The 67,177-nt window shown below is 61.7% G+C and overlaps 3 protein-coding genes across 5 annotated transcripts in view; 2 read left to right on the top strand and 1 right to left on the bottom strand.

Moving 5' to 3' along the window:
- LOC123355233 (trophoblast glycoprotein-like) overlaps positions 1-10,792 on the top strand; it is a 14,546-nt gene extending 3,754 nt beyond the window's left edge. The window contains exon 3 of the mRNA XM_044997471.1: positions 9,222-10,792. Within this exon, the coding sequence (XP_044853406.1) occupies positions 9,222-10,059 (838 nt within the window). The 3' untranslated portion in view covers positions 10,060-10,792. The remainder of the gene's footprint in view (positions 1-9,221) is intronic.
- Positions 10,793-13,623: 2,831 nt separating this feature from the next.
- SYTL1 (synaptotagmin like 1) lies at positions 13,624-36,518 on the top strand. Of its 2 annotated transcripts, none has more exons than XM_044997692.1 (15): positions 13,624-13,684; positions 22,990-23,432; positions 25,329-25,477; positions 26,136-26,241; positions 26,892-26,940; positions 28,396-28,441; positions 29,084-29,169; positions 30,905-31,024; positions 31,508-31,674; positions 32,854-32,956; positions 33,411-33,572; positions 33,888-33,966; positions 34,522-34,621; positions 35,031-35,236; positions 36,181-36,518. In XM_044997692.1, exons 2-15 carry the CDS (start codon positions 23,305-23,307, stop codon positions 36,318-36,320), a joined length of 1,641 nt encoding a protein of 546 aa, XP_044853627.1. In that variant the 5' UTR covers positions 13,624-13,684; positions 22,990-23,304; the 3' UTR covers positions 36,321-36,518. The 2 variants fall into 2 exon arrangements, with proteins under 2 accessions (XP_044853627.1, XP_044853626.1); XM_044997691.1 differs by lacking the exon at positions 13,624-13,684 and adding an exon at positions 16,646-16,788.
- Positions 36,519-36,864: 346 nt separating this feature from the next.
- On the bottom strand, positions 36,865-63,270 carry MAP3K6 (mitogen-activated protein kinase kinase kinase 6). 2 transcript variants are annotated; one of them, XM_044997690.1, is made up of 29 exons: positions 62,852-63,267; positions 59,346-59,485; positions 56,902-56,925; positions 55,465-55,652; positions 51,242-51,410; positions 50,554-50,660; positions 49,962-50,132; positions 49,343-49,455; positions 48,670-48,829; positions 48,168-48,318; positions 47,420-47,527; positions 47,252-47,301; positions 46,434-46,529; positions 45,839-45,923; positions 45,540-45,673; positions 44,497-44,624; positions 43,946-44,082; positions 43,388-43,493; positions 42,966-43,123; positions 42,398-42,602; positions 42,072-42,219; positions 40,731-40,899; positions 40,184-40,369; positions 39,783-39,888; positions 38,985-39,228; positions 38,549-38,658; positions 38,154-38,254; positions 37,776-37,852; positions 36,865-37,384 (listed from the first exon to the last, which is right to left on the bottom strand). In XM_044997690.1, exons 1-29 carry the CDS (start codon positions 63,153-63,155, stop codon positions 37,300-37,302), a joined length of 3,960 nt encoding a protein of 1,319 aa, XP_044853625.1. In that variant the 5' UTR covers positions 63,156-63,267; the 3' UTR covers positions 36,865-37,299. The 2 variants fall into 2 exon arrangements, 1 of the variants encoding a protein (XP_044853625.1); XR_006575070.1 differs by lacking the exon at positions 38,549-38,658 and having other exon boundaries at positions 37,320-37,384; positions 62,852-63,270.
- Between the last annotated feature and the right edge of the window lie 3,907 nt (positions 63,271-67,177).

The following is a 67,177-nucleotide window of genomic DNA, read 5'->3' as shown; positions in this document are numbered from 1 at the left end:
CTCACATCCCCCAGTCTCCTTCCCTGACCCCTGCACCCCCCCCACGATCCCAGCCCTGATTCCAGCACTCCCACACCCCATGCCCTGACTCCTGTACCCTTCTCACACACACACCCAGCCCCCTGCCCTGACTCCTGCACCCCCACACATACCCAGCTCCCACATACCCCATGCCCTGACTCTTGCACCCTCCATATCCCCACCCCCACCCCTCACACCAAATGGGAGCTGCCCAGGTAAGCACTCCACACCCAAACCTTCTGCCCCAACCCTGAGCCCCCTCCTTCATTCTAGCTCCTGGCCAGACCCTACACCCCAACCTGCTCCTTCACCCCCAGCCCTGTGCTCAGTGCACTCCCACCCTCAGCTCAGTGCAGAGAGACAGGCAGAGAATGGGCTCGAACCAGGGAGAAGGTAGGTACCCACTGTATGTGGGCAGGGCCAGGACCCCAGACTGGCAGTGGGCTGAGCGGCAGCGGGCTGAGCCGCTCAGCCCACCACCAGTCTGGGGTCCCGACCGCCGGCCCCGCTCAGCCCACTGCCGCCTCGGTGAACGGAAACCCCAGGCCGGCAGTGGACTGAGCGGGCCAGAGGCGTAAGATCAGCATTTTAATTTAATGTTAAATGAAGCTTCTTAAACATTTTGTAAAAGCGGCAAAGAGTTCTGTGGCACCTTATAGACTAACAGTCTGTAAGGTGCCACAGGACTCTTTGCGGCTTTTACAGATCCAGACTAACACGGCTACCCCCTCTGATACTTAAACATTTTGAAAACCTTGTTTACTTTACATACGACAATAGTTTAGTTATATAATTAGTTATTTGGGCGGGAGGGATAGCTCAGTGGTTTGAGCATTGGCCTGCTAAACCCAGGGTTGTGAGCTCAATCCTTGAGGAGGCCACTTAGGGATCTGGGGCAAAAATTGGTCCTGCTAGTGAAGGCAGGGGGCTGGACTCAATGACCTTTCAAGGTCCCTTCCAGTTCTAGGAGATTGGTATATCTCCAATTATTACTATAATATAGACAGAGAGAGACCTTCTAAAAAACATTACAATGTATGACTGGCATGTGAAACCTTACATGAGAGTGACTGAATGGAGACTCAGCACAGCACTTCTGAAAGGTTGCCGACCCCTGGTCTAATCTAAGGAGTTAGGAAGAAATTTCCTCTGTGAGCAGGTTAGTCTAGAACGGCCCACTGCAGAGTTTCTTGCACCGTTGTCGAAGGTAGCTGGTGCTGGCTGCTGTCAGAGGCAGGATACTGGGCTGGCTGGAACGTGGGTCTGATCCGGTCTGTCCTTTCCAATGCTCTGTACCAGGAGAGACACTGCAAGTACTTTGCGGGGTCACTTGAGACTCGGGTTGGCTGGTCGGGTCTGGTCCTGTGCCGGTTTCACTGCGGGTTGTGAATATTTGTGCCTGGTATTTCTGAAGAGGCTGATTGAGGGGCCTTGGCAGTGCTGCCAGGGGGTCTCTCGGGCGGACGTCGAATAGGGATGCCTTGTACGGCTGTGCTCTGAGCAGCAGCGTCTGCGCGTGCTGGGACTTGGCCGTCTGCGCCGGAGAGAGTGCGAGGACCAGAGGCGGGTGGTGTCTGTAGCCGATGGACAAAAAGGAGTGAAAATCAGGTGCATTCACTTCCTAGAGGGTTACCTACAGGGACAGGCCTGCGCAGTGCGAGAGACGTGAATTTAGTGCGGCATTGACAGCCCTGGAGACTGGAGCACTCGCTTTAGCCCCCGAGCAGGCAGCAGCAGGAAGCCAGCTACCGTGCCAGTCTCAGGCATGGTAAAGGGTGTGCAGATTGTCCCTGCTCCTTGATCTGTTTGTCACGACAGCCAGCAAGGCGCCGTTTGTACCAGTGGTTTTGTGAAGGAATTGGGCTGAGATCCACCGACTCGTGTCATGCCAGCAGCTGAACGCTGTCAGATGTCACTACCATGCTCGGCTGGATGCAAACCTGCGTCCTAGGAGAGGAAGGCTCCTTACTGGGTCCCTGAGTCTCGGTATGGAAGGGTGAAAACAGGTGGGAAACCAGGAGCTGTTCTGGCGAGGCACTGCCAGACTGGAGCAGACTGTGGTCCACCTAAGTCAGTCTCGTCTGCCAGTGCTTCAGGGGAAGGTGCTAGTAACGCTGCAGTAGGCACAGGCACTCAGGTAAGCTTCCCCTCCATCAGACGTCACTTGGGGCGGTATAAACCCTTCCACATGCAGACCTCCTCTGCCATCCGCATTCCAACTCCCCTTCCATACGGGGTCCCAGCAAGGCACAGAGCTAGCCTTGATGATGCAGGGGGCAGGTGGGAAGGGGAGGCTTGTCTGGGTGCTTCACCTCTAATGGCACCCGCCAGATGCTGCCTGGGTGGACCAGCGTCTGGCCAGTGCAGTGATCCCTACTGGGCTGTCAGGTCTGGTGAACAGAGCCATGGCCTGCGTTTGAACGCCCACCAGGCACTGGCACCCTGCGGCACAGCTGTGGCCTGCCAGGCCTTTCCAGAACCGGCGGGTTTCTGAAGAGCCTGGGGCTGTTTGGTTTGGTTCAGTAAATTGGGGTCAGGGTCTCCCCCAGCATGGAGGCGAAGGGACCGCAGGAGAGAGCGTGGCACCAGCTCCACTTCCGAGCTCTGGCGTGGAGCTCTCCAGTGCCCCAGGCTTTTGGGCTGATACGTCCTGCCTGTCCCTGACCTAGTGCTTAGAACAGTGTCGGGCAAGGCTGGCAGAGTTTAGAGGAGCCCATGGCTGCAGCTTTCCCTGCTTATCATCATCCTGTGTAGGATGCGCCTGTCCCTGGGTTTGAGGGTGAGGGGCTCACGTCCTCAGGCCAGGCCTAGCTGTGGAGTTACAGGACCACGGTCACGAGCTGCCAGAGGATGGTGGTTGGGGACCAGTATATGGGGAGGAGAGGGGCCAAAGGGCACGGGGGAGGTGCCGTGGGGAGGAAATATTTTGTGCCAACGGCAGTAGCTGGTGTAGGAGAGCGGAAGGGAAAATCCACCATTGTGCTCCTGATCTAAAGAACGTCTTGGGCTCTACCTAGCAGGGATGGCTGCAGATGTTCCCTGGGAATGGTGGCCACCTCCTCTCTGCTCCTTTCCTCTGCCTTCCCCTGTTGTTCACCCAGCCCCTCAGCTGAGTTTCCATGTTCTCACCGGCTAGGACAAAGGCAGGAGCAGCTGGGAAAGCCATCTGCAGGGAACGGAGCTGGGAGGCAAGCGGGGAATATCTGCCGTCTCTTACCAACGCTTCACCCCAGCTGTACCGTTGGTTCAGCTGAACCTGGGAGGAGGTCTGGGAAGTGGCTTTGTTCTCATGGCATTCCTTGTTACCCAGGATGCCTCTGGGGCAGACATCCTGCTTGGCCTGGCGTAGCTGTTCTGCACTGAGCACGTATCCGGGCCCCACTGATCGGTGACGTGTTCTGGCACCGGCAGTCGTGCTGGAGCTGGCGTCACGTGGCCCTTATTCCTGGCCTTTCTCCCCTCGGTCTTGGGCCTGGGCTCCCCACATCCAGCTCTGCTGGTGCACTTCAGTCCTGACCCATTTCCGCCTGGGCTGGTGATTTTTGTGATCGGAACAAAATACACTGGGAACTGAGCTGAGTCCATCCGACTCATGTCACTTGTGTCCTCAGTAACTTTTCAAAGCCGCCCCTCGGAGGAGAAGAGCCCATGGGTTAGATCATTGAACCAGTCAGCCCCTTTTGCATGGGCCTCTTTAAAAGATCCCCTTGGTATCCGCTGCCAGATCAGGTGTGTTCAGCAGGGAGCGGAAGGTTTCAGCATGACTTGGGGACCTGTCTCTGCTAGGTCAGTGCAGGCCAGGCTCCGGTCGGCCGCGTGTGACGGGTGCCTGGTCCCCATGTTCTTTGTCTCTCCCACCTGGCCGGTTCCACGGGATCGGCGCTTCTCACCCCACCGCCAGGGAAAGAGAAGTGCTGACATTGCCATGGCAACAAGCTTACAGGCGATGCAGCTTGGAAACAGACCCTGGCGGGGCTGATGCTGTGGGAACCTCTCTCTTTCTCGGCTGAGACCTGCCAGTGCTCTGCGACCGGCTGGGGAGGAGGTCGGTACCACTGCCTGGGAATCGGCGCCCGGGTTTTGATTGGGACTGACTGGCTTGCGGACGAGGCAATGGGCGAGCGAGCCTGGATCTCTAACCCCCAGCCCGCCGGCATTGGTGAGCGCAGGCTGGACTGTCAGGCGGCCGGTCAGTGGCTGATGCAGATGGAGTCGGAGTGATTCCTGTCCTGAGTGGGCAAGTATCCACATCACTAAAACCACCTGCCCATTGGCACTAACAGGCCCCATCAACCCAGGGGCCCAAGGCTGGCTGGACCATGGGCTCTGCTCTCCTCTCACTAGCGCCCCCTCTGGCTCAGAGCCCAGGCAGGCTGGCCAGGCTGTGGGGAGCAGGGGGGCTGGACCATGGGCTCTGCTCTCCTCTCACTAGCGCCCCCTCTGGCTCAGAGCCCAGGCAGGCTGGCCGGGCTGTGGGGAGCAGGGGGGCTGGACCATGGGCTCTGCTCTCCTCTCACTAGCGCCCCCTCTGGCTCAGAGCCCAGGCAGGCTGGCAGGGCTGTGGGGAGCAGGGGGGCTGGACCGTGGGCTCTGCTCTCCTCTCACTAGCGCCCCCTCTGGCTCAGAGCCTAGGCACGCTGGCAGGGCTGTGGGGAGCAGGGGGGCTGGACCGTGGGCTCTGCTCTCCTCCCACTAGTGCCCCCTCTGGCTCAGAGCCAAGGCACGCTGGCCGGGATGTGGGGAGCAGGGGGGCTGGACCGTGGGCTCTGTTCTCTTCTCCCACTAGCGCCCCCTCTGGCTCAGAGCCTAGGCAGGCTGGCCGGGCTGTGGGGAGCAGGGGGGCCGGCACTGCTGTCCATGCTGTCGCTGTTCCCCTGGATAGAAGACTTCAGCCTCCAGCACCTTTCACCAGCACATGATCCTGAGGAGCTTCGGGATCCGGCGCTGGCCTGAGAAGGAAAGGAGCAGGTGCCTGATGTGGTGCAATGACCCTACCATGCCTCTGCAGCAGATGGCCAGCTGCAGCTCAGCCCTGGAGCAACTCGCAGCGCCCACTGGCCTGTTTGGGGGGCAGAACTGCAGTGCATTTGCTTACACAGAGGCAGTTGGGGGGTGGGCTTCCACCAGTCATGAGTGACCCTGCTCCACCCCGCCAATGTGATCTTTGGAGAAGGCCAGGTCTGCTGCTGCCCAGCCAGCCCCGTGCCCGGCAGGGGGACGATACAAAGGCCTTGGAATTTATTACTTTCTTTTGCGTCTCTGTTCACTCTCCGTGTGGTGTGCGGGCGTTTGGGGCACGCTGGCAAACCAGAGCTAGCTAGTCCGCTTGGGGCAAGGAACTCTGAGCCCAGCTCCTGGGTCTGTCGCTGGAATCATAGAGCCACAGGGTTAGAAGGGACCGCCAGGGTCATCTAGTCTAACCTCCTGCCGAGATGCAGGATTCGCTGTGTCTAAACCACCCAAGCCAGGTGGCTACCCTGGGTAAGCCACTGTCCAATCAAGTCACCTACCTTTTTTCAGAAGTAGCCTCTCATTTTGGCTTTACTCTCTGGGTCTCAGCTTCCTTCTCGCAGGACGGTGGTGAGGGGCCGATGGTACTTCCTGCTGAAGGAGGATTGTGAGGGGTAATGCATCGGCATTTGCAGAACTCCTTGAAAGGTGCTAGAAGCCTCTTTAATAGTATCCTCTTGTGATGCAAGCCCTGTGGCAGAGATGGGACTGGTGGCAGAGATGGGACTCTCAGCCGGAGAACCAGGCTGGGCTGGAGACGGTGCGGGTGAGGGAGTGTGTTCCCGTGATCATGCTGACGGGTGTGTGCCATGTTTAACACTGTCAAATGGCTCTTGCGTCACACGCAACCTTGCAAAAAGATGACTGGGAAGCAGCATCTGTGTCCTGCTCCTGGAATGTGATCTGCAGCCCATGAGGTCAGTAAAAAGACTTCTGTGGATTCAGTGGGGTTTGGATCAGGCCCTTAGTTGTGAGCCCTTCATGGCACGTACTGCATCTTCCTATGTGTCTGTACAGCACCTAGCACCATGGGCATCTGATTCTGATTTAGAGCCTTTGGGCACCACTGCAGTATAAATAAAGCAAGTTCCATGATCTCCAAATACCCAGCGGAGTAAGGAAGCGGAACCTGCTTCCCAGTTCCCGGTGTCCCATTTATCTACCAAAGAAATTAACACCAACTGCCAGCCCTGCTTAGAGTCCTTGCTTCTCTGCTGTGTGCAGGCAGGGTGCTGGATCTGCTTGCAAAAGGAATGGAGACTTGGGCAGAGGACAGCCCCAGTGATTGTCTCGGTGGGTGTTGGGAGGCTGCAGTTGTCTCCTGGAGTATTTCTTTAGCAACTGGACTAGGCAGCTGGGTGGCTTAATGTCTAGGCAGAAATCTTGCTGTAGCTTCTCCTTCCTGGGTGGGCCTGCATATGCCCCCACAGTGGCTACAAAACCCTGCAAAGGGGCTAAAGCTGGGTTTAGCCACAGGGGCAGTGAGCCTGGGCACAGAATGGGGAGACGTGGCTGCCATCTTAACACAGTTTAGTATTCAAAGGGTGGCCAAATCCTGGCCTGGATGAAGTCAATGGGGGTATGTCTACATGGCGATTAGACACCCGCGCCTGGCCCGTGCCAGCTGCCTCAGGCTAAGGGCTGTTTAATTGCAGTGTAAACGTTCACACTGGGCTGCAGCCCAAGCTCTGGGACCCTCTACTTTGCAGGGTCCTAGAACCCAGCTCCAGCCTGAGGCCGAAGGTCTACACCGCATTTAAACAGCCCCTTAGCCCGAGTCAGCTGGCACGGGCCAGCCACGGGGGTCTAACTGCAGTGGAGACGTACCCTGTGCATCTTGCCATTGGTTTCCGTGGGAACAGGATCGGGGCCTGTCATCAAAATTCTAGGCTCTAGTTCTGTCTAAGCCAGTGCCTGAGCTACTGGGGTGTCTTGGCTGTTGGGGCAGAAGGACTTGAACCTGCTGCTTGTGTCTGTTTAAGTAGGAGGGGTGCTTAGCTCAGAGCTCACGTTTCCCCCTTGATTGCGTCTGGGTTCTGTAAAAATAGCTCCTCTGCATCATGAAAACCCCACTTTCGGAGCCAGGGGTGCCTGGCAAACTGTAGTCAGTTAGCCTCCCGATGCGCTGATAAGGTCCCTTCACCCATCTCTGAAATCCAGCCGCCGCTTGGAAGCCTCCCAAAATATTCGCCTGTAGCTAAACGGAATGGGTTGGATTCCGTCAGGAGGAAGTGAGTGGAGCTAGACGAGGTGTTGGGTCCAGTAACTTCCTAGAGAGGCGGGTCTGACTGCAGGTGACCAGGTAGGGGAGCAGCTGAGTTCTAAGGCGTGTTCAAACACAGATTTAAAGGACCAGCGTGTGGCAAAGCTCCGCACGCACAAGCCTCGGTTTCTGAGAAGTAATTTCCAGTCTGTTGCAGTCTCACCTCTGTCTTTGGCCAATCTTTAGTAGAATTTCTTGTGTTGCAAAGTAAGTGTTAGCGCTGAAGCTGTCCTGAGCCGCTCCATGCAGGAAAGCTGCTCCGTCTGGTTATGACTCGGGAGGGTGGGACTGAGACAAACCGCTCTCCTTTCCCTCTAATAATCCCATGAGCCACGAGGAATTGGGGCTGTTACCTGTGCCTCACGCAGCCAGAAAACAGGCCTGACTCTCCAGTGACCTGGCTAACTGCAGTGGAGTTACTCCTGATTGACACCCAGCTGAGTGGGAGGAGGGTCAGCCCCTATGTTTTTATTGTATGGAACCAGAATCGTCCAAGGAACATCCCAAATCCACATGAAAGACCCCTCTGGGATCAGTATGTTTCCAGATGTCACAGGAATGTTATGGGCCTTCAGCCAACTCCTTTGTGGGGGGAACTAGGCCCTGTGCTAATAGAGAACTGAGCACCCTCAACTCCTGTTGAAGTCAGCGGGAACCACAGATATTCAGCGGTTTCCAGGATCAGGCCCAACGTTAGCCCAGTTAAGGGCAGGAATAATTCATACTCTTGAAATTGACTTAACACTAAGTGGCATCCCCCAGCCCCCTTGGAAAGGAGGAGAGGAATAAACAGTGCATGCAAAGGCCTTTTGGCCGCCCCGGGCCCCTTTGTCACTCACATGCGGGAGGCATGAATGATGAGGAGGATCTGGAGTTAATCACCTTCTTGGAGGGTGGCTGACTCCTGCAGATCCTCAGGGATGTGTTTCCACCCACAACCATTTGCATTTTGGAGACCAGCATGTGCACATCTGACAGTGGAATTTGGTTCTGTGGGTGTGATTAAAACTCTGCTTCTCTTAAAGGGACAGTGGCAAGTTTCAGACTAACACTAAGTCCTTCTGTGGTGGTGGTCATCCCACACCTCTCAAATCCCTTTACAAAGGTGCTTAAGCTCATTCCCATTTTACAAGTGGGGAAACTGAGTCCAAGCGGAAGTGATGTGACTTGTCCAAGGCCAGACAGTGACTCAGTGGCAAAGGTGAGAGTAGGAAACTTTTTACTGAAGAATCCAAGGGCCGGGCACATACAACCTGTTGCATGAAATATCTCCAGAGGAAGAACCAATATGTCCTTATACAAGCAAGTTTCTTGTATATAGTTGCAACTGGAGTCATTCCCTTCGAGATGCAGGTGTGTGTGGAAGAAGGAAAAGATGCAAAGGTTCTTGTGTGTCCCCGGCAAGCAGGAATCCCAGCGTTGGTACTGAGAGCATGCAGGCTCCTCTCAGAGGAGAGACCCCAGGTGATTAATGAGATTGTCTAGGCCTTCTAACCAGTGGTTGGAAAAGCATCCAAAATCGGAGCCCACTGGGCCCTGCGCTCTCGTTAAATGCGATGGGACAGTTAGTGCACGCAGGCGGTGCTGCTTGCCATCCCTACAGGCTAAATCCTCCGTTTGCTGCTACGTGGGCCTCGCCAACGTATCTGCAGCTTGATGCCGAGGGGAACACCCGTAGAGGTGCAAAGGGAGTTCTTTCTCCAGGGCCCATTCACACCTGCCCCCTGGGAAATGGACTGAGACCCAGCAAACTCATTGCATACAGGCATTGACTAGTCACGGAGTGGAAAGAGCTTTAGAGCTGGGTGGGAAGGGTGACCTAGAGGTGAAAGGCCCCAGCTGCGAGGTGCTGGGCCGTTGCCAAGGGGTGGAATCGGAGCCTGGGATATTTGACATGAGCATGACCATTTCTCTCTTCCCACCCCAGGATCAGCGCTGTGGAGTCACATGCCTTCTCTGCCCTCCCCAGCCTACGTTACCTGGACTTGAGCAATAACCGCTTGGCTACCATCCACCCCGATGCTTTCAACTCCAGGAACAACTCCATCCAGGAGCTGAACCTGAGCCGCTCATTCTACAACTCCTCCACCATCCGGCCCGTGGCAGCCGCCATAGTCCAGGGCGGCTTCCGGAGCCTCTCCAAGCTGGAGCTGACCAACAATGAGATAGTCTACCTGCCGCTGGGCATGTTCTCCAGCCTCCGCAGCCTCCGGCACCTGGACTTGAGGAACAACTCCCTGGTGGACATCAAGAACTCCACTTTTGCTGGCCTCGACCTCGAGCACCTCGACTTGACCTTGAATGCCCTCAAGACCCTCCGGATTGAGGCCCTGGCTGAGCTGGGGAGGCAGCTGCACCTTCGCCTCTTCCTGAGGGAGAATCCTTTCGTGTGCAACTGCGACATTGAGGACCTGGTGAGCTGGCTGAATCAGAGCCAGCAGGTGGCCGACGTGGAGAAACTGGCCTGCGTCTTCCCCCAGCACCTCCAGAACACATCCCTGATGGACCTGGCCGGGGCAGAGCTGGGCTGCCACTCCAGCCAGCACAGCCAGAACACTCTGCAGACCTCCTACGTTTTCCTGGGCGTTGTTCTGGGCATCATCGGCATGGTCTTCCTCTTCGTGCTCTACCTGAACCGCAGGGGCATCAAGACGTGGGTGAACAGCACGCGGGACGCCTGCCGCAACTTCATGGAGGAGTATCGCTATCGTTACGAGATCGACTCCGACCCCCGTGTCACCCAGGTCTCCACCTTGGACATATGACCACGTTCCTCTCGGGAGCCCACGGGGGGAGACTCTTCGGATGGCTTTGTGAGCTTTCAGGGGTGGCCTGGTGCTACCCATCTCCAGAACCAATTCATCTGCCTGGTGATGAGCTGTGACGCTTCTTGTGACGGAGTTAGAACTTTTTTCTTCTCCTGTTTGAGGGACCTTGCTGGGGGGAGGGGGAAGGCGCAATCTCCCCCTGCATGGTCTCTCTTGCATTGTATTCCCGGCCCTCGGGGAACCCCTCTGGCAGTGGGACTCAGCCTTGGGCAGATCTCTTTGTGGGCATTATAAAGCGGACACAAGACAGGGATTTCTGCCTCCCTTTGGCTTCAAGCTTCCATTCAGGTACTTTTGGGGTGGGAGGCTCTATCCAATGCAGGGAGTTGCTGCAGTGGGAACACAAGAACTGCCCCACGGGACCAACCCACCGGCTCGGTTAGCTCAGCGTCCGCACTCTTCTACAGCATCAATGCAAACCTTGGAGCTAACGCAATAATAAACCTCGGGGGAATGTGGGAGATTCCTTCCTAACCCCAGCTGCCGATCGGCCTACGCCCTGGAGCAGGTGGAGCAAGAGCCCTGGGGACGGCTCGTGTAGCTTTGAAGCCACTGCTGCCGGTGGAGGGAATGAGCTGTGAAAACCCAGGGCAGTGTCTGGAATGCCCACTAGGGGGACCCATGCCAGCAGTGGCAGGACAGCTGGGATTTCACAAGTATCCTGGGATGAAGGGGCTCTGCTGGCTGAATCCTGGGGACGCCAGCAAGTCCCTCCTCGCGCAGGCGCCCCGCAGGAGCTGGGCTGGGAGGGAGGGGGAGTTTTACATGGGGGGGGGGATTCTTTGAGGGGTTTTATTACTGTACATATTGTAAACCAGGGGAATGGGGGAGGGGGGATTTTGTTTTTCTCAATGCACTGAGCACACGGAATAACCATCCCGGCTGCTGGCAAATTCCTGTTATGAACTAAAGCCCAGATTGTTAATGCTATGGCGACGGTGCTGCACGCGGTGTCATGACGCCCAACTAACTTAGGAGCCCAATCGCACTTTCCAAAGGGATTTAGGCACTTAGGAGTCCCCCTCTGTCGACCGCCAATGGACTTAGGCTCCAGGGCCTAACTGCCTATGGGGATTAGGCTCCCCAGGCAGCCTGGCATTGGGCATTGAGTGCAGCAACGTGATAGCGTCACCGGGCTGGGATCTTCCAGGCAAATCTTCCTCGGGTGTCAGTTCGGGGGTCGCCGCACGGGCTGACCGGTGCGCTCCAAGTGGGGCGGCGGCTGCCTCCTCCCCGAGGTGGGGGGAACATGCTCCTATTGGTTTTGTCGCCCAATTTGGACCAATAAATGATTTCTCAAACTGCCTTGACGTCGCTGTGAAATGAAGTGTCCCGGAGGCCTGGGGGAGCTGGGGAGCAGAGGGGGTCCCTTAGTGTGGGCTCTGGGCAAAGACCAGAGCAGGAGCTGTCTGGCTGGACTGTGCCCCTGGTTCTGGGGTGGGGCAGACCCTCCTTGTGGCCTCTTGGCATGAGCCTCTACAAGCCAGTCAGGGGCTCTTGGCAGCGGGGCTGGCTGAACTCCGCCTGCAGTAAGAGACACTGATCTGCCTTTTGGGACAGCCTGCCCGGCAGCCACGGGCTGGGCGGGGGGAGGCTATGGCATACAGTGACACACTGACAACACGACCTGTTAGCTTTTGGGGGGGCTGATTCTTTGTGGGGGCACGCACTGTAGTGCAGTATTCCATCCTGTTGGACGCCTAGGGAAACCGAGGCACAGATAGCCCGATTCACCACTGCCCTGCGCTGAGTGCTCACTGCCGGCAGGGCAACGGGGACGTGAAAAGCTGCCATGTTGCTCTGCTGCCCTATGTCTACAACAGGGGGATGATGGACTGGAGCCGGAGCGGTTAAGGCCCATTGAGAGAGAAGGGTAAGGTGCTTCAGCTCCTGGTGGCCAGCTTGAGACAGCTAGGTGCTGCAGGAACCCTGCCAGGAGCCCAGCCCCTCAGCACCAGGCCCCAGGTGTCCCGGGATGGAGACCTCCCTGGGCCAGGCCCCTCTTGAAAGTGCCGCTCTAAGACTTGTTACAAGGGCTCTCAGCTGCAGAAGGGAACCCAGGAGTCCTGCCTGGCATTCCCATGTTCCAGACTGCCCCTTTGAGTTGGCAGCTGCTCGATGTTAAGGAGCGGGTGGTCAGTACGTAGCCACGTCCTTTGGACAGAATTGCTTCATCCTCAGCCTCTGGCCAAGTGTCTCAGGCTCTCCAGCGCAGCAAGGACCAGAGGGTGGTGGAGGCAGAAGCCCCAACGATCCCCAACGCACTCAGTCCTACTGTGGCACTCCCTGGTTTCAGACCCTCCCTCCAGCCCACGGCCAAATGATGCGAGTTCTGGTGCCCTTGGAACTCCAGAATCCCAGCTCCAGGGCTCCCTCCTGTCCTCTCATTCACCGCGGCTGCAGTGGAGGGTGGATACACCCCTGTGCGTGTTTGTGGCATCTCTTTCCGCCCTCTGGTTCTTGGGGTGTGTCTAACCTAGGGGGACGAAGTGTGTTTTCGCCACCGGGGAGCTAACACAGTGACGTCCTAGTGCGGACAGGGCCTGGTAGTTGCCACACCTGTCGACTTCCCCCTTGTCATAACAGTAACAGGGGTGAACATGACATCTATCCTGTCTACACTAGGATGTTCCCACGGCTTCACCTTGCTTCTTAGCTAAAACAGGGCTTTAGATTGTAATTTGCCTGGGCTGTGCTGGACCGGGATTAGCTGGAAGTTAGGTGGTGTCAGGGGCTGGGAGATGGGGTGTGGAGAGATGTTGCTACAATTTAAAAACTCCCCTTTTCGAGGCCTGACTTAGGCGCTGCTGGTATAAAAGGTGGGTGTGAGGAGTGGGGGAGAATGGTTCTTAAGGGGCTTCTCGTGGTGATGGTGGGGGAAAGCTCTGGAGGAAAGCAGCAGCCCTTTCCTGGTGACAGAGGGCGAGCAGTGGAGACTGTCTGGGGAACTTGTAAATTGCCACGTACACGCAGGGGCGAAAGAAAATGCAGGCCTGTTATTTACCAGGCTGCACGTGGCAACAGACTATATTGGTAAGGGATGCAAGGAGAGTATGGGTCACGATGCAAACTGCAGACACACACACACTAAAATTAATCAATTAAAAATTTTATTGGGGACAATTACAAGGGGTAAGGGAGCAGCGTATGATTAGCTAATAGAGTTAATGAAACTTAAAACACACAATGACTAAAATATTTACTAACAATATTTATAAACAAAGATGCAGCATTTAGTAATAACCGATACTTACAAATACAAACCAACGCATAACGACCGGCAAACGTAGAAGCTCTGTTTGAAACACGTGAGCTGAGAGAGAGGCTTCGAGGTGATCAGGCTCGGTTACGGGGGTACACAGGATACACAGGATTCGTTTTTCTTTCTCCTCTCCCTGCCTGCACATGGCAGGCAGGCCTATAAAGTACCAACTATGACATCATAGAAGTGTCATAGGGGACGGGGCCCAAAACCTGTTTGTGTTCGTTTCTGATTGGCACAAGCAAAGTTTACACCAAGTAGGGGAGCAGGTGCCTTAAAGTCTGGCTTCGCCCCCAAAAGGTGAGGAAATGCATATTGTCTTAGAATGCGTTCAACACTGAATGACAAAAGAAGAGGCCAGGGCAATACCGGTATGGGCAAGTTTTACAGGATGCAGACAGGAACTCATCTCAACAGAACTAAGCTCTAGATGTCGTCCAGGGGGTGGGGAGCACATGGGCCTCCATGGCCCAGCTCTGTGCCTTGCCATAGGGCAGCAGTGCCCCCCTGGCACCCTCACCCCAAGCCCCGGGGCATTTTCCAGCTGTGCTGGGCGTCTGGATGCCATTAGTCCCTAGGAGCAGACTGGCCAGCTCCAATACGAAGCTGCTGGGAGGGACCGTCAGTTGCTTCCTTCTTCCCCAGTGATCTCCGCGTAAAGAGAACGACTCGCCCAGATCCCGTGAGCGTCTGCTTTGGGGGAACCGCCCGCTCTCACCTACATGCCGGCACTGCCTCCACCTCTGCTGCCAGCGCGGAGGTGGCAGTGCCAGGAGAATTCTGCACAGCTCCCCCATGGCTCTGACACAGCCGGATCCCCTTGGCCTTTCTTTTAAAGGCCGGGAGTGGGGAGGGATATGCTTCCTGTGACCCCCCCTTGTGGCCTCGGATGACTGGAGCCCAGTGCCAGAGTGGCGAGGCCTTTCCTAGGCGGGTTGGGTGGGTTTGTGCCCACTGCTTTGTGCCCCCGCAGCCTGGCCTAGTGGCAGAAAGCGACCCGGGGCCGGGGAGAGGCAGGTACCCAGGGGGAGGATGGAGGATCTGAGCAGGCCCTAGTCCGTGTCCCGCAGCCCTGTGTGGAGTGGGGAGCTGCCTGGGAGACTGGTCCTTGTCCCTCAGGTCTGGTGGAAGCCAGCAGGAGGCGGTTAATGGCTCCCTTAGAGAGGCCAGGCCCAATTAACGCAGGGGCTTTAGGGGCTGCAGCCCAGAGCATCGGGCTAAGGGGGGCCCCACAACAGGACCACCAACAGGGGGAGCAAAGGGGACAATAGCCCAGGGGCCCTGGCCGGCAGCGCAGCAGGGCTAAGGCAGGCTTCCTGCCTGCCCTTGCTCCGCGCCGCTCCTGGAAGCGGCGTGAACGTCCCTGGGGGCAGAGGGGTCTCCACATGCTGTCCCTGCCCTGAGCGTCGACTCCGCAGCTCCCATTGGCCAGGAACTGCGGCCAATGGGAGCTGCGGGGACAGTGCCCGTGAGCAGCGGCACACTGCAGAGACCTCCTCTGACCCCCCTCCTAGGAGCCGCTGCCAGAGGGTGTGCCAGTCGGTTTCAGGAGCCACCCAAGGTAAGGGCTGATCCCCCGACCCCCTTCTGCACCTCCTCCCCCAGCCGCAGCCTAGAGTCTGCACCCCCTCCCGCACCCAAACTCCCACCCAGAGTCTGAACCCCCTCCCGCACCCAAACTCCCTCCCAGAGTCTGCACCCCCTCCCGCACCCAAACTCCCACCCAGAGCCTGCACCCAAACTCCCACCCAGAGCCTGAACCCCTCCCACACCCAAACTCCCTCCCAGAGTCTGAACCCCCCAGCCAACCCAAACTCCCACCCAGAGCTCGCACCCCCTCCCGCACCCAAACTCCCTCCCAGAGCCTGAACCCCCTCCCGCACCCAAACTCCCTCCCAGAGTCTGAACCCCCTCCCGCACCCAAACTCCCACCCAGAGCTCACACCCCCTCATGTACCCAAACTCCCTCCCAAAGCCCACACCCCCTCCCGCACCCAAACTCCCACCCAGAGCTCGCACCCCCTCATGTACCCAAACTCCCTCCCAAAGCCCACACCCCCTCCCGCACCCAAACTCCCACCCAGAGCTTGCACCCAAACTCCCTCCCAGAGCCTGAACCCCCCAGCCAACCCAAACTCCCTCCCAGAGCCTGATCCCCTCCCGCACCCAAACTCCCTCCCACAGTCTGAACCCCCTCATGTACCCAAACTCCCTCCGAGAGCCCACACCCCTCCCGCACCCAACCTCTCACCCAGAGCCTGAACCCCCTCATGTACCCAAACTCCCTCCCAGAGCCTGCACCCCCTTGGACAGGGGACCCACAAAATCTAATAGCCCGGGGTCCGCAGGAGAGTTAATCCGGCCCTGGAGAGAGGTGCTGACCGCTGGGGTCAGGGATGCTGGCGCCTGCCCCCTGCCATGGGGCCGGGGTACTCGCCTTCAGAACAGGGGGACTGGAGCCACGGGGAGACTGGAGCCACAGGGAGACTGGAGCCACGGTCTTCAGTTTTGCGGCTCTCATAGGGCCCCAAAGCCACTTGCCGAGGGTGGGCAGAACTCTCCTCCTGAACCCCTCGACCACGGTCAGCCCGGCACCCCGGGGTGCGCCGAGGGGACGAAGGACCTGGCCGCAGACCCCCTATAGCCGGAGGGGGAGAGAGCGGCGGGCCAGGGGCACCGTGGCCTCCTGAGGGGACTCCCGCGAGCGACGCTCCAGCGGGCACAGCTCATGGGACGGAGCTGAGGCTGCTCATAGATCCCCCCCCGCCCCATGCTGGGATGGCAAAGGCCTCCCTGGGGGGGGTGGTCAGCTGTGCCCTACCCGGGGGCAGAGGAGCAGCGAGGGCGCAGGCTCAGCTCGGTTTATCCCCGCCAGCCCTGGGGCTGCTGGGTTACTCCTTCCCCCGGCTTCAGGCCCAGCCAGCTATCGGGTGCGCCCCCAGGGGCCTGGCCTGGAGGGGAGGGATGGGGGGGTGTCTGTATGGTGCTGGCACCCAGGGCCCCCCGTCCGGATCAGGCCCCCTTGTGCTGGCTGCTGTGCAGAGGCGGCCATGACCCTGCCCTGGTCCAGCCCGGTCTCTCTGGGTCGGGGGGTGCCGGGTGCCCGGCGGGGCTCGGGCAGTGCCACCCCCCTGTGTCCCCAGTCCGGTCCGGCGGGCGGCTCTCGCTCCAGGCCCTAGTTTCCTCTCGGCTCTGTGGGTAGGTGTTTCCTCCCCTCTGCGGTTGACTCAGCCTTAGGTCTCCTGCTGAGGCTGCTGCTGAGTAGCTTTGCAAACACAGCAGGGGTGGGGGTGACGGAAGAGAGAAAACTTCTGCTCCTCCAGAGGAGGCTCAGGGCCCCTGGAGAGGCGCCTGCAAGGACCTCGCTCACCTGGTCCCTCCAGCATAGGCGCCCACCTGGACAGGTAACGCCGCCTCCTGCGCTCTCCACCCGTGGCCAAGCTTGGAGGGGTTTGGGGTGGCGTAAGGAGCCTGATCCTCCAGGGGTACGATGCAGCCACCCCTGCAGGCCTTGCACCTCCCCCCTTCCCTGCAGAGGGGGACCCCCCTGGTCCCCGTGGGGTGGCTGGTCGGGATGGGGAGGCAGTGCTTTGAGTTGACCTCCCGGTGCCAGCTGGTTCCTCTCCTGGGTCCTGTTTAGACACGAATGCCTGGCTGGTCTCTTGGGAAATCTGTGGGGTGTGTGTGTAGGGGGGGGGGCTGGCTCCAGGGGCGGCCCCGCTGCTCTGCAACATGGCAGGGGTTCCCACCCCATCTTCCTCCTTCCTGCCTGGAGCACTGGAGCCCCAGCCCCTGGTCTCGTCAGCAGGAGGTGTGACGCTCTCCCAGGCGAAGGGGCTGGGGTATAGTTGGGGGGTGCGGATCCATAGTCACGGGGGGTTGGGAGCGCTCAGCTTACTGGGCCCAAAGGCTCCCTTCTGGGGGGACTGGATTTGTGCAGGAGTCGGCGTAGCTGCCATCTGTTGGTGCTGTCCTCTGGCTGGGATCGGAAACCTTGTCCCACTCTGGCTCTGGCGAGTGGTCAGGGTGGAAAACAAAGACCCAGAGCACTGGAAGGAAAGCAGGGATTTGCCTATCTCCGTGCACCTAGTGATGGTATGTGCTGTGAAACAGCTGCCGCGTTTCACCCCCGAGGTGGCTGCATTGCAGTGCTGATGCACAGACAGCACCTGGTGTAGGGCCCAGAGTGGTTCGAGCCTGGGAAGCACTTTGGGTGCGGTTTGTGTTTCAGCTCGTGGTGCAGCGCTCGGGAGGGATGGGAGCGGGTTTGCATGGCGCTGGGGGGGGCGTGTGCTGGGTTTGCCTAGGGTGTCTGTGCGTGGCGACGGGGCCGAGGGCCTGGGTGTCCGTGTGTGCTGCTGGAGAGCCGGCGCTCCCTGGTTCAGCCAGTTTTATTTGGGGCACTAGACGGAGCCGCTTTCATAAACAAACAGGGCTGGCTTCCCCCACCCCCAGACCCGCTGTGTGTGTGTGTGCCGCCCACCGGTGTCCCAGCCGGGCACGGCAGCAGAACCGCAGCGAGCGCATCTCTAGCGGGACGCTCAGACCTCAGCCTCTATTTTGATTCCTGGTGCGGCGGGCAACCTGTCCAGAGGAGAGACGCGTGGGCTTCGTTTGCAGCAGGCAGTAAACAGGATGCTGCCTGTGGTGGAGCCCGGCCTGCAACCCACGGAGCCAGAGAGCAGCGTGGAATTAACAGGACAGCAGGAACCTCCTCCAGAAGGTGCTCCCGGTGCCCTGGGCCTCCCCAGCTCTGGCCCCAACTGCTTCATTCGCTGCTGAAATGCAGCCACCTCTGGGGTGGGGGAGCAGGGCTCAGCCAAGCACGCTGGCCCACGCCTCCCCATCCTCTTGAGATGTGCCATGAAATCGCGGACAGCCAGAGAGTGCAGGCAAGGCCTTGGTTCGTTCAGTCTCTTCCCAGAGACCCCAACTTCTCTGTCTGGGCCGGGCTGAGCCATCCCCGTGGGCATCGTGTCCAGCAGTGGGCTGGGCCAGGAGTCAGCCACTCTTCTCCTCCGCAGTCGCCTTTGCTTTCACCCGTCCCAGCGCGTCTGACGTGCCAGGATCCTTATGCAGGGGGGACCCACCCTCTCCCCTGACTTCTGTCTCGGCGCCAGTGGGGCGGCAGCTCCCTGGGGCTCCACATAACCCAGACTCCTTCGGGCCCGGGGCATCCGCCGGCGGGGAGGAGGGGCGGGGCGAGGGGCAGCGGAAGGGGATGGGGAGCGGGTGCTTGTGCATCTGGGGCGAGGGGGTGTGCGAGGGGAGGCCAGGGGCTGCGTGCTGTGAGCAGGGCCCGTGTGTGTCGAGGGGATGATGGGCCCCTGTTCTGTGGGGGGCTCCATGGACCATTCCCCGGGGGAGCAGCCCAGTCCCGAGGCCGGGGGAGACCTGTGTAGAGCTGAGGGGAGACTCCCCGCTGGGAGAGGCCCATGGAGCCCAGGGCCCCAGCCCTCCCGGGGGCAGCACGGGCACGAGGTCCCTACGCTGTGCTCGGAGACGGGGCAGTGACGGGTTGTGGCTTGAGGTCTCCAAACTCTGCTGCTTCAAAGCTGAGGCTCTGGCGAGAGCAAGGCACATACCCCCCCCACACACCAGGGCTGGCAGGGACTCCCGAGGGCAGCTCCTGGCTAGCCCCGGAGGGCAGGGGCGCATGGCAGGGGAATCAAAGCCAGGTCTTGCTGGGGGGACATGACCCTCTGAGAGGGAGGCCTCAGGTCCGGCCCTGGGGGACCCCCGGCCTGGCAGCGGGGCTGGAGGGGGTGTTGAGCCCCTCCCCTGCCCCACCGCTGGAGGGAGGGTGGAGCTGGCACGCCCGCTTCCCGGTGCCATCCTGCCCGGGCCTGCAGGGGGTGGGGCTGGCAGGCTGGGACCTGCTGCTGGCTTCCTGCTTTCCTGGTCCACCCCCACGCAAGCAGTGTGGGGCGCAGGGGGGCAGGGAGAGCGCTGGCCGTGGGTCGCATGGACCCGCCGGCGAGGCTGGGGCTGCCCAGTGGTCCCTGCTCCCCACCCCCGTGTGGGCCACACACAGCCCCTGGGGGAAATGCCAGCTCCCCAGTCCTGCCCCCTCCAGGTGAACCAGCCCAGGCTGCACCTCCCTGCCTGGCACTGGGCCCTGTGCTGCTCTCCTGGGACGGTGGAAGGCAAATCCCGCACTGGATTCCCGGTCTGGCCTGGATTCCAGCCCTGCTCCTCCCCACCGACGGGCTCAGTGCCCAGCCCCCGGAGGCCAGAGGAGGGGGAGCAGCCCTTGCCCAGAGTAAGTTGTCGGGGACTCGCTGTGGAGCTGGCACTGGCGCATTTCAGTGCCCGGGCGGTACCACGGGCCACCCGTCCCTGGCCTCTCTGCGTGACAAAGGTTGCTCCTTTGACTCTGCAAATGTTTTCCTTCTGGGAGGGGTGCTGCATTGGTCCCAATCTCCCTCCCCCGCTGGCTGGCTTGTTAAATCCCGGCCTGCTCGGGACCGGGGATGGCACAGAGCCCAGTCTGACTGGCGCAACCGCCCAGTGTGGGCATTGCCAGCCTGCCATGTGCCTCATGCTGCCTGCCCACAACTGGCCTCCCCCTCCACTCTGGGTTCCAGCCTTACCCTGCCTGTGCCGGTGCAGCCAGCCGGGGCTCGCTGCCCCCAACCCTAGGCGCCAGGGGCGCTGATTGGCAGCTCTGGGCAGCATCCCATCAGCCAGCTGGAGTCCTCGGAGCAAGCCAGCCCTCTGATTGGCCCCCGGGCCGGCTCCCCTAAGCCCTGCTTAGCTCTGCCCCACTAGCTGCCAGGGCCCATTCTCTGCCCCTCGATTAGCTGGTTTTCTCTGGGGGCTGCAGCGCCAAGCTGCTCCCAGCACAGCTAATCCACCCTCACGGCGATCCCCGTGGGCCCAGAGAGGCGAAGGGTCACACAGCAAGTGGGGGATGGAGCTGGGCAAAGAACCCGGGGGTGTCCGGCTCCTAGCCCCATGCTCAGTCCGCTAGGCCATGCGGGGTGAGCAGAGGACGGGCCGCTGGCCAGGGCAAACTCGGAGCCTGGTTCTCTTGCAGCCCTTTTCCTGCCCCAGTGTGATGTGCAATCTCGTTTCCTCATCGCTCCGCTCCATGGCACCCAGCAGACTGGGCGATGCCCCTTCTCCCCGCCAGGCTGCTTCTGTTGCAACCACCCTCTGTCCTGTCATGTCAGGCTCTTTCTCAATGCAAATTGCAGGGACAGGTCTGTGCCGCTCGCAGGCTGTGTGGCAAGAGCCAAGCGCATCTGCAGCCCAGGAGATAGCGTGTCTCTGCCTGCTAGGCCAGAGAAGGGCTTGGCTCTTGGCGCTCTGTGTGAGATGAGTTTGGGCGGTCTCAGGCCCTGCTGGCTAGTTGGCCACATCCCAGAAACCACCATTGCACCTGGCACTGACTAGCTCCGACATGGGCGGTCTTGGCAGAGGGCCATGGGGACTGAATGCCCCTCTGGCCCCCCAAGGGGGAAGCCCCAGCCCTATCGTGCGCCCTTGAAAAGTGTCTCTCCCTGGTGTCATGCCGCTGCGCTGCAATGCAACCGGGAACGCACCAGCCCTTAAAGATACAGCGAGACACTTTAATGCTCCAGGAAAGGTTCCCCTTCCAAATGCCCCCCTGGAAAAACCCGGGGATGACTGGCACTCTCCGGGCCATCACCCCGCAGGGCGCAGCCCTGACATGGGCAGAGCTGGCTCTGAGCAAACACCCTGGGCAAACACAGTCAGCTGGCTGCGAGGGGGACTGGCTCCTGACTGGTGAGTCGGCTGGCCCAGAGGCAGGGACGGGGGTCCTTTGAGGCGTCTGGCTTGTGGATTTAGTGGGGACCCAGGAGCTCGGATCTCGCACCTCTGTGGCTGGCCAGGGCTCCAGGGAACCACTCTTAGGTGCCCAGCTTGGGCTGATTCTTGGTTTTACCGTTTGAGCCACATAAAACCCATGGACAAGCTGGGGCGACTCCTACTGACAAGGGTGGGAATTGCAGCCCCTTCCTCCAGGCCGGAGTCCAGCCCGGTGTCCGTCAGTGCCATGTTGAATCCTCTCTCTTGCGAATGTCCGGAGAGAGCTGCGAGAGACCCGCGCTGCGGGGACCCAGTGAGTGACCCAGGAGATCTAGGTTCTGTTCTTGGCTCTGCCACTCCTGCTCTGGGGCAAACGGTTGCCCCGTTCTGTGCCTCAGTTTCCCCCCTCTGCAATAAGACCCACCGCCGGCGAGGCTCTCCCAACCAATGGCTGAAGTGCATTGAGATCTTAGCCTGGAAGGGGGCGGAGAAATTCCAAATGTTTTATTATCATTCCTCCCTGCTGATCTGACTTTGTGGCTACCCTCGTCCTAGCCGCAGATGGCTGGACAGTCCATCCCCCCTGGGGGACCAGGGGCTGCCAAGCTCTTGCTTTGCCAGACTCCGAAATAGCTGGGAGCCGGCGCCTCGATCCCATTCCCGACAGCGCCTCTTGCTGGAAGAGGCAGGGGCTGGAATGGTGGCGCTTTCCGCCTTGCGGCCAATTCGCCTGCCCCGTTGCCTCCTGCTGGGCGCCAGAGGAGCTGGACGGTTACGCCAATCCCGGATGTCTCGCTGGGGCGTTTGCTGCAGGCCGTTGAAGCCAGGCAGTTGAAGTTGCTGGTTTGCTGAAGCAAGCCCTGTGTGGGTGGGTGGGGTGGAGGCGGGGAGGCGTTGCATCAGGCAGGAAGGACTCTGTTTGCTGCTGTGAGATCTGCCCTGGCGGTGACGGTTAAGAAGCTAACAGAGGCTCTTCCATCCCCCGGAGGGGGACATCTGCCTGGAGGGGGTCAGAGGCCAGGCTGGAAGTGCCCTGCATGTGCAGGGTGAGCCTGGCAAAGGGCAGGGCGGACCTGGCTTCGACTGACCACACCGTGCCCAGCGAGCCCTTGCGAGGGGAGTCCCCAGTGTCTGTGGGCTGAGCCCAGCTAGGGTGACCGGACAGCAAGTGTGAAAAATCGGGACGGGGGTGGGGGGGTAATAGGAGCCTATATAAGAAAAAGACCCAAAAATCGGGACTGTCCCTATGAAATTGGGCCATCTGGCCACCCTAATCCTAGCGCTGGCGCTGCCTGGGCACCTCGTGCCTCGCTTTCCCGGCTAGCGGGGAGTTCTGCGGGGGGGGGGGTGTCACTGATTGGCATAGCCTGGCATGCTGCCACGAGACCATCAAGGGCTCCTGCGTTGTTATTGACCCGCTGCCAGCGGCGGGTCCTGGAGACTCATTTAGTGGACGGGAGATGGGGGCTGTGTGCTGGGGCGGGGGCCAGGGAGAAGCTGCAGCCGAGCAGTGGCTGGGGGCAGGGACCCCAGGGTCTGTGCCTGAGCTGGAGGCCGCAGTCACACCCTGCAGCTCCGGCCCAGCCAAAGGAGGACGGCGTTAGCTGGCTGTGGGAGTTAGCACGGGCACACCCCAGCCACGGGTGCATGGGAGGCGAGACGCGGGCTGAGCGTGTCTGACGGCTGGGTTTGCCCGCTTCTGCCCCCCAGGGCCCTCAGAAGCCGAGCCCCGTTCGGGAGGTGGTGGCCGGGCTCTTTCCTTCCCCGCACGCTCCTGCATCAAGGGGGGATCTGGGCTTGTCCTCAGCTCTTCTGGCTTGTCTCCGCAGGCGGTCGAGATGGAGCGTGACCTGCTGGCGGGCCCACGGAGCGGGGCGGACCGGAGCTGAGGGCTGCTGCCTGCTTCCCCGCCCCTGCGCTGGGCGCCCCGTGCTACCTTTGGGCCCTGGCAGAGTGGCAGAATGGCTCTAGCGGACGGCTGCCCGTCATCGCCCTGGTTCTGCGGCGGGCAGTGACGGGGTGAAGGCGCCTGGGACAGAGGGACCTCGGGGCTGGTTCCTGGACTCGCTGTGTGTCCCCGCCGGGGAAGCGCTGCTCTGCCCTGGGCAGTACCAGTCTGCTCCCTGGCCACAGCCGGCCTCACCATGGCCCAGGACATAGACACCGACGCACTGCTGGACCTGAGCTTCTTGACGGAGGAAGAGCAGGAGGCTATCGTGGAGGTGCTGAGCAGGGACTCGCGGCTCAGGGTGCTGGAGGAGGGACGCATCAGGTGAGCCCAGGAGATGCTGTCGGGTGCACGCCTGGGGCAGGCCCCCAGTGGGAGGCTTTCATTCCGCTTTGAGCAGCTTATTTCTTTGTAGCTTACACTGGTCCCCGGTTGACTTACGCTCGAGCCGAGCCAGCGGGAAGCCGAGCGGCCACCCAGCCGTTGAGCCGGGTGGGTTAGCGCTAGGTCCTCACAGCGGAAAGATGGGTTTGTACAGAGACATAAGCCTGCTTGTGTCCCCGAGGCCCCAACGCACCGGGGCTCTTTACCCTCAAATAATAATACCTGGCGCTGTCAGCAGCAGAGCTGAAAGCCATTTACAAAGGACATCAGCGTCGTTATCCCCCTTTGTAGAGATGGGGAAACCGAGGCACAGAGAGGGGCCGTGACTTGCTCTTTCAAAAGACACCTTGTTCCCGTCGATGGCCGCAGCCCTAGTGTAGACAAGGTTTGGCTAGCTTGAGGTTTTATCCTGCTGCCCATCACCTTGGTGTCTGAGCACCTAAAATCAATGGCATAGAAGTCCCTAGTGGATTTCATAGCGACTCTGGCTCTCCTCTCGCTACAGGGTAAAAATTCCGCTGGCGGGAGGATCGTTAGTTTGTTTTTTTAAGATTAATTTTCTGGGAGGGTTTTGTTTTGCTGTTTGGTGGTAGAGTTTGGGGTGCGGGGGGGGTGTCAGCCATGGGGTGCAGAGCAATCAGTGTCATGGAGGGTCAGCATTGGCGTTTGGGGTACAGGGGCATCAGCACTGGGGTGCAGGGGATCTGCATTGGTGTTTGGAGCCCAGGGGGTTGCCAGTGTTGGGGTACAGAGAGATCAGCGTTGGGGTTTGGGGTACAGGGGGATAAGCATTGGAGTATAGGGGGATTAGCTTTGGGCTGCAGGGGTGTCAGTGTCAGGGTTTAGGGCAGAGAGGGGATCAGTGTTTGGGTGTCGGTGGATCCGTGTTGGGGTACAGGGGATCTGTGTTGGGGTGCAGGGGATCAGCATTGGGGTTTGGGGTACAGGAGGTGCCAGCATTGGGGCACAGGGGGATCAGCTTTGGGCTGCGGGGGTGTCAGGGTTTAGGGCAGAGAGGGGATCAGCACTGGGGTGCAGAGGGATCAGCATTTGGGTTTAGTATACAGGGAGATCAGCACTGGGGTGCAGGGGATCAGCATTGGGGTTTGGGATACAGGAGGTGCCAGCATTGGGGTGCAGGGGATCAGCTTTGGGCTGCAGGGGTGTCAGTGTCAGGGTTTGGGGTACAGGAGGTGCCAGCATTGGGGTGCAGGGGGATCAGCTTTGGGCTGCGGGGGTGTCAGTGTCAGGGTTTAGATCAGAGAAGGGATCAGCATTGGGGTGCAGGGGGGTCAGCATTTGGGTTTGGTGTACAGGGGGATCAGCACTGGGATACAGGGGATCAGCATTGGGGTTTGGGGCACAGGGGTGCCAGCAGTGGGGCGCAGGGGATAAGCTTTGGGGTACAGGGTTTAGAAGCGGGTGCCAGTGCTGGGCGTCATTCTTACCTTGGAAAGGCTTTTGCGAAGCAGAAAGTTTTCCTTTGCCGTGTTTCTTAAAGCTGCTCAGACTCTGTTGCCTCATCCCCTGTGGAAGTTTGCTCCACTCACCTACGGGGCATGGCCAGGTTGGACCTTGGGGGAGAGCCTGCCTGGGGCTGGCCGTGGGCAGCTAATGTGTTTGTAGAGGGGTTCAGCCCTTGCTGAGCCTGAGCACGTCTCCTGGCCAACGGGCGGGTAGAACAGACAGTAGGGGGGAAATGGAAGCCCAGCTGTTTATCTGAAACGGGCGGGACACCAGCAGTGGACTGTGGTTGCTCGTCCCTCCCTGGTGCTGTGATGGGCCGAGTATGTTTCCGGGAAGTGGCTCCAACATTTCCCCTCTCCTCGCCTCCAGCAAATTGCGCGAGTCCGTTTCTGATCCCAACCAGCTGAAGATCCTGACCGGGGACTGGTTCTGCGATGTCCGCTCCAAGCGGCACCGGCACAATCACTTTGGTTCTGATCTCGTCCGGGCCTCCATCCGCAGGAAGAAGAAACCCAAAGGTAAGAGCTGGGACAGGGTCTGGCCGCTGGGACCGGTGACCTAGCTGGGATCTCAGGGGCGTTTCTGCTGGGTGACCGATGGAGGAGAGGGACCCAGCACTAAACGCTGCCTAAGCAGGTGCATGCTGGACACATCCTCAGGGAGCTTCGCTGCAGTCTAGGGTGACCAGACAGCAAGTGTGAAAAATCAGGATGGGGGTGGAGGGTGATAGGAGCCTATATAAGAAAAAGACCCCAAAATCAGGACTGTCCCTATAAAGTTGGGACATCTGGTCACCCTACTGCAATCCCATCATGTGTTGCACCTGCCTTGCTGCAATTCTGAAAACGGGGGAGGCCCTGCCCTCCCAGATCAAAGAAAGGCTTCTGCATCTGGCCTATGGTGAGCTGCCTGGCCCGAAATCCCAGGGTCAGCCGCCCCATGTGTGTCCTGACTCTCACAGCTGCATCCTGCTGGGTGCCCGCCTGCTGTAGTGTGGCGCTGTCGCCATCTAGTGACTGCAGCTTGCAGAGAGGCTGGCGTAGGACCCAGCTTTGTCCCATGGGGACGTCGTGCCCTAGACACCCCAATTTCAGCGGGGAAGCCGATGCCGGGACAGGACAGGGAGCGGGAGAGGTTACTTCAGTCCCTTTAGATTTCCATGATCCCTGTGAGCAGGTGAGTGGGATCCGAAGCGCAGTGCCCACGTGGGGGACCTGGAGGTGATCAGCGAGCCAGCATCCGAGGAGGAGGGCACGTTTGAGGTGCCGGATGGTGAGGGCAGGTGAGAAGCTTTTTGGCTTAGAGACCCAAAGTGGAGAGGAGGAGCTGTGGGTGTGTGTGGGGGTGTGGGTGTGTGTGGGGTGTGTGTGCGTGTGCACGCCTCTTTCCAGTCGTGCGAAGGGAAGGAGTGTGCATTTGTGGGTGTCAGTTTCCTGGTGCCACACACCCTTTAGCTGTGTGCGTGATGAGCGCAGCGTGCGGGAACGGCTGCAGGCGGTGACTCAGGCTCCGGGGAGAGGCGTGTGGAAGGGGCTCATTACTGGGACATAGGGAGGGGTTTGGGGGTGAAGGAGAATCTCCACTGGCTGGCTGGGAGCAGGGTTAAGTGGGGGCCTGCGGCTGCTTGCATCCTCCCTGGCTGTAAAGCTGGCTCTTTCCTTCCATGGGGGACGGGACAGGGAGAAATGGATGGGGCCAGCAGCTGGGCTGATGCGGGAAAGAAGCCGAAACGGAGGGGGAGATGAATGAGAGGGAAGCCAGCGAATGGGGGCGGGGAGAGACGGATGGACAGCCCCAGCCAGAGGGGCCCCCCCTTTGGAAGAAGGGTCTATGAAGAGCAGGGCGGTGCACACGCTCCGTGGGGCAGGAAGCCAGACGTCCTCGTAGCCTGGAGACTTGTCCAGAAAGACTCATCGTTTTCTCCTCTCGCAGGCTTCCCGGAGAGGCTGCACATCAGCTGCCCCAGCCCATGGAGACTCAGGTCAGTTGGGCGCCAGGGGATGGACACTTGGTGATTCCCTGGTCCGTTCATTCCCTCTGGGGCACCTGGCACTGGCCACTGTCGGCAGACAGGACACTGGGCTAGATGGACCCTTGGTCTGACCCAGTAGGGCCCTTCTTATGGGTCTGGTGACGTGGGCGAGTCAGAGGTGTCGTCACAGGAATTCCCGCCCCCCTCCTGGTTCAGACCCGGCCTTGTCCAATAGGCGCTCACCAGCAGGGTGGCAGCCCGGGGCCGCGTCTGGGCCTTCGGTCTGTGTTAAACGCCGAGGTGCTGACGTTGGGGCTGCCTGGTTCCAGTGCAAGAGGCTGGGAAATGCAGGAGCCAGGCTGCCTGCGTGCCGGGCGGCGGGGAAGTGACGTACGAAGCTGCCCACTGAACCGGACAGGCGGGCTCAGAAACGGCTACAGGCGTCCAAGCCGCTGGAGTTGCATTTCCTTGGTTCCTCTCCCACCGCCCCCAAAGGCAGTGAGTGGGGAAAGCCGTTGAGCTGATCCAGTGGAGGGATTCCAGTGCTCTTCATAGCTCATCAGCTAGAGCTCGGTCCCAGGACGCACCATTAATTCTTCCAGTCAGGGGGTGACCCCGAAGGGTTAATAGTGGAGCTGGGCTCAGATGCGGATCCGGATCGGAGCTTTCCCAGGGTTTGGGGACTCCGGGTTGGGTCCCTCTGTGGCCAGTGCAATGGGTCAGTGTATTTACTGTGATGAAACTCGCGACATTTGGAATAGCACTAAACTTCCAACGAACAGCCTTTAAAGCCGCGGTCCCCAAACTGTGGGGTGTGGAGGAATGTTTGGGGGGGGCCCAGGCCAACCCCCAAGGGGGGCGGGGATGGAGCGCTACCAAACCACGCTCCGGGCCCGGCCACGGCTCTGTTCCTGGCCCCAGCCTGGGCCCCAGACCCTGGCCCGGCCACGGCTCTGTTCCTGGCCCCAGACCCGACCCCAGCTGCGGCCCCAGCCTCAGCCCCCTTACCCCTGTCCGCGCCCCCTCCCCCGGCCCCCAAGCTACGGCCCCACTCCTGGCTCTGGCTCTCGGGTGTGTGTACGTGGACAAGGATAAGGGGGGGTGCGGCGCGACCGTGAAAAGTTTGGGGACCACTGCTTGGAAGAGTGTAAACTCCACCTCCAGAGCAAACCTTCCTCAGCCTGCAGCTTTCTATTTACAAAGCAGCTGTTTTAAATATACAAATTATGTTGAAAGTGGTGTGTGTGTGTGTGTGTGTGTGTGTGTGTGTGTGTGTGTTGCTTTTTTGCTACTGTCATTGTTACTTGGTGAATTTCCTAGTTCTGCGACATCACAGTCTGAAGATCTGGGATAGTAATGAATGTGATTTGCATATGCAGATCAGCCCGGTTAGAATGTATTTCCCCAAAGAGCCCGTCCCAGTGGAGCTGGGCTGTCTCTTTACCAGCTCTCTTGTCTCTGTAGGAGAACACAAGCCAGGCTAGCAAGCAGGAGCCCGAGGACAAGGCAGGTAAATGTCCCTGCGGCCTGTGCGGTTGGCTGGGGAAATGGATGCTGTCGGGTCCCCGTGCAGTGTGGACGGGGGGGCGAAGGTCAGAGGACCCTGTACCTGCTTAACAAGGGCTCGGCCCCTCTTCTGGATCCCATCCCCCCCCCGCCAACCCCACTCACGCGTCTGTTCCTCTCGCTGACTTCACCGTTCTAAGCCCAGCATTGAGGGCTGAGTCTCTGGAAGGAAACCCCACATGCAGGCTGCGTGCCCCGGGATATCCCGACCTCGTGCCCCCCCCCACCATGTGCGGGCTGTGTGCCTCGGGGTATCCCGGCCCAGCTCCCCTCCCACGTGCAGGCTGCAGGCCCCAGAGTATCCTGGCCTGGCTCCCACCCCCGCGTGCAGGCTGCGTGCCCTGGGGTATCCCAGCCCCACGTCCCGCCCCCCGCGTGCAGGCTGCGTGCCGTATCCTGGCCTGGTGCCCCCCTTCCCCCGCATGTGGGCTGCTTGCCCCAGGGTTTCCCGGCCTGGTGCCCCCACCCCCTGCCCCCCGTGTGGGCTGCGTGCCCCGGGTTATGCCGGCCCCAGGCTGCGTGCCCCGGGGTATTCTGACCTCGTGTCCCGCAGACCAGCCCGAATGCCTCCTCTTTGTTACCGCAGAGACCACCAACCCGTTCTACCCGCTGAACGCAGAGGAAGCAGAGCCGGATACTGATCCGTCCCCAGACAGCCTGGTCACAGAACAGGTAGGAAGGTGCTCGGGGCTGGCCCTGGGCCTTTTACATTCTAGACAAAGCCCAGTACAGAAATCCTCACGCCCAATCCCTGCTCCCCACCCCCACCCGCGTCACTTACTGGCTGGGTCCCTCGTGGCTGGGGTCTCCCCCAATAGTCTCCCCATCACATAACTGCAGCAGTGAAAAAATCCAGGTGTCCTACAACTACCGTACTGGGGGGGCGGGATGCTGCATCGATCCCCGTGCAGGGGTGCGTGTGACACTTTTCAGGGCTACCTGAGATGTCAGAGGTGAATCTCCACCACCTGCTTATAGCCAGAGGGAGCCCTGGCTGTGCTCCACACTGGGCTCGCCCTGTGCTGTGCGGGCTGGCAATTTATCCCCCCGCGCCCTTGTCTTCTGCACAGCCACGGTGTACCCCGATCCGCGGCCTCCGGGGAAGCCGTGCACCCCAGTTCCCAGCTTTCACTTCGTTCCGCGCTCTCCTTCGCACAAGGCACCTAGCCGTGTCTAGAGCCACAGGCGCCAACTTTGGTTGGCACCAGTGGGCCCTCGCGCCCCTGCCCCGACTCCGCCCCCTCCCTGCCCCATTGGGTGCCGGTGGGTGCTCGTGTCTCAGCCCCACCCCTCCCTGCCCCTATTGGTCCCCTCCCCAAATCCCCGCCCTGGACCCGCCTCCTCCCCCAAGCATGATGCGTTCCTCCTCCTGCCCCCTCGCTCCCAGCTTTGCCGCGCGAATCAGCTGTTTCGCGGTGGCAAGCGCTGGGAGGGAGGGGGGAGAAGCAGGACCTGGCGGCGCACTCAGGGGAGGAGGCGGAGGTGAGCTGGGGCAGGGGGGCAGGGCAGGGAGCTGCCGGTGGGTGCTAAGCACCCACCAATTTTTCCCCGTGAGTGCTCCAGTCCCGGAGCACCACGGAGTCGGCGCCCGTGTCTGATGTTTCTGAGAGCGTCAGCGTCAAAGACACGCAGGGCTCGGGGTTGAGAAGCACAAGGTTACAGGTAACACAAGGTAACACACAGGCTAGAGCTTGGACTTCATAGCCAGGTCCTGGCGTGGCCGATAAGGCGTTTCCGTGCAGCGCTCGGCCAGGCCTCGACGCCGGGAACCACCTTTCCTGAGTATCGAATGGCTCCTTGCTAACGGAGCCCAACACTGGCTCTTTCTTCGTCCCCCCTTGTCTCTTACCCTCGGGGTCCCCTGGTCAGAGACTGTTTTTGGGGGGGTTCTTTTGTCTCTGGAACGCCAGCACTTGGGCCAGACAGTCCGACACCGGCCGTTGTCAGGGCTGTCCATTGTTCTTGGTGTGGAGTGAGTTACCCTGGAGACCTCCCCCTTGGCTCAGGTGACAAGTTTCACTTCAGCTGCGGGGCCACCCGACCTCCCCCATGTGCCCCACCGCTCAGACCGGTTCCCCTACAAACACCGCGCACTAACCAGACCAGCCAGCTGGGCTTCGCCTGCGGCCGGGCCCCCGCCATGGGCCTCTCGGTGAAACAGGGAGAAGCTGGTTGGATACAGGGGTCATACACCTGCCTGGAGCTGTGTGCGCCCAGTCGGCCCCTGCTCGGCGTGCACATGGGCTGCCGAAACGTCCAGCATGGCGCAGCGTCGGCGGTGGGAGGCTGGACTGGCTGGGCCATTGCTGTGTCTTGGCCCTGGTCCCGTGAGGGTTGGGGCTGGTGGGGGCGAGGGGCGTGTTCGGCTGCCGTCTCACTCGGGGCCGGTTTGCTCTGTGTTTCCCAGAGTAACGAGGCCTTTCAGAACGGCCAGGAAGCCGGCGCCGGGTCACCCCCAAAGAGCAACAGCGCGGACCCCGTGAATAAACTGATGAGCTCCTCTGTATCCAGCCTCAGCTCGTCCACGGTATGGGCCAGGGGTGGGGACGAGGGCCAGGGGGTAGGCTGGGGGTGGAAGGCTGTTGGCAATTGGGGAGGAGGGTTGGCTGGAGAGCTGTTGTGGACCAGTCATTGGTTGGAGCAGGACAGATGAGTACTGGGCCGCTGTGTACTCTGAAGCCTACTGAGGTGTGTGCCAGGGCCTCTGCTGGGCCTTTTGATAGTCCCTTGGCCATGCAAGGGTCACTGCAGCTGGTAGGTCAGGAGTGGGCTCAGCTCTTGGCCCCCTCGGCTTCTGTGGCAGGGGGGTTTTAAGGCAGCGTCCCCATCAGGTGATTCAGGATTTTGCCATGTGTTTCAAGGGGCCGTTAATGTAGTCCCAGCTTGGGTGCCCCTCTGCGTCTCTCCACTCGCATTCCTCCTTCTCTGCCTGTGGGCGGGGGGGAGGCCTCCCTGCCCCTCCCATTCTGCCCCTCCTGCTCTGACCGCCCACCCCCGTCCCTGCCTGCAGCTGAGCGGCAGCATGATGAGCCTGTACAGCGACAGCGACGTGGGGAACGTGGAGGTGCGCGGCTGCATCCAGTTCGCCCTGCAGTACGAGGCCAAGAAGAAGGAGCTGCAGATCCGGGTCATCCAGTGCCGGGACCTGGCCGAGGCCAAGAAGCAGCGATCGGACCCGTGAGTGCCGTGGTGGGGAAGGGCCCTGGCCCCCCCCGGGCTCGGCCCGCCTGTCCCAGTGTTCCTGGGCTCAGATGGCCCTGCTAATGCCCAAACTGAGACCACGGTCACAGGGGCTTTCCGCCCCCCCACCCCACTGCAGCCAAACAGGGTGCCCTGGCCAGACAGCCCTGCCCCTGGGGGACCTCCCCCCATGCCCCCAACAGAGGAGCCACAGCTGGGGCCCACCCAGCTGGCCTTAGTCTGCGATCTCCCCGCAGGAGCAGGACTCCTGCCCCAGCCGCCCCTGCAGGCCTGGGGCCCTTGTCCCTCTTTGTTGCCTGCAGCCCCCCCACCCCCCAGGCACCGATCAGGGCTAGCTGCCCGCCCTGCCCCCAGAGCCCTTAACCCTCTCCTCACTCTGGCGCTTCCCCAGCCTGCTTCAGGCCTGAGCAGCCCAGCTGTGGGTGGGGCTCCGCCCACCTGCCCCACATGGCTTAGGGGCGTTGAGGCTACGGGAGCCCTGGGATCTAACAAGGTGCTGGCAGGCCAGTGACTCAGGGAGGGGGCAGCAGGCCCTGGGCTGCCTGTGGCGTGAGAGGTAACATCCCTCCTGCCCTAGCAGCTTGCGCTGGGCGCTGTTGAACAGCTGCCTGGCTACCGCCAAGAGGTGGCTGCATGTCAGTGCTGGGTGAAACCAGACCTGTAGCAAGCCATCGGCCCAGGCGGCTGCTAGCCAGCAGCAGACGCCCAGGCACCCTCCTTGCTGTGCTGGGCCAGAGAGCACGGGCCAGGCCCTAGTCTGGACACAGTTACACCGGTGTAGCGACCCCACAGAGCAGTGCCGCTAGCGCTGGCGAGAGGAGGGGTATGCAGCCCTGCTGTGGGGCACCGTTACACGCCTGTACCTGCGTCCACATGAGGGGCTGCCCCAGGGTAACTGTATTGGTGGCAAGGAGCCAGCCCCTAACTGGCAGAGCTACACTGGGATGGAACCGGCACACACCGCCCCGGGTCAGCGTCCGCCCCCCCCCCCCGCCCCAGGTGCCCTGGGTCAGCGTCCGCCCCCCCGCCGCCCGCCCCAGGAGCCCCGGGTCAGCGTCCGCCCGCCCCCGCCCCAGGTGCCCTGGGTCAGCGTCCGCCCCCCCCGCCCCAGGAGCCCTGGGTCAGCATCTGCCCCCCGTTACATCCCACCCCCAGGTATGTCAAGAGCTACCTCCTGCCGGACAAATCCAACCACAGCAAGCGCAAAACAGCTGTCAAAAAGCGGAGCTTGGACCCCATCTTCAACGAGACCCTCAAGGTACGTGGGGTGGGATGGGCGGGCGGGGACTGGGGCGGGGGCCCTGCCCCCAGGGGAAACCAGAGCGGCTTGGCCAGGAGCCGCTGGCCTCGCCATTCTTAGTGACGCTGGCTCTCTGGTTAAGGGACACTGGCGGGGGGGGGGGCAGTGTAGGGGGCAGGTGGGGCTCCGGGGAGGCTGGGGAAGGGGGAGGAGGTTGCTCTTAGGAAGGGGTCGGGGTCTGGCACCCGGTAGCTGTTGAAGGCTTGGTCCTTTGGGCAGTGACACGTCCATGGGCTGAGCGCTGGCCTGGGAAGCAGGGGTGGGGGTACATTTCCCCCCCCCAGGGGAATCCACTCAGCACTGCGGGGGGCAGGGCGGGGGGTGCTGCAGCATAGGGCTGGGTTGCAGCTGAGCACGGCCCACCAGGCCCCGCTGTTCCCAGCATCGCCTCTCTCTCGCCGTCGCGCTGCAGTACAAGATTGAGCAGGCGGAGCTGCCGGGCCGGATCCTGAACCTGTCCGTCTGGCACCACGACGCCCTGGGGCGAAACCTCTTCATGGGGGAGGTCGAGGTCGAGCTCAGCGCCTGGGACTGGAGCAACACGGGCCCGGCGTGGTTCAACCTGCAGCCCAGGGTGAGGGCCGGCCGGCCGGCACCGGCGTCTCCTTTGCCCTGTTATCGCCACTACCCTCCCCCAGCCGCGGGCGGTGCCCTCCCTCCGGCCCAGGCATTCGCGTGTGACCTGCCGAGCGCCCAGCAGCTGCCAGCCCCCTGCAACCTTGCTGGGGCCCGAGCCGGAGGCGCTTTAATTAAGACACACACCCGCCCCCGGGCCCAGAGAACTGGCACCACCCCAGGTCTTTCCCTGTTGCACGTCCCCCTCCCCGCGTCTTGCAGCTCTCAGCCCAGGCCTCTCCTGCTAACGTTGCGTCTGCTCCTCCCCCCGCAGATGCGGGTCTTGCCCGACGTGCTCAGCAGCAGGGGGAAGCTGCTCGTCGCGCTCAAGTTTATCCCCGTGGGCACTGAAGGTGAGCCCGGGCCTGCCCCAGCTCTAGGGGCTCAGGGGTGGGCGCTGAGAACCCAGGGACGACTGGGGCCCTCGCTCCTATTTACTGGGCCTAGCCCCGTGCGGGAGCCGTGCGCACCCCCCCCCTTCCCCGCGCTGGGGAGTCCCAGCTCTGCACGGGCAGGCAGCCGGGGGCCCTGGCTGGAAAGGGACCGGCCCTGGGGCAGGGCAGATGCAGCCCCCAGGCGTCCCCCCACCCTCCAGGGGCGTGCACAGGAATAAACATGTGGTCACTTTTGGAGGGGCACTTTCTGTGCCACCCCCCGGGGATCTGCCCCCCCCTCCACCAGGGAGCTGCCTTCCCCCACCCCAGCTGGCAGAGCTGGATCTCTCCCCACAGTCCAAGGGCCAAAGTAGCTGGTTCTCCCCCCTCGGTGGAGCTCACTCTACTTGCCCTTACCCCAGAGGAGTTGTGTGTCCTCCCCCCCATTATAGGGGGGGCAATGCCCCTGCTTCCCCCCCCCCTTTGCACACATCCTTGCCCCCCTCCCTCACTGTGGCGTGGCCTCTCTTCCAGGGGCTGGGCTCCCTCCCACGGGGGAGCTGCACATCTGGGTGAAGGCAGCTCAGAGCCTCATGCCCATGCGGAGCGGCAGCGTGGACACCTTCGTTCAGTGGTAAGGGTGGGGGGCTGCAGGCAGCAGCTCTGGGCCCATGGTGGGGGGGCAGGGCTGGAGCCGAGGGAGACAGGCTGGAGGGATGGGGTGCCCGGTAGCCATGCCGCGCTGCCGTTGGGCTCAGGGTGGCAGAGCCCCGGCTCCCTGCTGCAGAGACTGTGGGACAGGAGTATGGGTCCTCCCCGCCCCCCACGCCTCTCCGCCCCCACTTCTCCCCTGGCCTCAGTAGTTCACAGGCCTGAGCAGCAGCGGAGCCGCTACCATCCCACCAACTCCAAGGCCCCTGGTGCGTTCTTCCTGCACCCCCACGCCCTGGGCGCTTGTGCAGGGGAACAACCCAGCAGCCCCCTCCTGCCCGGTCCCGGCCCTGTGCTCCCCCCTCAGGCTGCGCTTCCCCCCCCACCCCCAGCTACGTCCTGCCCGACGACAGCAAGACGAGCTGCCAGAAGACACGTGTGGTGAAGCGGAGCCTGAGCCCCCTCTTCAACCACACCATGGTGTACGACGGCTTCCAGGCCAAGGACCTGAGCGAGGCCTGCGCCGAGTTCACCGTCTGGGAGCACGAGACCTTCTCCAAGCAGCAGCTGGGCGGCATCCGGCTGAGCCTGGGCACAGGTGAGCGGGCACCCAGCTGGTGATGCCATGGGAGGCACATTCCTGGGCATGGAGCACCTGCAGGGCTGGTGGGTCCTGCGTGCCGGGAGGGGGGGGGGAGGGGGGTTGTGGGGCTGGTGGGTCCTGCGTGCCAGGGGAGGGAGGTACCTGGGGGGGGGGGCTGGTGGGTCCTGCGTGCCAGGGGAGGGGGGCTGTGGGGCTGGTGGGTCCTGGGTACCAGGGGAGGGATACACCTGGGGGGGCGGGGGCTGGTGGGTCCTGCGTGCCAGGGGAGGGATACACCTGGGGGGGCGGGGGCTGGTGGGTCCTGCGTGCCAGGGGAGGGATACACCTGGGGGGGCGGGGGCTGGTGGGTCCTGGGTGCCAGGGGAGGGATACACCTGGGGGGGCGGGGGCTGGTGGGTCCTGCGTGCCAGGGAGGGATACACCTGGGGGGGGGGTGCTGGTGGGTCCTGCGTGCCAGGGGAGGGAGGCACCTGCAGGGGGCCCGTGGAGGGGCAGGTTAGGCTGTACTGGCATGGGCACCTCTGCCCCATGGTGCACGTGTTACAGCTGGGGCGAGTGGCACCCCTCCCCCTGAGGCTATCCCAGAGTGACAGCCACTGCTGCTTCCCTATCCCCCTCCCAGCACTTCCATCACCTCGGGGATGTGCCTAGGCCGTGCCCACGCTCCCTGTTCCACTTGATTCCTCTGCTGGCAGCCGCTGTGGGCACACAAGGCCAGGCATGGTGCCGGGGTGGATGCTTGCGGCTGTATCTGCACCCAGGGCTTGGTCTGTACCTGACCCATGGAAGGGGGCTGGGGGGCTGATACAGGGAGGATGTGGGGAGGCTGTGCCCTGGTGCCCTAGGGCAGGGACAGCTGGAGGGGGGGCTGTGTGGGAGAGACCCCCGCCCCCCCACAGGGGCCCAGCCGCTGACAGTGCCGCTTTGTCGTCACGCAGGAAGCAGCTACGGGCTGCCGGTGGCGTGGATGGACTCCACGGAGGAGGAGCGGCAGGTCTGGGAGAGCCTGATAGCCGAGCCCCGCCAGTGGGTAGAAGCGCTGCTGCCCCTGCGGACGAACCTCACCCCCCGGACTTAGCCCCCCGCGCCAGCGCTGGCTCTGAACGCCTGGCCCGGCCCCTGCTTCAGGGGGCCTGGGAGCCCAGCTGCCCCACGGCTGGGCCTGGACAGATTGGCTAGAGCGGAACCGAGCAGCCAGGGCTTTCCTTGTGTGACTGTACAGAAAATAAACCCCGCTGCAGGCCCACGGGCCTGGGCGAGCCGCCGGCCTGGGGGAGATCTGTGCTCGCCTGGCTGGTGCTTGCGGCTGTTGCTGCTGGTGTGAGCGGGCCGGGAGGGGCTCCCTGCCACCTTCTCCCCCACCCCCAGCGCAGGGCAAGAGGGGGGTAGGGGGCTGCTGGATGGTGGGGAGCAGGATTCAGACAGCCGGGGGGGGGTGCTGCCTCCTTGGAGACGGCGAGGGATGCCAGCCTAGGCTGAGATGGGACAGGACTCCAAGCAGCGGCTAGGCCCACAGCCTGCCCCACCACCATCCAGGGTGGGAGGAACCTGGCTTCATTTTCCCTTCGCAGACGGGTGCTGCCCCTCCCCCCATTCTGCCCAAATGAGGAGGGAGCCGGGGGCACAGCTGGGAGGCTGTTTATTGCAGGGTTTGGGTGCTTCCCAGCTTGCTGGAGGTTACAGTCACGATGTGGGGGGGAGGCTGAGGCCCCCGCGGTCCCGTTAGTTTCACCAGCAAAGCCCCACTGTCCTGCTGCAGCAGCAGCCTCCGCTCTCTCCTGCCAAGGCAGCAGCGTGGGCACCTCCTTCGCCAGCCAGCGCTGGGGGGGCACATGGGAGCGATGGGCAGGGCGGCAGCCGGCCCTCAGCACAGGACCCCGCTCTCCTGCTCGCTACGTGGGCCTGAGGCTGTTCTGGGCCATGGCGCCCAGCAGAGCGACGGTGGGAGGCACCTGCCAGCTCGAGGGCGTGAAGGCGGCAACGCGGCGATCAGCTCTGGGTGCTCGTCATGGCACGGCGAGGCCAATGCCGCAGGGAGGCTGTGGCTGCCCCGTCTCTCACTCGGCTTCCCGCTGCGCCTGCTTGGCCAGGGATTTCCGGTGCTCCTGGATGGCTCCCCAGAGCCTGCACACCAGCCCCCCTCTGGCAGGGAGAGACGGAGACGAGTGAGACACGCCCCTGCCCCCCTTCGCACCGGCTGCAAACAGCCTCAATAATGCCTTGTCCTCTGTCTGGCGCCCAGGGGACGGGACGGGGCCACGCAGAGGGGATGGTCTCCATGGGCCTCAGGCCCCACTCAGCGCAGGGTCTTTCCTGGGCAGAGCTGCAGTGAAATGCTCCCAGGGCAGAGTCTGCTCAGGCTCCTAGGACGGATTCGTGGTTCACCAAAGCAAATCACTCCACGGACCCCACAGCCATGGTGGCTGGGCTGGGAGGGACAAGCCCTAGGCGTGGCCTCTGGGCCCAGCCTGCAGAGCCCCTCCGGGGAAGAGGGCTGGGGCACCGGCCCTGGCTCCCCGTCCTGCCGCCCTACCTGATGCCGGTGTAGAGCAGGTCGTCGCGGGTGGCGCAGCTCAGCAGGTCGGGCAGGGTGAAGCCGTGCTGCAGGAACTGGGGGCGAAAGCAGGCAGCAGAGCTGGTCAGCGAGGGGTGCAGCAGCCAGAGCTCGGATGGGGCCGCCCCGCTGGAGCGCTGGGGGGGGGGGGGGGGCGTGTGGGAAGGACACCCCAGACCCAGCTGCCTTATGCCCAGGCCCCCGGCCCCCACCCCACCAGGGCCTGGGGGAAAGGGGGGGGGGGGGAGGTGTCCCGCTGGAGCCTGCCTCTCCCTCTCCCAGCAGGGCTAAGGCCGGGGTCGTGGCGGGGCCCAGGGCTGGCCCCTCGGCCTGGCTCGCACAGCGCAGGCGACGTACCGTCTCGGTCGCCTGCTCATCCGCTCCGTGGCTCTGTAACCAGTCAACGAGGAGGGCGTCCACCACCCCCTGCTGGGGCTCCCGGGGGTGCGCGGCCAAGGCTGTGCAGACAGAAGGGTTCGGACCCGGGTCAGCCTCCCCCAGGACTCTGCGGCTCAGCCTCCCCCGTGTCTTTGGGCTCCAGATGGGTGGCCCGAGGGAGACAAACCCAGCCCCTCGCTGCCCCAGAGACATGGGCCCCAACGTGGGGCTCGGAGGGAGACCCAGGCCCTGCCCCGATGTGTCAGCTGGGGGGAGACCAAGGTGTGTTCCATCCTGCCCAGCCCATCTCCCTGCCCCTAGCAGCCCCACAGAGCTGCCCCCGCCCCGCTCCGGCGAGTCCTGGCATCGCTCACCTAGGGGCTTGGATCCCTGCAGAGCCCTGGCCTCCTGCTCCGCGGCCTGGAGCACCCTCCGCAGCTGCCTCTGCCACTCCCGCTCCTTCTCCAGCCATGCCTCCAGCAGCCTGCCACGCGCGCCGGGGGGACAAGGCAGAGGGGCTGGGAATCGAGGGCCATGCTGGGGGGGGGGGTAGGGAGGGCGATTGCTACTGCACCCCACCTCCCCAGCCTGGGCACGTCAGAACCACAGCTGGGAGCCCAAGTGTGGATCCTAATGCCCTTGGGCTGGGCGAGTGGCACCGCCCTGGTGTGTGGATCCAGGCCAGGAGGGTGGCTGTGGGGTGCTGCCCCCTCCTGCGGGCAGAGGCTGGCACAGAACACACCTCCCGGCTCCTTGGGCCCAATAGCCGGCTGCAGGCCAGGCTCCCCTCCACGCGGGCCAGGCTCCTACCTGCTCGTCTCCGCGCGGAGGCGGCTGAGCTGCACCAGGAGTGGCAGGGAGTCCGCCGGGGCGGTACGGAAGCCCAGCTCGGTGCTGGTGCCGCTGCCAACACCAGAACTTGGGGTGTCCACGCTGCCCCTCCCCACGCTGGGCTGGCTACTGCAGACCTGCGCCTCTGGATCCTCCTCCACCTCCTCTTTGCTGCCACCTTCATGGGCTTTGCCCAGGAGACGCTGCGGCTTCACCCGGAGTTCTGGAAGCGCGGGAGAAACAAGGTGAGCGGGGAGGTGGCTGGCCTGGCGTAGGGACGGTGGGCAGAGGGCAGTGAGCCCTAGGGGTCAGTGCAGCCCCACAGCTCCATGGGCATCGGGCAGGGGTGGGACAAGTGGTAGCATCTGGCTGCCTCTGTTCTCCCAGGGCTCTATGCCCGGGCAGGTGCCCCGTGGTTCCTGGTGGGAAATCTCCCTGCTGGAGCCAGGGAGGGCCATGCCCGGCGGCCTCGGGCACAGAACTCCGCGGGCAGGGGCCCAGGGGTTCTGCCAGCTGATGGGGTGGAGAGAGCTGGGTCTGAGGGCCCTGGGGGGGGCCTCCTGCTGCCATCTCTATATACAGTCCCAATACGGAGAGTTACCTTAGCAGCACCCCAAAGCACTCCAATGGGACCCCCGCCCCAGCCGCAAACCCACTGCCACTCCGCTAGGGAGCCAGCTGCCACCCGGCCAGGCCCCGATTCCCTGTAGGGCTGGATCCAAGCGGAACAGGAACCAGGGCCACCAAACAGCTCCCCCCACCCGCCTGCCAACGCACCTGTCCCGAGGATGGTGAAAGCTGCTTGCACGGCCTGGCCCATGAGGTTATCCAGGGCGAACATCCAGTGCGGCTTGATCTGGTGCTGCCGTAGGAGCTGCTTCACCTGCAGGGATGGGAGAGGATGGGCCGCGCCGGCACTGGAGCCAGCCGGAGACCTTGCCACGCCAACCCCACCGCCAGCCCCGAGGGGCGACCCCCTCTGGGGTCCCCACCAGGCCTGGGATTACACAAGCCCCGCCCCCTTGGTTCATTGGCCACACCCACCATGCTCCTGTGACTGCCCAGGAGAGGCCAGCAGTGAAGGCGTTAAAGGCAGTGGGTGCTCAGTACTTGGGGCAATTGAGTTTTAAAGGTCCTGGGCCAGGGGGGGAGGGAGAAGTGGCCAGCCGAGTACTCACCGTGTCCTGGAAGCAGAAGAGCGGCACCTGCACGTGGTGAAGGCTCAGGCCCTCCGCCCGCAGCGGGGCCTGGAGCCCCAGCAGGTCCTGGCTGAGCTGCCGGCGGCTGGGGGAGCGGATGTAGCTCTTGAGGCAGGACACCAGCTGGACGATGTGCTCCGAGGACAGCCTCCCTCCGGCCCAGCTCTGAACAGGGAAGGGAACGGCTCAGCCGGGGGCGCGAGAGCAGACGGGCTCCCACGCCCGGGCAGCCTCCGAAGGGCACCTGGGCAAGGCGGGGCTGGCCGAGGGAGGGGTCTCAGACACCCCCCGAGCCAGAGCGAGTGAGTGGAGGGAAGTCGTACGTTACGGGCTCCGGGAAAAGGACAAAGGCCAGAAAGCTACTGCAGACCCCCCCTCTGGAGCCAGGCTGAATGAGCAGCCCCCAGCCCGGTGCAGGGAGTTTAGCCCCTGACCTGCCGCAGAGGGGTCGGAGCCGCGTGCTGTCTGCCCCGTGCAGGGGAGGGGTTGGGCCTGGCTGCCGAGCCTTCGAGGGGCCGGCACTGACCTGGCTCTGGGCCTCCGCCAAGGCGGCCACGATGCTGGGCTGCTCCTCCGTCAGGATCTGGTGCAGGGTGGCCCTGCGCTCGCTGTCTTTCTTCAGCAGGAACATGCCGCCGCTCTCCTCGGGGACGGGGGAGCTGCTGCAATCCACCCCAGCTGGCTCCTCGGCAGGCCTGGGGAGACGGGAGTTGTGGGTGTGTGGGGGGGAAGCCTGGGCACTGCGGGGGGGCAGCCCTGTGCTAAAGAGCGGATCCAGGACTGCAGCTGACCCACTGTGGAGCCTGGGATGGGAAGGACGCCTGGGGCCCCCGGCTCTGCTGCCCGTCCAGCCCTCTGGGATATGCACCTCCGGACACTCAGAGCGTTGGGGCTCGCGGCGAAAGGGGCGGGTTGGAAGAGCGGAAACACGAGCAGCCCAGTCGGTCCCCACACACCCGCCCCGGGCAGCCAAGCTGTTCTGGGGGGCAGCAGGAATTCATATGCTCCAGGGGGAGCCGCCCCACAGCACTGCAGGCCCTTCGGGCTGGTGGGACAGGGAGACTCAGGGGCATCCATCCCTGTGCACTGCAGATCCCCCTCCTGGGGACTGAGGGACACCCAGGGACAGCTGTGGGGTTTGTCATTCAATCTGAATCTCCCTGGACTAAGAATCCCAGGAAAAAAAAAACCCTCCCAACAACCTCTCTCCCCAGGCCCCTGCCATCGGCCACAGCAGCAGCTTCCGGCTGCCAGCTGGTAAACCGGGCTCTGGGAACACCAGGAACAAGCCCTGCTACGCCCATGGAGCAGCCGCTCGTCAGATACCCCTGCGTCACGGGGCTGCGGGGAGCAGGGCGCTCTGGAGAGCAGAGCCTGCGTTCCCCACTCGCCTGCCCCATCCGCCCGGTGGGTGCTGGAGCTGGAGGTGAAATCCCATAAAACTCAGCTGCAGCGACAGCTGCTGACCACCAGGTGTCGCCCAATCCCTGCCCTACAAACCCAGCCTGCTGCCCCCCCACCGGTCGGGTCTGGCCCTACATGTAGGAGGGGCTGGGGGAGGCCTTGGGGGGCACATCTGGCTGCTTGATCCCCTAAGGCAGGGGGCTCCCCTTCGACAGCCACCGCCCCGAGACCGTGCGCCCTCCGGGAGGGGTCAGGAAACCCAGCCAGGGATAAATGGTTGGGCATGGGGCTGCCCCACACCCAGGGTGTGGCTAGGGGGCACTAGTGGGGAATGTACCCACCAGGCTGGAGGCGCAGTGTCCAGACGTGCTGCTGGGTGCAGTGGGTGGCCCTATGCCCCCTCCCCCCATCCCCCGGCTCCTCCCGAGCCTGCCCCTCCTTCCCCCCCGAAGGGAAGCCATACCCCAGGTAGCTGCGTCTCTGGGCCACCTCGCTGGAGACGTGGGCGGGCGAGCTGCTGTCTGCCTTGGCAGCTGTCCTGGGGGCCTGGAAGGGCAAGGAGGGGTTCCTGGCCTCGCTGGCCCCCTCTGCTGCAGGGGCAGGATTGCTGGCTGCAGAGACACAGGGCTGGTTACTTCGGCTCCTCCCGGGAATGCAGCCCGCCTGCAAGATACCATGTCCTGCCCCCCTCCCACCGGGGGCCCCTGGGCTCCCCCCATCTCCTGCTCCTGCCCCGCCCCCCAAGGCTCCCCCCCATCCCCAATGTCCTTCTCCTCCCTCCTAGCTCACCCGCCTCTGGTGCACCTCCCTCTGCAGCTGGCACAGCCTGGCTCCTGGCTTTCCTCCTGCTGGGTGCGGTCAGGAAGGGCTCCTGGAGCAGGGCTGCGGCGGGCGCCCGCTTATCCGGATCCACCTCGAAGCACCGGAGAATGAAGGCCTTGGCTGCCCCCGACATGGAGTCGGGCACCTCAGGGTGCATCTTGAACATGCCCACCTGGAGAGGGAGATGAGGGAGGGGCCATCACAGAACCCTGGCCCCCCGTCCCTACCTAGCAGGGAGTGGGCCCAGAGGGGCACTGCCCCATGGCTCATCCCCCCCACACAACACCAGTTTCCCCCACGTCACCCAATGGGCCTTAGCCCATGGCCCAGTCAGGCCTTGGTCTCTCTGCTGAGGCGGCCAACGAGGGGCCGGTCAGTGCTTATGGTGGCCGGACTGGGCCACCGGGAGCTGCAGTGAGACTCACTCCCCCCTTTTGTAGTGGGGGAAGCCATAACCCTCCCCCGCCGGCCCCCACGCTCAGAGGGGAGCCTGGTCAGTTCCCCCCCCGACGGTACCAGCGAGCCCCATCCTCACCTTGAACATGGCGGCCTGCGGGCTGCCCAGCTCATAGAACGGGGGGTTGCCTGTGGCCATCTCGATGATGGTGCAGCCCAGGGACCAGATATCGGCCGGCTTCCCGTAGCCTCGGGGGCCCTGGTCGATGATCTCCGGGGCCATGTACTGCAGGGTACCTGGAAAGAGACCAGAGCAACCGAGGGAAGCCGGCCCCCAACGCCCCCCGCCTGCCCCAGATCAGCCAGCGAGCGCCTCCCAAACCCAAATGGGCCGGGGACCCCTTCCCTCCCCTCCTGCCACGTCCTGAGGATGCCCCTGTGCCTGGCACTGGGCCTCAGTGTCCCCCATCGGAGGGGGGGGGGGGGAGATGGCGAATGGCCCCTTCCCACAGCCCAGCATGGCGTAACCCAATGCGGGGGGCTTGCAGCAGAGCCCCTCACCTGTGAAGGTCTCGGCGCAGGGACTCATCCCAGCCAGCCTCTTGGAGGTCCCGAAGTCAGAGATCTTCAGCACCCCGCTGTAGGTGTTGATAAGGACGTTGTCTCCCTGTCAACCGCCGCCCCCCAATCAGAACAGGTCACAGCTGTGGAGATCCTCCCGAGGCGAGTGCCCCCCGCCCCAGATCCGCTAATGCCTCTCGCTCCCGCTCTGGGGGGTCGAGGGTGGATCCACCCCATCTGTGCGGCCAGGAGAGGTGGAGGGGGCGGTGAGACCAGATGCCCTAGAAGTCCCAGAGCGGGGGGCAGGCCGGGGCCCTGCTTGGGACAGCGGCGGCTTTGCGGAGACCCGGAGCAGCCCACTGAGGTGTTGGAAACCATCCTGGGACTCAGCACAGAGCCCAGCCCCCGGCTAGCAGCCTTGAGGGTGGCGGAGACCCAGAATTAGCCCACCATTCCCCTCCAGTCCGGGGAAGGCCCCGGGCCCCGTAAGCTGGGTGATCCCTAGTCAGCTGCCGTTTCTCCCAGCCCGCAATCGCACGGGCCAGCCGACGCCCTCACCTTGATGTCCCGGTGGACGATCTGGTTGTCGTGCAGGTAGCGCAGCCCCTCCAGGATCTGCTTGGTGTAGAACACGATGGTGGGCTCATTGTCCTTCAGGGGCCCCCACTTGGAGCGCAGCAGGGACGAGAGGCTCCCTGGGGACGGGGCAGGAGATGGGAACCCCACTGAGCCTGCGTGCCCACCCCGAGCCCCCACGCCCCAGCACAGGGGCCCCCCGGCCCCGCCTTGCCGAGCCCCAGCGTCACACCCCAGGCCCAGGGCTGGCTCAGAATGGGGCATCCTGGGCGGGGCAGGAGCCGTAATGGGCTACGGGAAGCAATGCGAGGCCGCTATGAACCCCCGAGAAGACCCCAGGCCACATTAGAGCCAAGGGCCACCAAGGGCAGGAGGCAACTGGCCTGGGACGTGGGGTCTGCGACAGCCCAGACAGGCCAGCTGGACGGCAGCACGTCCCCTGGCTGGGGCACCCTGCTCTGTGCAGGAGGCCCCAGGTTCGGCCGCCTCTCTCCTCGGCATCCCCAGCCTGGGGCGGGCGGGCGCTCGCCTACCTCCCGGCACCTCCTCCATGAAGATCTTGATGAAGCCGTCCTGGCTGATGGAGCCCAGGTACTGGACGATGTTCCGGTGCCGCAGGCGCTTGTGCAGGGCGATCTCCTCGTGCAGGGGCTGCGAGTACCTACACGGCGGGAACCGGGGAAGTGAGGGTAAAGGGCCGAGCTTGCCGGCTCCCTCCCAGGGGGCTGGACAATGGGGCTGCAGTGCCCCACACTCAGCAAGGCCACCCCCTCCCAGCGGGGCGGGAACCACGCCAAGGACCAGGCGGGGGCCCATCCACCCTGACACTAGTGCGCTCACACTGGGACTCTTGCACACCAAGTCACGCTCATCTACCTCCCACGCCCCCACCCCCAGGGCCCCAGATCACCATGCTGCTGGGTACCCGACTTTCCCAGTGGGCGTGGAAGGGGAGGGCAGGACCCACTGCCTGAGGGTCACTGGTATTAGGCAGGGAGTTTCAGCCATACCCCAGCTCACTAATGTCGGATCCGTACCTAATGGGGGTCGCGTGAGGGGCCATCAGCAAACTGGTAACACCCTGATCTCTGATATTCTTGCGTGGGGCATGTACGGTAACCCCCAAAGGTAGGAAACACGGAACTAAAACGTGTTCGAAGCGGACACGGCTGGGGAGCGGGGAAGCAGGCTGCTTCCCGGCGTCTCCATCCAGCTGCAATCACAGGCAATTGGCCACGCGCTGGCACAGAGGAGGCTGCAGGGGCAGACCCGTGTGCATCGCGGAAAGCGCCGGCGGGGGGATAGACCAGCATGGAGACTCCCTGGTACCTTTCTGCACAATGGGGGCACCAGTCTCGGAGGAGGTGACACTGCCAAAGTCCTTGGCCTAGAAAAGACTCCCAGGGATCTCGCTCTGGATTCGATACCCTGGCTGGACTTTACACACCGACACGCAGGGCATGCTCGTCTGCTGGCTGGGAGCTACGGGGCACTCAGGGCGACCCAGCCTCGGACTGGTCTGACCCCCAAAACATGACAGAGGGGTCCACCCCGCCCCGCCCTCCGCGGCTCCTACCTGCTGTCCCGCTCCGGGATCTCCTTGATGGCGATGCGCACCTGGTTGCTGAGGTCCCGCCCGGCGTAGACGACCCCGTAGGTCCCCTTGCCCAGGATCACCCTGTCGCCCGTCTCCGTGTATTCGTAGTCGTACTGCGCAGGCCAGAACAGGGTCAGAGCACCTGAGGCTAGCTAGCCCTGCCAAGCCCCTCATGCACCCCCAGCTCGGCGAGCTGCACCGTGCCCTGGGGCTGCTCCGCAGCATCCACCAGAGACGCCTGCGCCGAGTGCGAGACCACGCCCGCCCCCGGCACTCACCTCCAGGTCCTCGTCCAGGCCGTCGCCTGCCTCCTCGCCCCCCGCCGCCAGCTCAGCCACGAAGGAGTGAATCAGCTTGCAGAACCTGCCGGCAGAGAAGGGAGAGCGTGCCTAGGCGTGGCCCCACTGCCCGGCCCCTTCAGGGGGCTCCCAGGCTGGGCAACGGGCCCTGGAGAACCTCCCCACCACCACACACCGGCTCAGCGACCCACCCTGGCAGAGCTCCGACCCTGCTGGCTGGCAGATCCATGGGACCCGTGGGCAGACGCAGCAATGCCATGTGTGGGGCAGGGCCTAGGGCAGCCCCACAGGTGTCTCTTCCGGCTCCCTCCCCCCCTCAAACACAGCCCAGAGCAGCTGCTCCCCGCTCCCCAGCAGGGGCTCTGGGTCAGGGGACAGATCCTTTATCCCGTCCCCACAGCTCACCAGTGCCATGGTGCTAGGGGGTCCCTCTGCCTCCCCATCCTGCCCCAGCACCAGCACCCCCGACCACCAGCAGTAGCAGTGTTGAGGGTCCCTGCCCCTCCCCCACCCCAGTGCCCTTGACCCACTAGCAGCAGCGGCATGGGGGGTCCCTGCCCCCCCCCCGACTCACCACTGGCAGTGGTGCTGGGTGGGGAAGTACAGCTGGAAGTCCTCGGCCGTGTGCAGCACGTACAGGAAGCAGCAGCGCCCGTCGCACTTGGAGATGCTGGACAGAGAGAGGCCGGCCCCACACCCCACAGTGAGTGTGGCGGGGGGGGGCTGCTCCCACCCGAGCCTCACCCCAGAACCCCCTCCCCCCCCGGCTCCAGTGTGCTCATGGGCTGCTCTGCTCCTGCAGCTTGGCACAGGCCCCTCACCAGGCTGGCGGCACCGTCAGCAGGAGCCATGGGGCTGCAGACCCTAGAGGTGGGCTGGGGAGGGGTGCGGGCACATCCAGAGCTCTGGGGCTGGCACTCCAGCTAACAGGGCTCCCCCCACACTGGGGAAGCCTCCTCCCTGCCACGCCAGTCCCCTTGGGGTGACACTCACAGAGCATTCGGGGCCAGCCATGCTCCGTGCCCCCCACTCCACCCCTGCAGGGCTGGGGAGCCTCTCAGAGGACGCTGGGGGGCTGGTCACTGAACGAACCTGCTATGCCATGGCCCTTGGAATCTGCTCTGCCAGGCAGCACAGGACCTCCCCAGCTGCCCACGGGCAGGTCCCGCTCTGGCTCCTTGTGCCATACGCAGCTGGGGAAGCCAACACCTACTACGGGACCCCCCACACTCCCAACTAGCCCTGGGCATGGGAACCAAGGTGGACACTTCCACAGTGCAAGGAGGGTGCTGGGGGAGGAGAGGATTTCCGGGTGGACGCAGGCTAACCAGGGAGCGCCTAGGCTGACGGAGAGGCTACCCCAAGGGGCAACCAAAGAGTTAAACTCCTCACCTGATTCCACGGATGGAGGAAGCCGGAAAGGTCCAGCTGGAGATCCCTCTCTAGGGGGAAAATAAACCCCAAAAAAACACGCAGCGTGAACAACAGGAGCCCAGAAAGTCGTCACCATCGGGGGCGGCAAAGGGGTGTTCTCGCTCCCTGGGCTCCGAGCCGCCCTACCTCCTCCGTGGGGCAGACGTGGCACAGCGTCACCGACTTTTCAGCCTCGCAACTGCGCACCGTCAGCTGGGCTGGCTGCAGGACTTTGGTCAGCTCCAGAATCAGCACCTGGAAGGGGGGCAGAGAGAGGCTGGTGTGGGGGGTCTTTGCCTCCTTCCACTGCAGCCCCAGGGGGCTGGAGGAAGGGGACCCCGTGACGGGGCTGGGGGTGAGGACCCCAATCAATGCCGATATTTTTCTCCTTTCACCCAAGGATCCTGCTTCCCCTCCTGGAGCCCCCAGCGTCCCTCCCTGATACGCCCCCCGAACCCGGGGGGGCATTTTAACCTGCAAAGGGTCAGCTCCAGGCTCTGCTCTCCCCCTGCTGCCAGGAGCCTGCTCCAGACCCCTACGCAGCAGCACTGGTGACTGAAACCCACAAGCCAGCTGGCCACCATCAGCCCCGGCTCCTGCACACCTGTCTGATTTGTTACCAGGGCGACGGGGCGAAGGTAGCCGCCGGGCCTGTCTTCACCACACAGCTGGCTGGGCTTTTCCTTGGGTGTGGCCCATAGTCCCCTCTCTCCCCCACCCACCCATCCCATGCTCCGACCTGGGCACCCATCACCCGGGCTAACTCTGCCCTCACCCGCCCTTATTGTCGGCAGGCGCCAGGCCGGAGGCAGCTCTAGCGGCGCGACGGGACTCAACGCACGGCGCCGACCCGCCGCACCGAGCCAGCCGCGCCGAGCGCCAGCGGGCTCCTCACCGGGCAGCACTCCGTGGAGACGAAGGGCTGGCAGGACGCCAGCAGGAAGCCCATCCAGAAGTCAGCCTGCTCCTGCTTGGGCGTCTTGATCTCCGGGCAGGTCTTGAAGTGTTTGTACAAGAGGAAGGTCTCCATGACGGAGGCCAGGTACCTGCAGGGACAGCCAGGGCAGAGCGTGAGATGGAAGGGAGGGACACCGCACTGCGGAAACGGCTTCTGGGTGCTGACAGGCCTCCCGTGCCGTCCCCCACGTGCCCAGGATGGAGACGTTCCCCCGCGGGTCACTGGGAAAGCCCAAAGGCCCGCGTGAAACCTCCCACACAAGGGGCCCCTAGAGGAGACCCTTACCCCAGAAGCTGGCCAAGCTGAACCCAGCCTGAGAGTGAAACGCCGATCGCCCCCCCCCCCCCTTGCAGAGCTCCCCTCCTGAAGGCACAGGCAGGGGGCTGCTGTTTGGGGGCCCCCGATGGGCTCGGGGGGGCCTGGCACTTCTGCCACCTACCAGAGGGGAGCATTGAGCTTGTAGAGTTTCTCCGAGGCCCGGATGACTTTGCTGAGGTCGTTGGCCAGGATCCAGGAGCCCAGGTAGAAGCCCACGTCCCAGTAATGCTGCATCTTGTCCACGCTGCCCTTATTGCTCAGCAGGCAGCTCAGCTTGACGCCTGGGGGGGGGGGGGGGAAGGTTCCTCTTCACCGCTGAGGGCAGGGCGGTGGCCCACCCGGCCACCACCCTGCCCCATTCTGCCTTCCCCCATCCCCTCGGCTCACCCCTGCTCCCACGCCAGCCCCTCCGGCCCCGCCCCGCCCAGTCATAGCCCCACTCCACGCTCTCTCCCCCACCCCCATGGCTCAGCGCTCCCACCCGCACCCCAAACCAAAGAACGTCCCCCCGTCTCTAGCAGATGAAGTTTCCCCTTCCCTTGCCACTTGAACTGACCAGGACGTGGGAGAGAAGCCGGGACAGACAGGGACCCCCTGAATTCCAAGGGACCCCCTCAGTGACTCATCTGGCCACAGAGTGCAAGGGAGACAAACCCATAAACCCCACACACCTCACAACCCTTCCTTGGGCCATCGTCCAGGCCGTGCCAGGCCTATGGCAGAGCCCGTTATAATCCCCAGAGGCCTGTGGGCCTTTACCCACGGACAAAAGGGGCAGGGGAAGAGCCACTCACCTATTTGCCGGAGCTGCACGGAGGTTTCGAACTGGTGCCCAGCTGCTATGAGCAGGACGGCAGAGTTAATCCCAGAGTGGAGGCTCGGCTCCGTGTCAAAGGCTTTGCTGTACCTGGGGAATTCAAACATGCAGAGATGCCAGTGACAAAACAGTCACCCGGCCGGATCCCAGGCAGCACCACTGAAATGCAGCCACCTCTGGGGTGGTGGGCAGCAAACAACCGATACATGGCAGTGCAGGGAAGGGGCTTTAATCCCAATGCCAGGGGACCTAGGACTCTCAAGGTGACAAGGGTGTGTGTGTCTCTGATATCCACTTGCTCCAGACAGGCTGTAAGGTCTCATCCAGAAGACTCCATAAACTCAGTTTATCTGCCTCTACATTGGCCCTTCCAGGAACTGAACCTGGGGCCCCAGGCGTCCAGAACCCAGCAAAGCCCACAGACCCACGCACACGCTCAGGAGTGGCTGCACACTCAGCCCTTTGCACACCCAGCCAAGTGCACATGCTCCGTGTCTGTGCTCAAAACCCCACTGGCCTGAGGAGCCCACCCCAGTGTCCCCGGCACGGGCCTCCCACCCCATCCCCGCCGGAGAGCCCCCAGCCCCGGCTCTCACCAGTAATAGGCCTGGTCCCTTTTCTCCGTGTCCGTGAAGCCGGAGCCGATGAACATGTCCTTGTAAATGCGGCCGCACATGCAGTACAGGTCAGGCGCTGCCCCTTCTGGCCTCTCCACCACCGGCAGGAGCACGGAGAGGGCCTTCTCCCGGTCCCCGGGCTGGTTCCGCCTGCCCAGATAATGTGCGTGCTCAGCTGCGCCGCCAGGCACAACGAGCAAACGCCCCAAAGAGGCGCATCAGAGAGAGAGCTGGGGGCCAAGCTCCGCTCCCCGGGCCAATGGCTCTCGGCCCAGCGGGATAGAACGCCCCCTTTGTGCTCTGTCGCTGCCGAGGCCGAGGGCTGATCTCCCCTCCTATCCCCAGACAGGGCAGGGGCAGCCTGGCAGAAGCTTGCTCGGATGCTGCCCAGCGGAGGGAGGATTTCAGGCTTCGATCCTCGCAGCGTCCACACACAGGACACCTCACCCTTCCCCTGCCAAGCACCCGGCCCAGCGCGACAGGTGCCCACCGGCTCCACTGGCAGCAGAAGGTGCTCGGCGCCCCGGGGGGCTGGGAACGGGCCCTGCGCCTGCCCAAGGAAGCGTCTCACCTTTCGAGGGCGAAGGTGTAGTGGAAGCGGATGTTGTGCTGCTCGGCCACGTCGCAGGTGGGCAGGGCCTGCAGCGTCTCCACCAGCCTGATGATGGCGTCGTAGTCCTGCCGAGGAAGCCGGGGGGTCAGGCAGAGCAGGCTGCCATCCGCATCCCACGGGAGGTCCCGGGGGGGACAGGCTGGGCCTGACGCAGCACAGGGGGCTCGGCAGTGGGGCAGGCAAACCACCCAACTCAGGATTGCAGCTCCTTCTGCGCCACGCATCCGGAGGTCGTGGTGCACTCGAGGAAACGGCCCTTGTGCGAGGGCAGGCAGTGGAGCCTGCAGAACCCCGGTGTCCTGCAGGAGACCTTTCTTCCAGCATGGCCACCCACCGCCTTAGTGACAGCCAGGCCTGCTGGGCAGCCGGCTGCAGCGACACACCTGCCAAGCGCTCTGATTCTGCTGGCCGAGGATGGGGGCTCTGCATCCTGGGACCAGCTCCCCCTTGGAGAGCCACGTGCCAGCGCTGCACATGGTGTCTGTGACCCAGGGCCTACCCCATGGCATCCCAGGCAGTGACCCCACCTCTGCAGCCATCTCCAGTGAGCTTGGGCTGGTGCTCCCAAGGCCACGCTTCCTTCCGAGGACCCAGCCACCGCCCGCCTCCCCCATCGTCCCACTGGCGCAGGCCGGGGGCGGCTCACCTGCACATCCCGATAGGACAGGAGAAGGTTCATGACAATGTCCAAGCTGAGGAGCTCCACGCTGTCCAGGCGCTGCTGGATGTTGGCCAGCTCCCGGCTCAGCTGCTCCCCGCTGTACATCTCCCGGGCCTTGCGGATGTCCCGGCGGATCGTCTCCCGGAAATAGCCGCTGGAAAACCACCATGCTTAGAGCTGAGTGCAGCCACTCCTGGATCATAGGCCTGATGGGGCAGGAGCCTTTGTCCTGGACAATTACCCAGTCTCCCCTGGGGGCACTCAGTGGTAGTGGAAGGGGCCGGCTTGACAGCCCTGGGGTCGGAGGACTCTGGTTATCCGCAGGACAAAGTCTCACCTATCCCACGTGAGAGGCGAGTTCCCATGGCCCACTCAACCCTCAGCCCCTCCACCAAGATAGAGGACAAGGGAGACCACGTATCTGAAGGGCGCTACCTCTCATCAAGAGGGAGGGCGCGTCTGGGGTGGGCCCCAGGGGGCAGAACGAGCAGCAGATGGAGCCGAGCTGGGCTGTGGAGAACATAGACTAGGAAGGTCTCCCCCTGGCAGTGAAGTCTCCTGGAAGGTGGAGTTGGAAAAGGGTGGAAGCCCCGTTGCCTGGCGCAGGGAACTGGCCCGGCCCCGGGAGTGCCTAAAAGGGGTCAGAAAGGGGACCTCAGACTAGGGTGGGGCTGAGCCGGGAGGGGCGGGGAGTTGGGGGAGGGGTGACACAAAGCCCCTTTCCCCCCTAGTTTCACTTCCTTCAAGTCCCTCTCTAGTGGCAGTGGGGACCCAGGCGCTGAGAGCTGCAGCCCCCACAGCCCAGCGCTGGGGCTCCCCAGGCCTTCACAGCGAACCGTGACTGCAGGGCTCCCCCCGCCCCCTGGTTCCCCAGCCATCATCGTCCCCCAGAGCCCCGCGCTGGCTCCCCTGGGAGCGCTCCACACCTCCAGCCTCAGCAGGCGTCTCAGGGAGCAGGCAGCAGGCCCCTGGGCTAGCAGAGCCTGCAGGCTCCGGAAGGCAGATTGCACCAGCCTGGAAGCACCCCCCCCCCCACGACATCTCTCAGCCCTCGGTCTTTCCTACTACACCCATCATCCCAGCCCCGTTTCCCACCCCTCCCCAACCCAGCCTGCATTGCCATGACTGAGAATCCCCCCCAGCAGGAGGCAGAAGGGCCCCTTGTTGCTATCTCCGGAGGCTGACCCATCTCAAAAGGCAGGAAATTGCACTATGCCCGAGTCATTGCACCACAGTTCAGTTCTGCAGCTCCAGCCCCAGAAACAGGTCTTCCTCCTCCCCACAAAGGATGCAAGAAGACAGCGTGATGCAAGGCTCACAGCTGGGGCGGTCAGCGGAGCTGCGCTAGAGCCCAGATCAATCTCGCTGACCCTTGTCAGAACCAGCCCTTCCTGTTCCTGGAAACTAGATTTACTGGCCTTAAAATCTTAACACCCTGCAACGGGAGTGAGACTTATAGGCGCAAATCTCTGAAATTCAGGCTATTTAACTGGAAACAGGATTGCCGCCTGCTTGGGGACTTGCGGGGAGCCTCCGTCTTGAAAGGTTTGTCAACCTCTATTTTTGCAGTGTGGATGGAGGACAGAAAAAGGAGAAAGAAAATGCCTTTAAACAGCTTAAAGTGGCTGCAGCCCATTGGTTTGCCCCTAGCTTGCGCCACTCCCATACGGGCAGGGGGCTGAGGAGTGCAGGGAAAAGCCCAGTTTGCAGAATACCTGTTTCCTTGGAGTGGTCATGTCTGAAACTTGTACGGTGCCTGCTCCAACCAGCACCTTCCCAAGGCGCAGAGAGCTCAAGGCAACGCCTGAGCATTGAAACACCACGACGTCCAGCGGACGGGGCCATTGCTCTGGAGAGCAACCTTTTACTCTGCCACTACTCCCATTGGAATCACTGGGGCCGTTCACCGAGAACAGTGCTGGGCAGCTGAGAGAACCCGGCTCTCGTGGAGGGAGAGGAGAGCCTTGGACTTCGCAGGCTGGGGAAGCTCATCATAGAATATCAGGGTTGGAAGGGACCTCAGGAGGTATCTAGTCCAACCCCCTGCTCAAAGCAGGACCAACCCACAACTAAATCATCCCAGCCAGGGCTTTGTCAAGCTGGACCTTAAAAACCTCTAAGGAAGGAGATTCCACCTCCTCCCTAGGGAACCCATTCCAGTGCTTCACCACCCTCCTAGTGAAAAAGTTTTTCCTAATATCCAGCCTAGACCTCCCTCACTGCAACTTGAGACCATTACTCCTTGTTCTGTCATCTTCTACCACTGAGAACAGTCGAGCTCCATCCTCTTTGGAACCCCCCTTTCAAGTAGTTGAGAAGAATGAGGAGGGATTTGATAGCTGCTTTCATCTGCAGACTAAACAATCCCAGTTCCCTCAGCCTTTCCTCATAAGTCATGTGCTCCAGCCCCCTGATCATTTGCGTTGCCCTTCGCTGGACTCTTTCCAATTTATCCACATCCTTCTTGTGGTGTGGGGCCCAAAACTGGACACAGTACTCCAGATGAGGCCTCACCAATGCCGAATAGAGGGGAACGATCACGTCCCTCGATCTGCTGGCAATGCTCAAACTTATACAGCCCCAAATGCCGTTAGCCTTCTTGGCAACCAGAGCACAGTGACGCACATCCACCCAGCCCAGCTCCCTGCACGGGCCACCCCTCGTAACACCACGCCCTGGGCAGGTCATCGGCTGCGGGAATCAAACCTGGGACCTCCGAAGGTGCTTCCCTGGCCAGAACCAGCCTGCTCAGTGCAGCGCTCGAGCCCCCCCTAGTGGTGGCTGGGCCACATACAGCCGGCGATAAGGCTACTACAGATGGCACTCAGAGCAGGCTGCTTTAAGATCCAGCGGTGGCAGGCTCAGTCAGTGCTGCCAATGACCCACGCAGGGGCACAGCACTGCACTAATCCCCCTGTCCTGCATTCCTGTCCCCCCCGGGCCGGCCGGCAACTCTCCATGGGCTTGGCCATCAATTCCACTCGCCCGGGGAGAGTTGCGTTCTGTCATTAGTTCCTTCCATGGCGGCGATGCGCTGAGAGTGGCACGCAGACGCAGACGGCGGTCCGGGCGCCCTGGAGGAGGGGCAGGCTGAGCCCAGGCTGGGCAGTTTTCCTGGCTCTTTGTGCAGGGCTGACCTCAGCGCTACCCTGGCAGGTCAAGCCAGAATAAAAGCGAAACCAGCGATGGACGTCGGGGGATCCTCGCCCAGGGGAGCAGGGTCTGAGCCAGGGGTGGGCAAACTTTTTGGCCCGAGGGCCACATCGGGGTTGCAAAGCTGTATGAACGGACGGGTAGGAAAGGCTGTGCCTCCCCAAACAGCCTGGCCCCCAGCCCCTTCCACGCCCCCTGACTTCCCCCCTCCTGACCCATCCCCCCCCCGGCTCCTTGTCCCCTGACCATCTCCTCCTGGGACCCCCGCCCCAACTGCCCCCCAGGAACTGCCCCCCTATCCAACTCCCCCTGCACCCTGACTGCCTGCCCCCTATCCACACCCCCGCCCCCTGACAGGCCCCCTGGGACTCCCATGCCTATCCAACCCCTGGCCCGGTTCCCTGTCCCCTGACCGCCCCCTCCAGAACCTCCACCCCATCCAACAGCCCCCTGTTCCCTGTCCCCTGACCACCCCCCAGAACCCCCCGCTCCTCACCGCCTTACCATGCTGGAGCCAGCCACACCGCCACGCTGCCTGGCAGGAGCAGCAGGCCAGAGCCCTGGGGGTGTGGGGCGCTGAGGCTGCGGGGGAGGGGGGACAGCAGGGGAGGGGCCGGGGGCTAGCCTCCCTGACCGGGAGCTCAGGGACCAGGCAGGACGGTCCCGCGGGCCGGATGTGGCCCGTGGGCCGTAGTTTGCCCACCTCTGGTCTGAGCCAAAGGCGGCTAAAGTCAATAGGAGTCTTTCCCTTGCCTTCCATCCGCTTTGGGCCATCACATTCGGAGCTGGGTGGTGCCATCCCACCCCCCCTCCGGTTCTAACCCCCCAGCGCTGTATTTATGTCCCTGCCTCTCGGTGCCAGCCCCAGCTGGGCCCAGGGATGGCTCCCCGCAATGGTGGTGGGAGGTAAGGGCCTGCCCTCTCAAGCTCACTGATCGGGGGCACTGCCACTCAACCCCCTGGGCTGCGGCTGGAGCCGGTTTCCAGGGGCCGTGCCCTGCCCTCACTGAACCCCCCCTCCTCCCCCGAGTGCGCTCGGCCGGGCAGTGCGGTACCAGGAGTTGGTGGGGGTAGCCTCCAGCAGCTTGGTCAGACGCCCCACCAGGGGGGTGAAGAAGGCCTCCACGTTGAAGCTGGGCTGGAAGAGCTCGGTCAGGCACTTCATGGTGCTGGCGTCGCAGCACAGGACTTTGTTCTGGGCCGTCACCACGTAGGGGATGAAGGTGTAAGTGCCGCAGCAGTCCTGCCAGGAAGAGACGGGGCGCCAGGAGTCAGGGGGCTGGGCTTCTCCCCCACGTCCCCCCCATCAGCCCGTTCGTTCCCAGGGCTCTCAGCCCAGATGGCCAGCGAGGAGACCACGGGGTCCCCCACAGAGACGCTGCTGTGCTGAGACCCACCAACTCATTTCATGTAACATCCTCCAGACAGCAGGGAAAGGAAGAGGAGGGGAACTCTCCCCAAGCTCCGGTCAAACCCCGCCCACTCGGGCGGCCGAAATACGTCACGTACCATACAGCCCGCACAGGCCTTTTTAATACAATCTGTCCCTCTCCTTTGCTGCATTCTCCAATCAGCAGTGAAAGACTCAAACAACCTTGGCATTTAAATAGCCATTAGTAAGCTCCAGAGTTAACACCCCATTGAAAAGCAGTAAGGCCGCTCATTAGTTGTTGCCATCTGACAGCAGACGGCTTGAAACCACTTCCCCGAGCAGACGAGAAACGTGAAAGGCTTCCTACCTCAGGCCCTCGCCCAGCAGGTTCCTTGGGGCCAGGGTATTGCCAGGCCCAGGGGCGGGGGTGGGTAATCCGTAGCTCTCAGGCCGAGGGGAGTTTGGGCATCTGAGCAGAGGCAGGTGGTGGTGAACGAAGGTGCCCACACCCCAGCCGGAGCCTGTGCCCACCTCGCGCAGCCAGAAAGCTGCAGCCTTGCTTTCCCAAGCTAAGCCTGCGTCTTCCAGGGGGGTGCAATCATCGGGCTGGGGAGACCGAGGAGCAGCTGAACCTGGGCTTTAGGTCACGGGCAGGAACACGTTTGGGGGCTTCAGCCATCATTAGCTGCCCCCCGCCATCTCTGCCTGACAGCAAACCAGGTGCAGAGAGCAGGGACCTGCTGGAAGATTCAGCTGGGCACGTCTCATGTGATCAGCTCCCTGCTACTGAGTCTGGGGCACGGGGGGCTGGGGGGCTCTCTGTCCTTCCCAGCCTGTTTCTGCTCATGTGGAACAGCAGGTGGGGGGCGGGGGCGGCGGCGGGGGGAAGGGTGCAGCATGTGAACCAGCACTAAGCTGCATTGACAGAGCTGTTTCCAAAATGGCAGGACTGGAACGACAGGGGGTGCGACAGGCCAGGGCTGGACCCGGAACTGGAACAACAGGGAGGCGGCTAGAGGCGAGGATTGAGGGGGGTATGCGTGAGAGAAGAAATGAGCATAAACAGACAAAGTAAAAAAAAAAAAAAAAATTGGATTCAAAGAAAGTAAATTACACTTACCGAGTTCTTCTGGCAGATATCCTCCTAGAGAGAGAGAGGGTGGATATTTAGCTGTCCATCAACTGACACGGAGCATGTTAGCCACTGAAACGAGCCATTTTGGGAATCTATTTTACATGGTAGGTGGTGAGACACCACGGTGATGGGCAGCAGGAGGACACACCGGGACAGAGAAATTCACTAGGGCCCAGCACTTCCAACACCACTAGACCTTTTCAGGGACGGGCTCGGTTCTCTCGCGCCAACAGCCGAACTGCAACAGAGCTCAGGGGAAACGGAAAAACGCATCTGTTTCTGGTGGGATCTGGCTGGGTCTGAACCTTCGCCCTGTACGAGTGCAGCCCCAACTTTGGAAGCAGAGGGTGTTTGCAGAATAGGTCATTAGTAAGGGATCGTTTCATTAGTGGGAAAAACACCTTTAACGTTTTGCTGGCTCAGGGTGACTGAGGGGAGAGCCTGGAAAGGAGGCAGCCTGCATTTTACAGCCAAGCAGCAGATCAGCCATTTGCTGTACGCTCCCTCCCCCCCGCAGCCTGGCACTGGAGTGCCCTTTAATCCCTGCGTGGGTCAGAAGTGCACCCTAAATACAGTGCTTGGGTCAGTGCCGCCTACGGAGGGGAGGTCATGGGAACATGTGGGGCTTAGGAATTCATAGGGACAGGGGCATTTTTCCTAAAAGCACCAAGGCATCTAGTGGCTGAAGAGTCCGAAGCAGTTACTATATTTGGGGCCTGACCCGAAGTTTATTGGAGTGGGGGGGGGCAGGGGGTCTTTCCATCCACTTCAGTGGGCTTTGGATCCTGGACCAGGGCCAAAAGGCTCCGCCGAGCTGACATTTCAGGTCCAATTTTTCCCCAAAGCAGCAGGGCTAGTTGCCAGCACTGGGCCGAGGTACTGAAAGGTGATAGGGTGAAAGTGACGCAGAGAGACTCTCAGAACATATGCGTCTGATTTGACGCAGGGGCGGCTTGTCCTGTCCCTCCCCAGCTGTTAAGGGTTTATTCCCAGCAGGACAGAGGATTCGTGACTATCTCTGAGAGGTCCCCATACACTAGAGACTCTAAAAATCACAGCATGCCGATTGCTGTCTTGCACCCAGTTTCTATAGTCACGCCACTGCTGCTGCAGCAGCTCTCTCCCACTGCCAGGGTTAGAGATGGGGGCTGTATCCCAGGGAAAGCCTCCAGGGCTTGGGGCCGCAGAAAGCGCTCCTGTCTAATGGTTCCTGAGACTGCAGCAGCAGTTTCCATGCTGGAAACAAAGCAAGAGAAAGAAGCATACGGGTAATCGGAAAGACGGGGATTTTAAGATTCCCAACAGCCCACTAGGGCTAGATGCACCGGGATGGCCCAGAACAGATGCATTCAGAGCCAGTAAGCGTTCCTAAGCGCCTGACCAATGACCGGAAACAAAATGCTTAGCCCCCCAACATCCAACTAATCTTTGTTCAAAATCCCATTTGTTTTGCTGCCATTCAGATTAGCTGTTCAGTTCCGGTTCAGAACGCTGCTTTTTGTACAGGCATCGTTTCAACCCAGGGGAGGAAGGATGGGCTTGGGGCTAAGGCACCGAACTGGGCCTCGGGAGATCTGCAATCAGTTCTCAGCTCTGCTACTGCTGCCCCAGGTGAACCTTGGGCAAGTCACTTTGTCTCTGTAGGCCTCAGTTCCCCTCCTATACAAAAAAAAAGGAAAATACTCTCTCTCCGCCACCCTGGGTGTGGTCTGTTGGGACTGTCAGCTCAGTGGGGCAGGGACTGCATCCTGTGCACCTGCACAATACGGCCTCGGTCTCAGTGAGAGCTTCTAGGTGTTACCGTAATACAAGTAATAAGCAGCAAGTTCAAAAAGTCCAGTGTTTGGATCAGCTGAGCTTGCTCTTGCCAGTTTCCTCGTGCCACATTCCAGGCCCAGGCGTTTCCTTATCACAGGAGACGGACGATGAGGAGGGATCACGCTACGGTGCAAGGGTGTCTGCAGCCTCCTCCTGTTCTGCTACCCTGCCAGCTCACAGTCGAGCACCCCCGCTGATTCCAAGGTGCTGGCGAGTGCCGAGGGCTCAGCGGAGCACCCACAGTCAAAGTAGCCCACGCAGCTTTTGCAAAGGACATGGGGAGCTGCATTCATCTGGCGCTTCCTATCTCAAGGCCTCGGCCCTCTGAGGGAGGGAATTACTGCCATTCCGGACTTACAAATGGGGAAACTGAGGCACAGAGCGGCGACATGATGGGGGGCCAAGCAGAGGCCAAACCCAGGCATCCTGGCTCCCAATCCGCTGCTCTAACCACCTGATTTTACCTCCCTAACGTTTCCATCTCCCACGGGTAACCAGAGACATTTCCCGGCCCACGTGGCCGTTTCTCGCACACGCGGCGGCTAAGAGCTCGGACGCGGCTTGCGGGACAGAGGGGCACAGCCAGACAGAGGGGCACCGCCCCCGCTCACCTTGAGGGCCTGCAGGTCCGGCAGGTCGGTGTGGCAGCACAAGAGGACGTTGTTGGTCATGCTGAAGCTCTCCCGCACCCCGAGGTGGTAGAAAAGCGAGGGCTGGCACAAGGAGTTGCTCACTTCCACCACGGCCACATCTGCGGGGAAGGAACAAGGGACCATCAGACACCAGCCGACATCGCTCACGGCCTTTCACGCACCGACGTGCAGCTGAGGACAGGCCTGGGGCGCTGGGGAATCTCCCTCAATCCCCTCCCCTGAGCCCTAGGGAATAGCAAGGAGACTCACTTTGCAGGTTTGGAATGTCCTGGCGATGGGGATAAAGGGGACGTGATCAGGACCAGCCCACGGGGCAGGTGACTAGGCACGTCCCTCACCCCCGATGCCGGGTCTCACCCTCAGCCTGATCGCTACCTCTCCTGGCCAGAGACCGCTCAGTGCAGCCTCACCGCTCTCCTCCATCCCCTGCAACATGGAGCCCTGCAAATCCTATTGCCTGCCCTGGTTGTTGCGCATAAACCACCAAGCCCAATTACTCAGCACAGCAAGGAACAGGCCTTCCTTTATGAGGATGCTTCACCAGCCAAGGGCTCCTGGAGGCAGCAGTGTCACTGCTTCATCTCTCCATCCATCTCACATTCCCTCCAGGGGAGCCGAGCGACAGCTGACAGAGGGGACCGAACCCGCCGCAGGCTGTTTAAAGGCCCGGGCCCATCTCCCCCGGGGTAGCCAGGCAGGCCGATCATTGCAACACATACGCGCAGGCAGGTTTTACAGACCGTTTTGGTGGACCAGGAAAAGCCAGACGCCGCCCCGGACCCGCAGCTAGAACAGAACCGGGGGCGAATATCACCGATACTGTGAGGCACCCCCAGTGACCATGCAACAACCCATTTTGCACTTCACCATCAAAGGGGTAACAAAAAACAGCAGCACCTCAACCCTCGCAACCTGCCTGCACACTGAGGTCCAGCTGTTTTATAGCACCACTAGGAGAAACTGAGGCAGAGAAAGGTTAAGGGCCCCATTTCCTGAGGTGCCAAGGACCCACATTTCCCATTGACTTCAAGCAGAGTCATGAGTGCTCAGCGGCTCTTGAAAAGTCAGGCCCTGGTATGGTTTATCCAAGGTCAGAGCCGGGGACAGAACCCAGGACTCCTGAGTCCCCTGTCCCTGTGCCCGCTCCAGTTAGTGACTCTGGCCAGCGGCGCGGCGCTGGAGGGCACACGCCAGAACAACCGACTCGTTCGGCTGGCCAGGAGCGTTGCCCGTGGGTTAGCCAGACTCTGACCTTGGGATCTCTCTGTCTCACAAGGCTGCCAGCCAACCTCCCGGCATTATCGATAAAACAGCGTTTCCTCCCCCGAGCCCGGCTGCCTGCGTTGAAGCCGGAATGGAGGCGACAGAGGCTGAAGGTGAGATGGGACCATTCAGACAGAATAAATCACATTAAGCAGAGAACATCCCCCTGCCTAACCTCTCCAAGGGGGAGGGGAGGAATCTTTTCCTCCAGTTCCCTAACCCAATCCCAAGGGCCCAAATCCAAGCCACCCTCCCCCCAGCCACGGGAGGCTGTGGTCCCTCCTCTGCTCCAGAGGAATCGGGAGCAGCACAGATGTCGGGTGAGGAAACCTCAGACTGACAGGAAGTCAGTGACCACACTGCACAAGTTATTTCCACATCGTTTGACATCCTTCTGCTCCGGTAGCTTCTGACCCCGGAGCCCTCCTTAAAGGGCCAGGCTCTCCCGTCTGATTGGTCCTGGAAGGGCGTGCACGGAGCTCGCCACCCCTGCGGTGAGGAGTCTAGCAGGCTGGAATAAAACCGCCTCCCCCCAGAGCAGATTTAAAAGACATTCATCGATTATAAAGCCAGAAGGGACCACTGTGATCACCCAATCTGGCCACCTGCATAACAGGCCAGAGAACTTCCCTGAACTGGCTCCTGGTCGATCTAGAAAATCTCCTTTAGAAAAACAGCCAGTGAAGGGAGATGCTCCAGCAGCTTCTCCGACATGTGACAATAAACGCCAGAGCAAAATCCACAGTCCAGAGAAGGTGGCACAACCAGTAGCTGCAGCAGAGTGGCCAGAGAACGATTAGTCCCTTGACAGAGCCCTGCGTGGATACAAAATCTGGTATCCGCATCCGATCCGCACACGGGGTCTGTGGACATGTGCAGATCTGAGGGGCTCTCTCCATTGAGACTGGAAGCCCTCTGACATCCCCTGCCTGGTCAGGATTGCGGTGGTTGGCACTGCCAGGGTTTATGTTGCATCTCTCCTGGTAGCTTTCATCGCCACTAAATAGGGTGACCAGACAGCAAGTGTGAGAAATCGGGATGGGGGTGGAGAGTAATAGGAGCCTATATAAGAAAAAGACCCAAAATCCGGACATCTGGTCACCCTACTACTAAATTCACACACACACACACACACACACACACACTCACTCTCCTCTGGACTGTGAGTTTGGAAGGGATATTTTATTGTCTGCTTCCAGGCAGCACCATCCCGCAATGCTAATTGAGCAGAGAACAACCAGAGCTGCCGGGATCTGTGTAATAAAGCAATGAAGGTTCGCCATTCTTTCCTCAAGACGGCAGGGAAACAGTAAACAAGACAATAAGGAGGAGGAAACAGGCAGGAGGGTCTGGTGCTTAGAGCACAGCACAGGGAATCAGGTGAGCTGGGTTCTAATCTCACCGCTCACACACCTTTGCTCACTGATCTCTCCTTGGGCAAGTCACTTAGGCTCTCTGCAAACATTCAAACACCTGTTACCCTCGTTTAACAGACAAACCTCATTTTAATAATGCAAGATCATAGGTGCTGGAAGTAGGGGTGCTGGGGGCACTGCCGCAACCCCTGGCTTGAAGTGGTTTCCATCATATACAGTTAGGTCCAATGGCTCTCAGCACCCCCCCCACTATAAAAACTGTCCCAGCGCCCCTGCGCAAGGCTGTTTGTGGGCATTAGAAATGGAGGGTGCTAAATATTACACAGAATCGATCACTATCTAGGGACTTCCCTTGGGATGGAGCTCTGAGCTCTGTTCCGGAAGGCCAGGCTCCTGCCATGGGAGCTCCAGAAGAATCTCCCCAGGGAGATAACACGGGGCCTATGACACACAGATGAGCAGTTCCCACTCCAACCTGGCAGAGGTGTACAAACACACACCCCCACACACAGAGCTGATAACAGCCTTACTGAAGCTTGCTCCAGGGGCTGGATGATTTCCAGGAAGGAGAAGGCCCATTTCATCTGCCAGCAGCTGGCGCGGGGGGGGGGAGAGGGGGCATACCCAGAAGCAGCCCTGCTCTCTCCCCTCCCTCACCCCCACCCACCACTGACAGCCCTGGGGCTGCAGCAGCTCCCAGGCTGGGGGGCTGCAAACAGAAATGGGGAGTGTGACTCCCCCCCGCCCCAGATCCGGGGGGGCTGACGAATGCTGCAGCCTCCTCCGCCCTCCCCGCCGGCTGAGGCCGGGCGCAGCTCAGCTCACCGGCGTTGTAGAAGCGGTCCAGGGGGCCGGGGTCGCCCAGCGCCAGGGTGCCGAAGGGGACGGTCTGCAGCTCCGCCCGCGCCTCCCGGCAGGCGTCCCGCAGGCAGCGCAGCGGCAGGGACTCGCCCGAGCCCTCGTTGAGGACGCAGACCACGCTCAGCGCCCGGCTCCGGGGGCTGCTGCTGCCGCTGCTGCCCCGGCGGGCCTGGGGCCCGGGCAGCGGCTTGCCGGGGGCGATGGCCATGGCCAGCGGGTCCTGCCAGTAGCTCCCCGCGCGCTCCGCCAGCCGGCTCTCCCCGGCCATGCCCGGGGCTGGGGGCGCGGGGGAGCCCCCCGAGCAGGGCAGCAAGCCGGGCACGGCCCTTTCCGCCCGCAGCGCGGCCGTTCCCGAGTTGGGTCGGTGGCAGCCCACGTGGGGCCCCCGAGCCCCACCCACCAAAACTTTCCCAGCGAGTCGGAGCGGGAGCGGGGTGTGGCGGAGCCCGCTCCTTCCTGTGCAAACGCAGCCGCCGCCGCCGCCGCGCGCGGGCGGTTGCACCATCGCTTCGCTCCAGGCTAGGGAACAGCAAAGGAAACCCGCCCTTAGCCAGCCCGCGTGAGCCTGCCAGCTGGGAGCCCCGGAGCCTGCGAGACATGGGTTGCATCTCGCAAAGCGGCCTCCAGGAGGCTGTTGGAGGGATTTATGGCCGGGGTCGAAAGCTGTAAAGGAGCCTTGCTCCCATGGGGGGGGATTGACACCAGCGGAGGAGCTGCTGGCCCCATGTTTGCAAAGAAAGGCCCCGATCCTGCAATCAGGCCCCCAAAGGCCTGCCTTTGGACCTGTGCCCAGGGTGCAAAAGGGCATGGATCCAATTTATAGAAGATTAAGGTTGGAAGGGACCTCAGAAGGTCATCTAGTCCAACCCCCTGCTCAAAGCAGGACCAATCCCCAGAGAGATTTTTACCCCAGTTCCCTAAATGGCCCCCTTAAGGATTGAACGCACAACCCTGGGTTTAGCAGGCTAATGCTCAAACCACTGAGCTATCCTTCCCCCCCAAATGCAATTGCAATTGCAGTGGTGGGGCCAAGAAATGGTACCTAACCTGTAAGTATCCGGATAGCGGTGTTAGTGTGTAGCCACAAAAACAACAAGGAGTCCGGCGGCACCTTACAGACTAACAGATTTATTTGGGCATAAGCTATCGTGGGTAAAAAACCCACTTCTTCAGATGCATGGAGTGAAAATTACAGATGTGGGCATTATGATGCTGACACATGAAGAGAAGTGAGTTACCTTACAAACCTCGACGGTTTCTTCTCGCTCTGAAAGGCAGCGGCCCAAATGGCAGATGCATCTTTTTGCACAAGCAGCGTTTCACATGTGTGTGCACAAAGGCATGGATGTGCACACACATGCACACACATAGTGCGAGGATGTGAGCAAGCGTGCCCCTGCACTACGGAGCGGAGAGGACAGATGCACCCATGAATTTGGCAAACGCATTTCTGGAAGCGCTTACGTCGCATACGATCTCAGATGCGGCTAAAGATATTTAGACTCCAATACGTCTCTTATTAACTCGAGATAAATAAAAGAAGACAAATGTGCAAAGACTAATGTGCAGGGAACATTGTGCAGCTGAACCTCCATTATCTGAATATCAGCCATTTGGGTAACTGAAGTTTTGAGCGAATTGCCAGTGCAATTAACATATGTCAGGGGAGACAAACCTGTCATGGAAAAGAGGGGTGGTGCAGACAAATGGAGCTTCAGTTAATTGAGGTTCTGTTTTTTCCATAGCGAGAAATGTGGAGGAAAATTAGTCTAGCGAAAAGCCTGGCTTTCAGCATACAGGATGGTACAAACACAGAGTCTTTTATGACCGGGGAAGGCTTTGAAGGCAGTAGGCAGAGAGGAATTCCCTCTACACTCACCTTGTGGTGTGACATGCTATCGCCTGGGGAGTTCAGTCCCAGATTTACAAAATATATTTCACGCTCTTCAGAGAGGGGCTTAGGTTGTTTCAATCCGCCTGATTGTCCAGCTTTAGGGCTGGCTGCCCTGGACTGCAAAGCTGGCTATAGGCATATGTGTGTGTGAGAGAGAGATGGAGAAAGCAGCCCACTGGTCAGCCACAGGCCAAGCCTCCAGGAAAAACACAGCTTTTGGCTCCAAAAAGCTGCGCGCACACATCAAACGCTGTTTTGATGAGCGTCGCTGCCTTTCGCCCCCGCCTCATGAGCGTGTCCGTCCCCGCTCGCTTCCCCCTTTCCTCAGGACTTCCAAAACGCAGCGAGCGCGGGGCGGTTTGGCCTTAGACGGGCTGACTGCGGTGATGGGAGAAAGGACGAGTTCTTTCTGGGGAGCTCAGAGATGTAGCGAGTCTGCTGGGAATGGAGTCCCAGGCTGGGAATCTGCAATAGGCCAGAAGTCACTTGCGTTCCTGGCGCCATTGCTGGTTTTTAATTTTAGGATTAATCATCCGTTCACCTCCTCCCACGCTGGGATAAAGGGCAGAGGGGCGGGGAAGGAAGGGAAGCCTCTGTGTGGAAGCTTCCAAACTGCACCGACTCGCCTAGCTGTAAAGAGACGGGGAGCTCGGAGCGGGACGCTTGGCTGGGGGGGTCGGGATGGCATCACTGAGGGGACGTTTTATAAAGGACGCAACAAATACATTGGAGACAATGGAGGATGCTCCTGCCCCAGCCTGGGATCTGACAGATCCATTTGTGACTAAGAGAGGACTAGCCCGTAGATTCGTTCTCCCGCTCTGGATAAGGGCATAACATAATAGTTACTGACCTGTGGGTGTGGGGACGCTGACTTCACTGTGCAGCTCTCGGAGATCCCTGAGGGAAGGGTGCTGAGCGACATATTCATGTTTGTAATAACACGGGATAATTAGTATGACCCAGAGGTGCGAAATGAGCCTGATCCGAAGTGGGCGTCTCTGCATTGACTTTAGTGGGCTCTGAGTTGGGTCCAGTGTTCGCCTCATGATGCACCTTTGCCCTGGCTGGCTATATCCAGCCCAATCGCCCTGCAGCCGTTCCCATGGGGAAGCAGCCCCGCTCCCGAGCCAAGTCAGCTGTTCCTGCTTCCCAGGCCAGGGGGAATGTTCTGCTCATGATGCCATGGGCTGTGGCTTGAAGGCCGGGCCCCCTGCCGGCCCTCCCTCGGCTTCAGGGAGTTCTGGCTGCAAACCTAAGAAACAAAACCAAACTGATCGCCCGGAACTGGCCCTTGGTGGTTAGTGTGTTGGAGCCGCTGACCTACAAAACCAGCACCATTGACTTCAGTGAAATTGTTCCTGCGAGTCACTGCTCAGCAACAGCAGTAAAGGGTCCAGTCGGGCCTGTAGCGATCTGGGGGCCCCTTCCGGGAATAGTGTCACACATGGGCTCACCCCGTACGTCAAAGCATTCATGGCCCTCTGAGCCAAACTCTAACATAGAAGCAGGTACTTTCCCCCAGGGAATCCGGGACCTGTCCCAGGTTTGTGGGCAGGTGTACTTGTCTCGGCTGCCTGCCGGGACTGAACCCTGGAGCTCATAGACTTTAAGGTCAGAAGGGACCATTATGATCATCTGGTCTGACCTCCTGCACAATGCAGGCCACAGAATCTCACTCACCCACTCCTGTAACAAACCCCTGACCTATGTCTGAGGGCTTGGCTACACTTGCAGATGTGCAGCGCTGGGAGTTACAGCTGTGTTCGTACAGCTGTGTAGGGAAAGCGCTGGAATGTGGCCACACTGACAGCTACCAGCGCTGCAGTGTGGCCGCATTTGCAGCAGTGTTGGGAGTGGTGCATTATGGGCAGCTATCCCAGCGTTCAAGTGGCTGCAACGTGCTTTTCAAAAGAGGGGGGTGGGGTGGAGTGTGACAGGAGCGTGGGGGAGAGAGAGCGAGAGAGAGAGAGAGTGGATTTTTGGAGCCGACACTGTGTCAGCTCCCTGCCTTGCAAATTCTGACCATTTCCCCGACGCCTCATTCACTCTTAAATGCAAACAGCCTGCAGACCAGATAAGCAGCTGCTCCGATGGACTCCCTTTCCCCCACTCCCTCCCGCCGTGCTGTTTCTCTCCTAAAGCAAACACTAGCTGTAGACATTCATCCCCCTGCCTGCCTCATTCACAGCAAACAGGAGCTGTGTTTGTTTTTCAGATAAGCAGCTCCGGGAGCCACGAGTTCACAACAAAACAAAGAGTTCTTTAGTTAAAAGCATTATGGGAAAATTCTGCTGGAGGCCAATTACAGCGCTTTGGGTGGCCACACTGGCGGAGCAGCGCTGCATCACCAGCGCTGCAATAGTTATACCCGAGGCAGAGCAGGAGTACAGCCA

The sequence above is a fragment of the Mauremys mutica genome, chromosome 23 (genome assembly GCF_020497125.1).
Source record: "Mauremys mutica isolate MM-2020 ecotype Southern chromosome 23, ASM2049712v1, whole genome shotgun sequence".
NCBI classification, from domain to species: Eukaryota; Metazoa; Chordata; order Testudines; family Geoemydidae; genus Mauremys; species Mauremys mutica.
This window is presented reverse-complemented; position numbering and strand designations above follow the sequence as displayed.

What these genes read in the sequence shown, in the direction of transcription:
- MAP3K6 (XM_044997690.1), bottom strand. Translation starts at nt 63,155, where the DNA reads ATGGCCGGGGAGAGCCGGCTGGCGGAGCGCGCGGGGAGCTACTGGCAG. An exon ending in TGTCCTATCGGGATGTGCAG is followed by an intron (nt 50,661 to 51,241) that starts GTGAGCCGCCCC and finishes CTTCCTCGGCAG; the next exon opens with GACTACGACGCCATCATCAG. An exon ending in GCCTGGACGAGGACCTGGAG is followed by an intron (nt 45,674 to 45,838) that starts GTGAGTGCCGGG and finishes TGGCCTGCGCAG; the next exon opens with TACGACTACGAATACACGGA.
- SYTL1 (XM_044997692.1), top strand. Translation starts at nt 23,305, where the DNA reads ATGGCCCAGGACATAGACACCGACGCACTGCTGGACCTGAGCTTCTTG. An exon ending in CCCAGCCCATGGAGACTCAG is followed by an intron (nt 26,941 to 28,395) that starts GTCAGTTGGGCG and finishes TTGTCTCTGTAG; the next exon opens with GAGAACACAAGCCAGGCTAG. An exon ending in GGTTCAACCTGCAGCCCAGG is followed by an intron (nt 33,573 to 33,887) that starts GTGAGGGCCGGC and finishes CTCCCCCCGCAG; the next exon opens with ATGCGGGTCTTGCCCGACGT.